Genomic DNA, 70,484 nt, shown 5'->3' with positions numbered 1-70,484 from the left:
GCAATCCACACCAGGACCTGGGTGGCCTGTCCCTATGGTGGGGAAGAGGTTGCTGAGTGCAGCTGGCCAGCTGTGAAGAGGCTGTTAAGTGATTGTAGGGGAGCAGTGGGACAGCTGGGAAGGGGCCCAAGAGCCAGTATTTGCTTATTTTACTCATTGCATAAATGTGTGTTCTCTCCTGAAAGGCTAACCTCCAGGAATGGAAATTTCACTGAGGTTGTCGAGGGCTCCCGACAGCCAAAATGCTTGTGTCTTGCGGTGCAGCAAGTGTGCTTCCTCCCCCAATGCCCCCAATTCCATCAACCCCCCCAACCCCCTCAACCCCAATCCATGAACTTTCAGACCACCCAGGGTTCCATGCTGAAAAGTTCTGTGAGTTGAAATCCATTAAGTTTGAAACAAGTTCTGAACTCATTGTTCATTCATCATTCATACGTACCTTGGCCACTGTTGTTTCTATGCCCAGGCAGTGAGTGGGGTCACAGAGATGAATGGGCCAGGGTCCACACCCTTGGGAGCCCAGGGAGGGGGGTTGGGAGGCCCCCCCCCACCAGAGGCCTTGTGAATGAGGGAGAGCTCCAGCAGGGGCGTGTGGTTCAGAGGAGGCTCCACACTGTAGGCGTGAGGGGCAGAAGGGCTGCAGAGGTGGGTTATCAGGAGAGAGTCACCCTCACAGCACCTGGGCTGATGGGCAAAGCCTGCTTCTGCCTCTGTTCCAGCTGGTAAGGTCAGCGCTGAGGAAGGAGCAGTGTTGTGAGGTCACCACTAGGGGTCAGGCGTGCTTGCTTTCCTCTGCAGTGTGTCTTAATGCTTGGTTAATTATTCTTTTATTCTATTCAAGAATCTTCCTTGGTCCCGCCCTCTCCCCAGCCACTTGTTCTTCCTCTCTCACTTCTCCAAGACGATCACTATCTCCGTCGGATCTTCTCATCTAGTGGTCAATGTAGGACCAGCAGCCTCCCAGCCAGACAACCTGACTTTCCTGTGACCCCGGAGAGGTCCATAGGCTCTCACTTCCCCAATTTCATGAGTGAGTGACTGTTGAGCAGAAAGCGCCTTCTGTTTTACCTCTTCTGCTGCCATTAAGCTCAAGGGCTCCGGTTTTGTGTCCAGGACACGGAACTATTCATGGATTCACTCCTCCTAGCAGGTTTCTTACACGTGCCAACAAAGCTCTTCACTAGACAACTATGGCCACTATAGCTAACATGGGTATTAAGCAAAAGATATACTGAACTACAAAAATAAAAACTCTTCCTCAAATCCAAGCCCCTCTTGGAAGTCCCAAGAAGCCCCACCCACCCACCGATTTTGATGAGAACATTGTCATCTCACTCCAAGACAGGACTCACATCCATGGAAGCTTGATCCCGCCGGACCTGATCTCCTTTTGTTAGCTGGCACTCTCAGCCCCTTTTCCTTCAGTCCCACCTTTCATACACCCTCTGCACTCCCGCATCCCCCACCACGGTGAGGCCCACAACTTGAAAGGTTCAGCTCCTTTACAGGACGTCTTACCCTCTTGACCCTGTCTTCACATGGCTTCCTTTCCCCCATCCCGCCTCGAGAGACGAAGAGATCTAAGAGAATGCCTGCCCAGGTGCCAGCTCTAATTCTCAGTTTATCTGTGAAATGGGGACAGCGATACACGGTTCTCAGACGCGCTGTAAACCCCGCTCGAGGTACCGGATGTGGAATGCTTAGCTCAGGTGCTTTGGGGGAGCTAGAGCCCAGTGCTTTCCTTCAGGAGCAGCTGCCACCCCTGCTGCCCAGCTCCAAGCTGCTCACAGGAACCGGTCCTTGCGCCCCTGCTCGGCTGGGCAGAGCCCTAGCCTCAGGCATAGTGGGGGGCAGGGAACTAGGAGACTCCAGCGTAGGCACCTGCTGTGCTGAAGAGGGGAGGCAGCCTAGGGCTCTGTGAGACCCGGTCCCAAACTCCACCTGCAGGCTGTGTCGTCGTCACTGCGCCGCGCGTGATGTGCAGATGTCCCTCCGGGAGACACTGACATCACCTGGAGTGACACTCTCCTTCTCCCTGGAGTTATTGGGGGTTCCTTCTGGTCTGAGGAGGGAGAGGCGCACCCACAGAGCCCGCTGAGGCTTGGAGAGGACCAGAAGGCTGGTGGGAGGTGAGGGGGGAGGCAGGGCGGAGGGAATACCGACCACACAATATTCCGAGTCCCTGCTCCTTCCCCATCCACCCCCACCCTCCACCAAACACGATCTCTGGGTTAATTTTTAGCATCGAAGCTCACACATTAGTCACTCCCTGTCACCCACCTACACGGCAGGAGGCTGCTGTGCTAGTGCCGTCATCCCATCAGCTGAGAGGTGGGATCCAGCCCCGCCCTGGGCACCCCCTCACCCTCCTCTGGGTGCACACGGCCAGCCAGGGGCCCTTGAGCCTGGGTGAGGGGTACTGACATTACTCCCAAGCCGAGCTGCGGGGGGCGGGGAGGGGAAGAACAGGCTGCAGGAGAAGAGCTGGGAATCTATTCCAGGAAAGCCAGGAGGTCCCTGCTGCCCCCCACCCCCAGTGAGGTGCTAGGCCATGCCCAGGCAGCTGCTTTCCTGGCAGCCTTGGGTCCAAAGGAACAAAGGTGCCAGAGGGCCCCTCCCCCCAACCTGAGCCCCCTGGGAGCTGCTGTTTGTCATCGCTGCAGAGCAGCTGTTCAAATAGGGAGCTTGGGGAAGCTCCATTTTCTTAATCAAATGTCCTTGCTCCCCAGTACCGGTTGGCCAGGGGGAACAGGACGGCCAGGTGCAGGAGCCACGAGGGATTCACAAGGGGCCCAGGTGCCACCTACAGATGGAGCAGGGGAGAGGTCTCCTCACCTCATGCTGAGAGGTGGGGGTGGAGGTTACCCCTCTGCAGGGTTGCCCCCCCCCAACGGTGTTTATTGAGCACTTGCTGTGTGCCGGGATATTCCGTGCTGGAGATGCAACTATAAACAAGGCTGAGCTTCCTGCAAAAGACCTCAGTGTAGCTGCCACTTGCAAGTAAGAAATAAAAGAGACAAATAGAGTCAAGATAAGAATAATGGAAACACAGACTACTTCTGATTAGATCAGGAAACTGCCCTTAGGAGGTGATTTTTAATAACTTGAGGCCTGAGGATGGCAGAATCAGCATGGCAAAGGAGAGAATTCCTTCTAGAGAACAGCACAAGCAGAGGCCAGAGGCAGAAAAGAGCGTGGCATGTTTGAGGAGTAGGACTAGAAAGAATAAATGTGACTTTAATATGATAAGTGATATCGAAAGAGAAACAATTTGAGCTTAGAGAGCGAGGCAGGCGCCAGATCCTGGAGGGACTCGCTAGGGTGTCCCGATGCAGTTGCAGGGGGTGTGCACTGCACAAAGGCTCCAGGGGGGCCACCTTGTTGGGTCTGTGTGTCTGCTGCCGACCCAGAGGGAGAGCTGACTTTCTGTGATTTGTCTGCCCAGAGGGACAGCATGCAAACAGACCATGGGAAAGAGTTGGGATTTTATTCTTTTGTTCTAGGGAAGACATAATGAGTTTATTTTTTAATTTTTTAAAACATTTTAGTAAAATTAATCAATATGCTACACTGTATAAGCTACAGGGACAAAGAGTAGAAGCCAGAGGGCCAGCTTTTCCCACTCGGGCCTTCAGGTCTTGCTCTGGGCTGGTTGGGACCTGGGACTTTAGGTCTGGAGTGGCGGGGTGGTTCTGGAATGGGTGATCTGGACTCTTGCCAACCATCCCTCCCTGTTGGTACACACAGACCCTGGTGCCCATGATGTCGTCTGTGGTCATGGTCAGGATCAGCTCTTCCCCACCCGTCAGTTCCCTGTTCCGGGGGGCCTTGGGACCCTCTCCCTTCAAAAGCCTCCGTTCACAGACCATTTCGTCCTCATGCTCCGGTTTCGCCAGGCTCTTACAGGGTCTCCCTTCCACAGTCTGCTCCTCAAACTCTTCCCCAATCCTGAAGTTGATCTCTACGGTGCACGCGGTGGTGGAGGTTTTAATGCACAAGGTGTCTCCCTCCTGTTCGAGCTGCGCCGCTGGCTGGGACACTGCGGCCGCAGCCACCTCCCGTGTCACATTCCCCCCCAGCTCTTTGACCAAATCCGTAAAGTTTTCCGATCGGATGATTTCCTAGTTGCCAGAGAAGCTGGGCGTGGTGACAGAGCGGTCAGTGGTCCCCTAAAACTGTTCAGTTGGAGCACTGGAGCCAGGACACATCCCAAGACAACCCCAAAGTCTCCACACTGAGTTTTCAGCAGAGGAGGGCTGAGCTCTGATTCCCTTTCTGGAGAGATTGCGCTGATTCATGAGTGGAGAGGACATGGTTGAGGGGTGAGTGAGGAAGCAGAGAACCCATTCAGGAGACAAGCACAGTGGTGCAGAGGGGAGGGCCGGAGGTAGCCCGACTGGGAAGGCTGCCACTTAGACCACCATGAAAGCTACCGTCTATGCTGGCCACTGCCAGGGAGGCGCACTGGAGCAGGGGTTTTGACCCCAGGCCCAGCTCTGCCTTTTATTTGCTGTGTGACCCTAGACATGTTGCTTGCCTGGGTCACCTCAAAGAAGGTAGTAACCATCTCTTGGAGATGCTTTGAGCACACACCGTATTTACTGAGGTTCATTCTGTGCTAGTATTGGGCAAAAAAATAAAGGAGAGAGAGAAAGTCCCTGGAGCAAGGCTCCACATGGGGCAAAATATATCCAAATGGGTCAAAAATAAAACCTGTAAGTCAAAAGAGTTTCTGATGGTGATGAGTAGTGTCGTAGAAATAAAACAGGCTCCATCAAAGAGCAGGGGGCAGATGTATTTTAGACTGGGTGGGAAGGCCTCTGGGAGGCAGAGCTGAAGAAGCCGGTTCAGGAAGAGCCCGTGGAGAGCCAGAGGGAGGAGTCTGCAGTCAGCAGGTGCAGCAAGGTGGCCAGAGCAGGGAGCCAGGGGAGAGACAAGGAAGTGAGATGGGCGGGTCAGATATCCCAGCATAGGGGCTCGGATCATTCTAGGGAATCCACGGAGAAGTTCTAGAAGAATGCAGCGATCAAGGATTGCGCCTGTCCTGTGTTGGGTGGACAATGACAAAGGCAGTGTAGACCTGGCTCTTGCCCCACCAGGGAGATCTCAAACCCCAGAAGAGAGGATGCCCAGCAGTTTTTCACACAGGAATAGTTAAGGAGTTTGGAGGAGGCTGGGCCACCACCTGTTGTGGGTATTTAGGGAGGGAGGCTCAAGATGTGCTTACACAAGAGGCTCAGTTCTGAAAAGGCTGTGGGGCCTCAGGGTCAGGCCCATACATGTAAGTGAAAATCCCCCAGACTGTTTCTCTGCCTGCAGGCTCCAAGCAAATAAGATGTAAACTCGTGTGTGTGTGTGTGTGTGTGTGTGCGCGCGCGCGTTGCACAGGGTGGTGGTGGAGTCAGAGCTTGCCCGAGCTCAATCCTCCCCCTCAGGCAGTCACCACGCTGACACAGATGCAAAAAACCGTCAATTTTATACAGTTTGTGGTTCAGAAAGCAAGGGTATGCAAACGGCGCAACAGTCTGGGCTGCCCCCGCCCTGCCTGGAAGCCACATCCCCGACCCCCAAGGGGCTCAGAACCCAGGACCGCTGCCCAGCAGACCCAGCTTAGTTACAGGCCCCGGGAGGGGCCGAGCCCTTAGGGGTCAAGGCCAGGAGGGAGAGGGACCAGCACCTTCGGCCCCCCCAGAGGCCTGCCGGTTCCCTGGAACTGCGCACGTGTGGGTGGGTGAGGGCGCAACCCAGCGCAGGCCGCTTCTCCCCAGGGCCCAGGGTGGCCAACGCGTAAAGCTAAGGAGAGGGCTTCGCGGCACGGAAAAATGACTCCCTCCGAGGGGGGCTTTTCCTGGACACCCCACAAGGCACTGCTGCCCCCGATGCCGGAGGGCATGTCCCACTTCTGGTCTCCGAGCCTCTCCCAGCCCTGAGCGCTTCTGGGGCGCCCTGCTCCGCGCCCCTGCGCTTTCGGGCAGGCGGAGCAAAGGGTCCTGGGGTCCGGGTTCCCGGCTAGGCCAAGAGCCACAGCGGCTGGCCCGCCTGGCGAGGACCCTCTCCCGCTGCTCTGGGCTCCTGGGGTCCCCCGGCCGGCCCCATCCCTCCTCCTGCCCTGGTGGGAAGAATAAATAAATAAATACCTGCCCCGCCCCGCCCCGCGCCCCTACAGCTGGCTCTCCTCCTCCTCCAGGGAGCGGTTGAGTCCGGGGATGAACTTGAGCAGCCGCCGGCGGAAGCTGCGGTACTTGGTCTTGCGCAGGCCGGGGGCGCACAGCGCCTGCTCGCGGGCCTCAGTCCAGAGCGCGCCGGGCGCGCCGCCGCCCCCCGGGCCCGCGCAGCGCACACTGGCGCTGCGGCTCAGCGCGGCCCGGGGGGCCCGGGCGCGGGGGCGTCGGCGGGGCGCGGGCCGGGCGCGCGCGCGGGGGGCGGCAGGGGCGGCAGCGCGGGCGGCTCTGCGCCCCGAAAGAAGCACGTGTGGTAGACGGCGTCGTCGGCGTCGCCCCCGCCCCGCCGCGCGCCCCCGCGGGGACCCCCGGGCGCGGCGAGCAGGGGCCCGAAGGGCAGCGAGCCGGGGAGCAGCCCCGCGCCGTACAGGCAGGAGCGCACGGACTCCAGCGTGTCGTAGATGCTGGGGTCCTTCACCACGAGGCCTGCGGGCAGAGGACACGGGCGTCAGGGCCGTGGGGGACCGTCTGGGTGGCCCCGACGGGTCACCACCCTGCGCCCCGCTCTCTCATCTGTGAAACAGGAATTGGAAGCGCAGATCCTCGTGAGGCCATTTAGGACGCGAGAGCCAAGGAAGAGGTTGGAAAGGAGCTCTGCGCCTCGGTGTGGCCATCCGCAGAATGGAGACACTGTCGCCTCCACGGCCACTGAAGCTTCGGGGGGCTGGTGGTGAGACTCAGCTCAAAGAGTGCCCTTCAGCCAGGACGGCGTTGCACCCAAACCTCTCAGTTGGAGGGGGGAGCAGGACAGGATGGGGTAACAGCAGGGGCGCCTGTGACTGCACACCCCAATCTACTCACCATGCACCAGCCGCTGCTCCTGCACCATTAGGGACCTATATTCTCCCCACTTCTCATACAGGGTTTGCTGCAAGAGACCCCCCCCCATACACATACACTCTCAGGAGCTGCAGGAAACCAGCAGGGGGTGGGTACGGGCTGAGTGAGGGACAAGGGAATTGAACCTGAAGGTTAACAAGAGGCTTGGACACATAAATGACTTCCTAATAGTGCGGCCTGCGGGGGCAGGGGCTGGGGCTCCGGCTCGGGGTACAGGAGGCCGGACGTTATCTGGGCAGCTTTACCTTAAGGTACTGTAGCCGCGCCTCCAGTTCTGCCTTCCGAATTGATGTCCCGTACAGAGTTTCCAGTCTGTGGAGGTTGGGGAATGAAAGGCTGAGTGAGCCTGGAGGGCGAGGACACACCCAGAGAGGCTGAGCTTAGGAATCCTCAGAGGCCTGCTCGGCACCTGCACATACCTGAGGACATTGCCGGATGCCTTAATAATGTCAACAATCTCTCGGTGCCGAATGCCTTCCACGTTCAGGCCGTTGACACTGGCAATGGTGTCCCCTGCCAAGCAGAGGGGGGGTCAGCACCTGCTCCAAGGGGCATAGTGGAAGGATTCCAGCCCCCTACCTGCCCTAGCCAGAGGGGCCAGGGTAACAATACCAGAGTACCCCTGACATCCCCTCCCCTACTCTGCATGGTGCTGGGGACACCTCCTCGGACAGCCTTCCCCACCCCACCCGAAGTACATACTCCCAAAACCACAGCCATCTCCCCTGCCCACGCCAGGCTAGCATCGCAGTCCCGGGGCTAGTGCCCGCATACACCCACACCCGCACTCCATCCTCAGGATGTCCCCAAAACTCTGTCCCCAAACACAGAGCTCTGTCCCCAAACACAGCCCTCCTAGCAACCTTGGGCTGCCCCTGGAGTTGGTTATTTCTGTCCAGCCCGCAGGCTGTCCTGAGTTCCAGCCAACACAGGAAGGGGGCAGGGTGAGAAGCAGAGCAGGGAACACAGTGGGCCCGAGAGACCTAAGCTTCTGACATCCTGTGCCACTGCAGACGCCTGCCCTCATGTAGAGCAACCACCCCCAGGGCCCAGTTCCCAGCTGGAAAAAGGGAATGTGGACGCAAGCTCTGGCTCCCGTGGGGATCAGGAGGGAGCGCGCATGTGAAACGGCTTTGCAAAGTTGCCCTATACCACTTGGCTACCAGGGCCTGCTGGTAAGTGGGCAAAGAGGTGAGGGCGTAAGGAAGGAATTGGTGGCAGAATGGGGGGGGGGCTGGTCAATTTATGCAACCTCAGGCTGCTCTTTTCTGGGGTCTAGAAACTCTACATGGGCAATCCGAGGGGCTCCTAATGGAGGAGCAAGTAACACAGGTACCCTAGATTTGGGCAGGTTGGGGAAGGACGGGCCCTGTCCCCAGAATCAAGCAGATCGGACGGCATGTGCGCCTTCTCCAGCTCCTGCCCAGGCTGGACGGCCGGATTGCCAGGAGAAGGTGGAACAGCAGCGGCAACACCTGCTATTTCCCAGTCCCTGGTTCTGTGCCCCGGAACCCCCAAACCGCACTGTGATGGAAGGAGGACATGTCATTGTCCCCATTTTGTGCAGGGGATGACTCAAGATCACAGAGTAAATGGCAAATTTGCTCAGATTTGATTCATTCTTCCTTCTGGTCTTCCCAAAATAGGAGAAGGAAGGATCATTGATTTCAGAGATTTCTCATCCCCCTTCCCAGAGCTGTGTCTGGGGTCAGGCCCCACCTGGCGTCAGCCCGGCCAGCTGGGCAGGGCTGGACTCATGAACTCGGCAGACGAAAGTCACCATCTCCACACGCTGCTCCTCCCGGTGGTGAAGGCCATAGGTCTGTAGCAGACAAGGGGACGCTGAGCCTGGGAGTGGGGCAGGGCCCCTCATCCCTCAGTCTGGCCTCCCACCCGCTCTGTCCCTTGGCACCCGGCTTCTCCCACCTGAATCTCAAAGCCAAAGGTCTGGTTTTCCTCCTTCTCCAAAGTCAACACTTTCCTGCAGGAGACACAAAGGCCATCTCATCAAGACCATCAGGGTGGAAAGGGGCTTTGGTGGTCCCACTCGGGGGCCCCACTGCTCTGCAGTCTGCTCTCAAACACCCAGGCGAAGGCGCTGTCTCCAGGGACAGGTCACCGGGTGCAGGTTGTGGGAACATCCACCCCCTTCCCCAGCTGAAATCCACTCCACCCGGCAGCACGGGATCCAGACAGCCTCAGCGGGGGCAGCAATAGGGAACGGCTGGCCCCCACAAGGGATGAACTAGCTGAAGTTTTTGGCCACCCCGAGCTTTCCAGTGAGCCCTAGAATACAACATATTGACTGAGGCCCCAAATTCGGCCCCAGCCTGCAGCTTCTGCCCCAGAGCCTGGGGGCTGGCCCCACCCCCAGAGGCTAGTCACGAGGCTCAGTGCAGACCACAGCTGCTCCTCCCAGCTGCGGTGGGGCCAGCCCACCAGATGTGAGGCCGGGGGAGGGGAGCCTGGAGGCCGCCCCTTCCCGCACTGAAGTCCTGCCCACTGGACACAATGGGCTGGAGCCATTCCAGATCCTGGCCTGCTGGGGAGCCCGGAGTTTCCTCTGCCTACCCCCACCCCCTTCCTTCCCGCCCAGCCTGAGACAGAGTTAAAGCAGCTTCCAAAGTCTCAAAGCCTCCAAAGGCCCAGGAGACCAAGGCCCAGCTCCCTCCCAACCTGACCCAGATACCCCCCAAATGTGGAGGAGCAACTCCCAGCCCCAGCCTAAGCTCCTCCCCATTTTGAGCTCTGGCTTTTCCCCTTTGGTGTGTCCCCCCACCCCCCCATGTTGGGTGGAGGCAGAGGGTGACTTCGGTGCTCCCTCTCTGGTTTTGGAAGGGAAAACAAACTTTTTCTGCAAAGGGCCAGATAGTATGTATTTTGGGCTTCCTTTGCAGATCCCACTCGGCCTCTGTCATCTATTGGTCTTTGTTTTTATTTTTATAACCCTTTAGAAATATAAAAACGACTCAGCTCCAGTGCCAAGCAGACTACGCTGGCCAGGAGGCGCAGTCTGCTGATCTGCTTTAGAAGTCTGGCCCAAACCAGGACAGGACGCTGGCAGAGCAGGGCCTGCGCTAGCGCCTACTTCTGCCCATACTTCCCGGCCTTCCCAAGAGGGCCGCCAGGGGCTGAGATCAGCACAGGACCGAGATCTGGAGGAAGGGGCAGCCAGATGCGAGCAGCTGGACACAGCTCAGCTGTGGCCTGCGTCCATGGGGTTTGCTAGGGCTGGGAGGAGGGCCTGGGGAGCCCCAAGACTTCTACTTCCCCCACCTCCCAGATCCAGATCTCCTCAAGGAGGGGTGACTGGCAGGGACTGGGGGTGGGTTGAGGAGCACCTGATGACTCAAAAGTCCCTACCTCCTTTTTCTGCCACCCCCTTCACACAGCCTACACCCCCACATGCCCCTCACTCAGCCAGGGAGACATGCTAAGAAGCGGCGCTGTGCTATCCCCCACTGCACCCCAGCACCTCAGCCTTCGGACAGGGGCAGGGGCTGGAGGGCTGGTGACTCACCGCTGCTGTTCTGGGCTCTGGCTGAGGTTCTTCCAGCGGAATCCTGAGCCCTGGGTGGGAAAGCAGTCAGGAAGTTGCACTGAGGGGGAATGTCCTCAAGTGGGTGCTGACAGCCCTATGCTGGGGGGCCCCTCACCTGGGGTCCAGCACCTCACTGCCTGTCCGTTGTGTTCCACACCTGCTTTGGTGCCCCGGTAACTGTTCACCGAGTGCACTGTCAGGATCAGTCCACAGCTTTCTCCCTGGGTTTTACCACCCACGCCAGGACTATGGGGACACAGGAGTCCTCCTGGGTGCCCGCTGCATGAACCTCAAAGCCCTGTGCTGGTTCTCGGGCTGGGGGAGAAAGTGTTCACTACTCTAGATACAGTCTCCTCCCCCGGGGGGCATGTCTCTAGGGCTCAGGCCTCCCGGACCCAGAAAGCTGAAGCAGGGGCTCTTCCCAGATGTCACCTGAAGAAGAGCAGGGGTCCCCCAAGCTTGCCTACCAAGCCACTTCAGAGACCCTCTGCCAGTCAGGTCTCTCCTCCCAATTTCTCAGCCACAGTGGCTTAGGGAGCTGGGCTCCGAGCTCCGGGGAGGGAGGGTGGGCATCGCGGCCTGGACAAGGGAAGGCGGGGACAGAGGGCGCGCGGGCCTTCTTGCCAAGTCCAGGCTGTAGCAGGGGCCGCCGGTGGCTCCCCGCCTAAGTGAGCCACTGTGCCCGGCCCCACCTGGGCCTCCTGACGTTTTGTTGTTGTCTGACACAAAAAATCTTAGACATCAACCTTGCTCTTGAGTCTTGTTGTACTTGAGAGAGACTGGGATTCTTTCGCTTTTTGTAGGGGGTGGGGAGGTGGTGGCCTTGGAGGTTTTTGCCTCTTTAAGGCCCTGAGAAACTAAAGCTGGACTTCCTCCCGAAATTACTGGTCCTGCAAGAAACCCCCGCTATGGACCCACCCAGCTCCAGACCTGCCCAGCGCCAGACCTGCCCAGCGCCAGACCTGCCCAGCTCCAGACCTGCCCAGCCTCTTGTGCCCCAAGACCCTTCCGGGTCTGCTAACGGCTGCCCCGGCTGCCCCAAGGCTCGAGGGAAGGGGCCTGTCTCCAGAGCCAAGGCCAGGCCTCAGGGTGGGGACGGCTCCCCAACAGGGCACGGAGGAAGGACCGGGCAGCAGAGAGAGACCCCTTTGTCTTCCCACCCGATTTTCATAAAATGCAAATCCGCAACAAGCTGCTCATTGTTGGGGGGCGGGCAGGGGACGGTGGGGGGGTGTGCCGGACCGCGAAAGGCCACCAGCCCCCTCTACTTAACCTGAGTCTTACGTCCCCCCTCTGAGCGGCCGGGTGCACCTCAGGCCAGAGGAAGAACCCCGCGGAGGGGCGACTCCGAGGGCGGGCGCGGCCGCGTCCTTCCTGCCTCGCGGGCGCCGGGCGACCCCTCCCACCCGTCCCGGCCCAAGGCCAGGGGGCCGCGACCTCGCACCCCGCATCTCGGGCGCTGGGCCAGGCGGCAGGCCCCGAGCCCAGGCACCCCGGCGTCCCCGGGAAGGGGTGAGCCCCCCGGAGTCCAGGCGCTGCGCGCGCCCCCTCGGCCAGGGGAGGCCGGCGCCGGCCCCCGCGCTCCGCGCGCCCCGCTCTCCGCGCACCCCACTCTCCGCGCACCCCGCTCCCCGCACCCCGCTCCCCGCTCCCAGACCCCCAACTTGGCGGTGCGAGCCGGGACTCGGCCCTGGGGCTCCCCGCCCCACTGGCGGCGCCGGGCACGGGGCCTCCAAACACCTGGACGGGGGAAGGTGGGGCTCTGGGGTGCTGGAGGCCAAATGGGGCGCCAGGAGAAGGGGTGCCGGGCAGGAGTTGAGGCGGGAGAGGAGCGAGACGGGGCGGCGGCGGCCGGGACGGAGTGGGGACCCCGCGATCCGGCGGGGGCGGGGGCGGTCGCGCCCCTCCAGGGCCCCGGGGGCGCGGCGGCTCCTCGTGGCGGGGGCCCGCGGGGCGCGGGGGGACGACGGGGGGCGGCGGGCGCGGCCGGGGGCGGCGCGGAGCGGGCAGGTCCCGGGGAAGAGGCGGCGGGGCGGGGCGGGGCGGGGGGCGCGGGGGGCGCACGCACCTTCCGGCGGGGCAGGGTGCCCCCCGAGACGGCGAGCGCGCGGTACAGCTCCGCGGGGTGGTAGTCCTCCAGCGCCGCGTACAGCTCGTCCGCGGGGGCGCCGGGGCCGGCGGCCGCGGCGGGGGGGCCCGGGGCCGCGGCCGGGGCGCGGGCGGCGGGGTCCGGCGCGGGCGCCTCCTCCTTCTGCTGCAGCTTCCTGAGGCGCCGGAGGGTCATGCTCGCGCCCCGCGCCCTCGCAGGCGGCGCCGGCAGCGGCTCGGGGTTGCCAGCCCCGCGGGGCGCCGCGCGGCTCCCTTTATAGCGGGGCGAGGGGGCGGGCGCGGCGGGGCGCGGTCTCGGGGTGGCCTCGCCCCCGCCCGGGCCCCGCCCCAGGCCCGCGCGAGCCCCGCCTCGAGGCCGCGCCGGGAGGGGAGCCGCCCGGGGAGCCGCGCGCGGAGCGGGGAGACCGAGCGGGGGAAGGGACGGGCCGGACAGGCATCCCGGGCGGGGCCGGGGAGGGGGTCCCCGAGATCAGGGTGGCTTTTGGGGGGCCCTGGAAGAGGCCTATGAAGGGGCTTCTGACAGCTGAGCATTCGGGGTGCGTGGCTTTGGAGTCCTGGGGAGCGTGGTGGTGCGGGGCGGTCAAGGATCCTTGGGGATCCAGGGAGAGGGTCCAGGAACCCCGGGGGCTGCAGGGGGTGCTTGGCCAAGGGAGAGCAACAGCGGCCCCGTGCAGGGAGCGGGGTGAGGTCCCTGAAGATCCCCCTGGGCTGACTGCAGAAGCGCTGGGCGCAGAGGGCCAGGATCTCCCCGGTACACCGGAGCCCCGGGGGTGAGGCAGGCTGCTGCGCGCCCGTGCCAGGGTGCCGGCTGAAGGCAGGAGGTCGCGGCCTGCGGGCTGGAGGCCTGGTTCTGACCTGCCGCCTCTGAAGGTCAGGAGCCGCCCCTCCCAGACCAACCTCTCCTCCGCTCCCGGTGCTGGAGGTCAGAGCCCCCTTTTCAGAGCCAGCAGCCTTGGGTGGACTTGACTCATGGGGGTGGGTGTACCTGGGCCACCCCCGCCTCACGCCCATGGGATGCGGCGGCTGCCAGGCTGTGGGAGAGGTGGGCCCTCCCGGCTGAAGTCTGTCGTCAGCGGTTCCCAAATCAGAAGTGAGAGGAGGAAGTGGAAGGCCAGGCTGGCGTCTGCGCGGCGGCCACCCCAGGGCGGCGGCATCACAAGCCGCGGTGCCGGGTCCCTACATCAGCCACCTCTACGCAGGCCGGGGGGGCGTCTCGTCTCTGCTCCCCCCTAGTCTTCCCCAAAGCTGCCTTGTGCCTTCATGGCTGACGTTTATTGATCAGTTCCCACATGCCATGCGCGTTATTCTGTGGGTGCTCTGCAGACATGTGTGCTTTCATTTGCTCCTCCTCACAACCCGATGACATAGGTGCCCTCCTCTGCCACACAGGGGAAGACACGCAGGCCCAGAGAGGTCAGGGAGCTCACTGGAGGCCACTCCGTGGCAGAGCCGAGATTGAACCCTGGCGGCCTGGTCCCAGAGCTGCCTTCTAGCCTGACTGGCTCAGTTCTTCTTCAAGCCTTGCTGTGTGCCAGGTCCTGGCTAGGAACTGGGGTGACCGAGGCTGTAGGCCTGGCAGGGAGTGGTGCCGGCACCTGCCTGGGGGAGAGGCGTGTCTTGAGGAGGTACAGGCAAGTGACCACATCTGCCTGGGGAGGCCAGGGGAGGCTTTCTGCCTCCTGGCCACCTCTGTCCGCTGGCCCGCCTGTCTCCTTGCCGCCTCGTCTCTTCCCCTCGCTTCTCTGTTTCCTCCCCACCCCCAGGCTCCCGGGGCCTCAGCCCCCACAGGAGGAGTGGGTGGAAGGGGTGCTTCTCCACCCCTCAGTGATTACACAAGTCCAGATGGCAGACTGCTTATTGGGTTGGGGGCTGGGGGTGGAGCGGGGAGTTTTGGGGAGCCGAGAGCTCGCTCCCTTGGTGCCCGCCTCTCCTCCTTCCCTCTCCCCCTTGGCACCACCAAGTGGCCATCAGCTGAGGGGCCCAGGGGGTGTCGGTGGGGAAACATGGGATTCTATTGTGAAGCATTAGCACAGATGGACCCCTGGACCGTCTGCTGTGAGCTCCGACAGACAGCATCTGTGTGGGGGCGGGGGTGGGGAGGCGAGAAAAGGCAGGAGGGGCAATGGCTTCTATTCTCCTCACGCCCGTGCCTGTGTCTGAGGGCCCACAGAGGAGGATTTGGTATAACTTCCGGGAAGGATGGCCGCCCCTCCCAGCCTCCTCGCCCGGCCCTCGCCTGGCCCTCACCTGGGCGCCCCTGGTGTTGGCGGCTGTGCCTGACAGCTCTGTGGAGACACGGCCCTGCAGACCGAGTGGCTCCCCCTCGGTGTTCGGGTCACTCTGGCTCCCGGCCCCCTGAAGGACAGAAAACCACCAGAGAATTGAAGTTCACACACGTGTTTTCCTGTTGCCAGCAGAGAGCCCTCGAGAAGCCGAGTCAGGGTGGGCCCAGGAGATGCCATATCTGTCGGGTTCTCTGCGTGATTTCCTCAAATCCTGGAATTTCACAGCCGGAAGGGCCTTGTGGTCCAGAGAGGATATCATGTGGTCCACATCCACTTAACTGCAGAGGCAAACAGGCCCGGGAGGGAGAGAGGGCGCAGAACAGGTACTAGAACCCGCTAGATGCCAGGCCTCTTGACCCAAAAGAGCATTTCATTCAGCCGCTGGCAGCTCCCCTGTTCCCCTCCAGAGCTCAGAGACCCATCCTGCGGCTTCCTTTTTCCAATCGCCCCAGTTTCTCCAGGGAGGCCTGATGTTCACCAGAGGGTGGTGGTGCCCTCTGGTGGCCACGAGTCTCCTGGTGGAAAGTTTCAGGGCCAGCCCTGAAGGGCGGTCAGGCTATGCCAGGCACCACCCGGAGTCCCAGTGGGTGTCTCCTGCCGGAGGGGGTCTGTGTTTACGGAGACACCACGCTCCACTGCGGTCGCGGGGTTCCAGGACCTCACACCTGCCCCAGTGAGGAAGTTGTTGTTGTTGTTTGAATCTAAAGCTGCTGCTTGTGAACTTCCTGAGGGAGAGACCAGGCAGCGGGCGGGCGCCTGGGTGACACACCACACAGTATCTGAGGCCCCTACGGCTCTGCTCCTCGCAGCCCCCCAGGACGTCTTCCGAAGCCGGAGTCTTTTGTCTCATCTTCTACAACTTCTAAAAGATGGGGGGGGGGCCTGCAGCCCCAATCTCGGGCGTCTCCCCCTCACCCTCCTCCCTCCATGAAGGCTCCTTTCGATACACCCCCCGCCCCCCGCCGCGCTGGCTGCTCAGCCGTCTGTACTGTTTCTACCTTGTTCCTGAGCACATCCCTCGGAACGAGCCCTCGAGCTTCCTTCCTTTAGTTCCTACCGCTGGGCTGACACTCAGGATGGGCTGTGATGGGGGTTCGGCCAATGGCCAAGGCTGAGGGGAGACCCGTTCTCTTAGGGACAAGCCCAGATACCAAACCATCCACAGCCCCCGGGGAGGTTGCTAGAGAGCGATCCCTGCCCGCAGGCCTGCTCTGGCCCCAGGGACCAGAACTCCAGCCCAGGCCCCTTCGCAGCCACTTCATCCCGGGCTGGCAGGGATGCGGAGATTGCTGGGGCGCCCCTGCGTATCGCCAAGCTTCTAAGCTGGGGAGTTAGAGGGGGGAGCCTGGGACTCAGATGGCGCTGTGGTCCGTCAGGAATGAGGGGTGGGCCCCAGTGGCGTGGCACTCTCTCGAGGACAGCAGAGACAGCCGGTGGGCAGCTGACTGGGCAGGGAGCGGCTGTTTTTCTTCATGCTCCTTTTGTCCAGCAGTTCCCAAGAGCTCAGTGTTTGTGTGTGAAACTCGGGCCTGCAGACCCAGTGGCAGGGAGCAGGGAGGGGCGAGACGGTCTATTTGGGCAGTTTCCTTGTACAGGATGTGGGGGCCTCTGGGTCGAGTCGTGCCTGGAGATCAGGGGGCATCTTGCTTGCCTGTAGGATGTCTCTGGCTTGAACAGGAGGGTTGGCTTGAACAGGTCTCTGGCTTGGCAGAAGGGAGGGTGAGCGCTCCAGCCCTCCTCAGCGCTGTCACATTGCACACATAGCCAGAGCAGAGAATGCCAGCACTCAGGGCCCCGATCTCCTCCCTCTTGGCAAATAGCTGCTCCGGCAAAGGTCCCCAGTCCCTCTCCCAGGGGACAGTGCTGTGCCCCAGGCTAAGATCCTCCTGTTTGCTCCAAACAAGCAGGCTGGAGCACCCACCCGCTTCTGCCAGTCTAACCTGTTCAAGCCAGAGACATCCTAGAGGCAAGATGGCCCCTGATCTCCATGCAGGACTCGACCCAGAGGCCCCCGGATCCTGCACAAGGAACCTGCCCTAATAGACTGCCTCGCCCCTCCCTGCTCCCAGCACCCCTCGTTAGGAAAGTCAGCCTTTCCATGATGATGTTGCCCCAACCTGCGATGCTGCCCGTCTGTCTCTGCCTTCCCCCTTCTGCGCTCCTGCACCGCGGCTGCCTCCCCCCCCACCCCCCCCACCCCCGTCTGCACTGTAGTTGTCCCGAGACACTGGGATCTCATCACTCCCCAGTTCTACACCCCTCAGTGGCCTATTCCCCAAATCATGGCTGACTTGGGGCGCGACCCCACACATGATGAGAAAAACTTGCAAAGAGAAACTGCTGCTAGGTTAGCAGTCCGAGGTGGCCGTCGCAGGGAAGTGGTGGCATCAGTGCCCCCAGGATGTCACGCCTCAGGCCATGATAGCTGCCACCTGGTTCCCTTGTTCTGGCCACACTGAACATCTGTGGTCCTTGATGACAACACTCTGTCAGGACCCGTCTGTCAGCCAGCAGGGCAATGCCTACTTCGAGGTAGGGGCCGCTGCTTTTGGCCGCCCACCCTGCTGTCCTGTGCTCCCGGGACGTGTGCGCCGGCAGCACTGACCTGACTCCCGTAGTTCTCGATTTGCCTCCACCAGCGAGGGGCCCCTGGAGAACAGGAATGCGTTTTCTTTCCTAAGTCGCGCGTCTGAGCTCCCATGGCACAGAGTATTGCTGTGATGGGACTTGCCAGCTCCACCTTGTTCTCTGTACAAATCCTGCCATGAAAGGCAGGATCTACATTGGTCACCTCTGTACTCTGCCCACTGCCTCCCATGCTCAGGGGGCGCAAAGGCTCATTAAATCGAGTCCCGTCTCTCCTACTGCTCCTTCGATCTTCCTACCCCAGCCTCCCCACCCAGATTCCAAAGAGCACTCCCCGGTGGACCCCAGGATGTTGTGTGTATTCCCTAAATCCCTTTCTATTCTGAGGGGGGCCTATAGGACCCCCAACAAGTTTTAGGGTCTGGTGCCAGTTTGGCCAAACACCAGATGTTGCTGTGAAGGTTGTTTTGGATATGAGCGTTTAACTCTGAGGGCTCAGAGCGGAGATTGCCCTCCGTGATGTGCATGGGCTTCTCCCCATCCACCGAAGGCCTTGAGAAATCGATGTCCTGAGGAAGGAAGACTTCTGCTTCCAGAGTACCTTCGGACCCAAGACTGCAATATCAATTCTTTCCTGGTTCTCCAGCCTGTGGCCTGCCCTGCCCAGTTTTCAGATTTGCAGCCTCCTTAAGAAGTTGTGTCAACTCCTTAAAATTATCTATTATCCACCCACCCATCCAGCCACCCACCACCCACCCATCCATCCATCCATCCATCCATCTATCCACCCACCCACCCACCCATCCATCCTATTGGGTCTGTTTCTTTAGAAAACCTCAACACACCATTCCTGGCTTACTCCACCGTCACGCTGCATCCCTCATCTCTCTCATCCTGAGTGTCTCCTGAAGTCTACAACTCTGCTCCTAATTTTGTTTCAGTTGTATTTAGCAGACTCGTTTCCCAGACTGTGAACTTCAGAAGACATGAACTGGGAGGACAGAAATTGAAGATGCGGGAAACAAAGGCCCAAGTGACACACCGCTCAGGAATGGCCTGGTGTGTGGGCCTTACAGGGGTGAGCCATTGTTGGTCACCTTCAAAGGCACATGAAGAGGTAGCAGCACAGTTGTCTTCCTGATTTTCAAAATGGTAAAGTTGAACCTGCCATTCAGAGCCCAGTGATCTTCAGAGCCTAGTGGATTTTAGATCCATGCCTGACAAGATGACCAGTCAGTCACAGGCTGGTTCTTAACTGGATGAGATTCACTACAAACCACTCATCTACACCTTTTCTCTCTACAGACAGGTAGACCAGAAAGGCAGCTGTCACTTCAGCAAGTCTACTGTTATCTATGTCCATGAAAGGATTATGGCCAGGGCTCAAGAACAAGGAGTGTACAGCTGATCTGGGTTATTAGAGGTAACTTAGAGGTAAGTTAGTTTTCTCCAGCTGAACAGTCGCAGATGGGAGAGCAATGCAGAACACTGACAGATGGCGCAACGGACCTGTTCCGTGACAAAATTGAACAGGGCAAACATGTAAAGGCTCCGCACTTCCATTCCAAATACTAGCTTCTCACACGAAGGGTGGAGGGAAGTGGCTGGACTGTGCTCAACCCAGGACATGAGATGCAGCCCCCAGGGGTAGCCTGCAGGCTTGAAGCACGTCCTGGGATTCCCTGGCACCCTGGTGGGAGCTTATGTGCCCTTGCGTGCCCCAGGCCCTCGCTCTGCTCACTGGAGAGCAGCCACCATGAACACAGGGCCATGGAGGCAGGCAGTGAGGGGCTCAGAGGCTGCATGTGGGTGGACATCCTGGACCCAAGGTCTTTGCAGCTACAAGGGCTGTCTGTCTTCTCTGACCCTCAGTTTCCTAATGGAGGGGATAATGCTGCCCACTTTATATGCTGGTTTCAGTGTTAAAGCAATTAACACACACAAAGCAAATTTTGGCGCCCTGCTTAGCACACAGCAAGTTTTCAGTAAGTATTTGCTAATGAGCAAACTCTGGGCTTTGCAGAATTCCTGCCGGCAGGACAAGCGCTCTGACCTGCATGTGGAGACTGCGCAGTTCCACGGTCAGAGCAGTTACGGAGTGAGAGGCTCACTGCGAGGAGTTGTGGTCCTGCTGTCCCATGAGACCTGCACCCACTTGACAGGGCGCTGTGGGGAGGCACAAGCCTGGTAGATGGTAAACCAGACGTCCCCCAGGGACCCATCTAATTTGGGATTTTGTGATTCTAGGACTTCCTGTCCTGGGTTCCCGCGGCCTAAGAAATGGTCTATTTCTTTCAAAAAAAACCCCAACAAAACCCACAAACAGTAAAAACAAAGCCCCCCAAATGTGTTCAGCCTGTCTCTTCCCTTCCCTCTCACATGCAGCCCCCCACCAAGAACAGAGGACAGTCTCCGAAGGGGCACCCCTCAGATGGCTCCTCTCCTGAATGTGACCCGCTGAATGTTAACACCAACCCCACAGCCAGCAACGGGGACGTGCTACCTGAGAACAGGCCCCTCCCCAGGCCCCCTGGCAAAGGCGGGGCAGCCCGGCTACAGACGCGAAGCAAATGGCACCGCAAAAGTTCTGTGAATAAAACTTTAATAATGTACAGCAGAAATTGGACAGGCTCATTCTTATATTAAAACAAAAGATTTCCTATATTACACATATTTACATTTGCATACTGAAGAGGTAAAGTGTCTAAGTGGCTATTTTACAGTCCTTTCTAATAAAATGTACAAAAACAAACAGAAGTACCGAGAACGCCGTTCGGGGGCCGTGATGGCGACAGCAGAACGGGCTTGGACTTGGTCGGAGAATCCAGAGGCGCAGGTAGCCCTATGGATCAGGGTTAGCCTCAGGGGCCAACAACCACGGCTTTAGTTTCTCCCCAACTCTCTAACTCCTAACTTGGGGTATTAAGAGTGGGGGGGGGGTGGGAGCTTCCCAAAAAGCTGCTCAGTCTCCCCCAGAGGTGGAGCTGGACTGCGCGTGTGGTAAGGGCAGAAGCGCCACCTGGCAAGTGGCTTGGGAGTTCCCGGGTCGAGGAGTGTCGGCAGGTCCCAGAGGCTCGTAGTGACGGGGGTGGAAGTCTCAGTTCCGTTATCCCCTATAACCCACCAGATTCTGCTACAGGGTGGCCAGGTGGGGGTCAGCAGGATGGGGCAGGAAGGGCCCCCTCATGACACAACTGGTAGTCAAGGGAAATTAGTGGCCAGTAAATTGACCCAAAGGTTTAGGGGAAGATCTCCTTTAACGCAAGGAAAGCAACACATTAGGAAAATAAATAGGAAAACCAGGAGCACTGGGGAGCCCAAGGTAAGCAGGAGAGGGCTCCCCTCTCCTCCACAAGCTTTGGCAGAGAATCGCTGGGCTGGAAGGCAGGGGCGCGCGGGCGTGCACAGTCTTTGCCTCCTCTGGGGGCAGGGAGGAGGCTCAGCACGAATGCAGTGACGGGGGGGTCTCGTGCCCACCACCAGTCCCTCTGGCAGGGGGCAGGCAGCCTTGTTCCTCGATGGTCTCACACGAGGACCATCATTCCCGGCTCACAAGGCTCTCAGAATCCACAACACAACTTCTGGTCTCCAAGCAGGCAACCACATACTTGACCCAACCCCTGAGTGCCCCAGGAGCAGGACCACGCCTGTCTCGTTCGCAGAGGTATTCCCAGCGATTGGCACGGCGCCTGGCACCCAACTGGCACTGGACAGAGCACAGAAGGCTGAGGTCCAGCGCAAAAGCCACTCACAGAGTCGGGAGGTGGGGCGAAGACTGCAAGAGACTAGCCCCCAGGGTGGAGAACTCACTGAGGGGGGAACAGGCTCAGGTACAAGGACAAACATTTCCAGTGTGATCGAGCTATGTGCGTTCGGGGAATTTTTTGTGGTTGTTTTTGTAGTGATTTCTTTAAAAACAAACAGATTGAGAGGTAATCGTCACGGAGAGATGGGTTTCTTTTTATAAAAACAATATTAAAAAAAGTTAAAATCCAGACCCTCCCAATAAAATTAAGAAAAAAACAAAAACAAAAAACCAAACCACTCCAGTTAAAAGTTATGGCTTCAAAGTTATTACACAGCTAAGGTTTGCTGACCAGACCCCCCGCCGCACGGCTACCTGTCATCCACGACGACGTCGGGCTCGAGAACGGGCGCCGCTCGGGCACCCTGTTGGCAGGGCTCCTCAAGTGGCCAGTCCCGCGCCCCCGACCAGGGTCAGGAAATCCAGTCACAGCCCCAGGCAGACGGCCCTCCCCCCGCCCCCCACCCTGAACCCACCACCACCAAAAATATACACTGCTGCTTCCAGAACCTGGGGCAGGGAGGACAGATGTGACATTCCAATCCCAGTCCCAAGGTCTGGCTTCAAATTCTTGGCCCCTCCTTGCCGCTGCTGAAGCCGCCCTTGGGAGGGTCACCCCCACGGCAGCTGCTGGCCAGGACCCCCGAGAATTCTGCCGAGATTCTTCCCCTGCCCGCCCCACTTCTCCGTGGCATCTGGACCCGACACCCTGCCCGCCACGGACAGCCGGGTCGGCGCTGGGTCCAGCGTGCCGTGGAGGGGGAGAGGGAGAACTGTGCGGCCACAGGGTGAGCAGAGCGGCCTACTGGGAAGGGCCCCGCCGTGGCCCGGGGCCGGGGGCGTCCCGCGGGGAGGGCACCAGGGCAACGAGCCGCTGCTCACTACTGAACAGAGGCACCGGCGCAGACGGCAGGATGCCCACACCCCCGACCCGCACATGCACAAGAAGCTCAAGCAGGTAAGTGTGCACCTACAGACACACACGCGCACACACACACATACGTGTAAGGGCGTGGCACGGACCAGGCACAACAAGGGACGCACCTCGGCACATGCACACACGGCTGGACGGACAGGCGGCAGGCTGTCCCGCTGGCAGTCCCTCCCGGTGTCTGCTGAGGGAGGAAGAGCGCAGCCGCCTGCAGAGGGACCGCCGTGGTTCCTCAGGGCCACCTCCGTGTGCTGGGGTTGGTCCCTGGAGGAAAACCCTTAGTGCTGCTAGCACTGGCGCCCCTTGGCTTTTCCTGGCTCCTCCCAGGCTGCCCTGTCACCACGCGCGGCGACATGCCAAGATGCACCGGGGTCTGTGGGACTCCCCACCACCACCAGCTCGAGTTGTGGCATTGAGTTCTCCACACCATTCGCTCTCAGAGTCTCCATGCCATTAGGAGGTAAAATAAAAGGTGTCTGTGTCTCAAACCCAACGTGGGAGTGAGCGAGTCTCCCGGGCTCTGTCCCTCTTGCGGGCCAGGGCTCCTGGCCAGAGGGCTGGGCAGAAACGAGAGGTAGGCCTCCATCGTACGCTCAACACGGCAGCTGTGTAGTTCTCGCTGCCCAGGGTTGCGTGTAGGGGGAGGGGAGCAGGTTAGATCTTCACGTCTTCCTGCACGCTGAGCTGTGAGAGGGTCTTCTTTATGCGCAGAGCTGTCAGGCGGGCTGCACCGTTGGCGTACCAGCACTCCCGCATCATCTTCCCCATCACCCGCAACGCCTGCAGAGAAACCGAGAGGGTCACTTTGGCCCTGGAAGCCTCTCTTCTCGTCCCTGGCTCTTCCTCTCTCCTCAGGACAGTCTGTCAGCATCTCCCCTCCTTCTCCTCCGGCACTGGGAAATGCTTTACCACCTTCCCTCACCCAAGGGCTCTTCCTTCCTTAAAGCACAGGGTGTAAAGGCCAAAGGAGAAACTGCGGCCTGGAGGGGGAGGCCTTCTCTGCAAGTGCACTCAGCCATTCCCCGTCCGACGCGGGGGTCTGGAAAGAAGACTGGCAAACAGCCTGTGACCTGAACGTCACTGCTGCAGGGGTTTGAGAATCCATTTTTATGATGACTAACGAGGTTCTCTAAAAGGAGAACCAGGCGCGAGAACGACACAGCTTGGCATGTGCATTCGGGTGCACAGAGGCTGCGCGGGATACGATCCCAGGGGCACAGAATCGGGGTGGGGAAGCGGCAGGAGGATAATAGCCCCCGAAGAGTAATTGTGTTAGGCAGGAAGCTACGGTGCCCCTGCCTGAACCACGCAGGCCACCGCGAGGCCAAGAGGTGGATTTGGAAGGCCACCCAGGACTGCTGCTGGTTACTGAGGGTTACAGGTTTCCGCAACGACTGCCCGAGGCCAGTGCTTTTCACAAGGGCTTTTAGCAGTGGAACCCATTTTCTTACGTCGAGTCCTCACACATGAGCAGCACGGACTGAAGAAGGAGCTAAATATCGCTTCTTTCAGTTTTACTCTCCTCCTCTGAAGTAAATCCTCAACTAAGGGTTCCAAGGAACGTTTTGAAAAAATGCAGTTCCATTATGCAATGAGAAGGCAGGACCTACAACGTGCGCTACGTAACTGTGTTCTCACAGGCAGCGTCGCCCTCTTGTGGTTGTCTCCTTAAACGCAGTCTTGAATGAAAAATGAGGCCTAAGTGCACCTGGCTAGGCAAATCACCGTCCCCTTGAAGGCCATGAGACCCCAGAATCCCATGAATCTGTCTTCAACTGTTCCCACCAAACACTGTCCTCCTGCCCACTTCATCTGCCCTCTTGACCAAATCTACACGAAGCATCCACTCCCAATCCTTTCACATGTCACCCTCTTCCCTTCTGATTTTCTAGAAAGGTTACTTCCCTCACGGACATGCCTTCTCTAAGCCCCGTACCGCATTCCACGCCCAGTCTTTTGCTTTTATAGATTTCTCTTCTTAACTCTTCCACAGAATTCAGCTCAGCCCTGCGGACTGTCACTTTCCTAGTGAGACAGGTCTGTGTTTGTGCTTCTCTCTTTTGACCTTGTCTCTCTTATTTGTGTCTAGGGACAAAGCCTTTTCTTCTACTAGGTTGTGAACTCCTAAGCGGTCCTCACAGACCCCAGGACCAGGGCCTGTGGCTCACCAGGCTGCTCACATTATATAAGTAGCACCCAATACTACATAATAACTGACCCCTGGGGGTCAGCGCCATTGTTAGTGTTCCCTTTTCCGAAGTAGAGAGATCAGACAGATGGAAAGTCACAGGAGGGGGCTTCCTACCTCATAGCTCTGCCACCAGTTGGGGATGTTAGGACGTAGTTTCTGGTCGCATACGACCTTTCGCATTTCCTCAATGGAAGGGTCTGAGGGCACTAAGTCATAATATGGCAGCTGATATTCTTCATGCACTCCTGGGGGAAAGAAAATACCACGTGAGTTATCAATAGAAGGATGAAATTACTCAAAAGCCCACACTGTGATCTGTAAATACCACTTCCCATTCCTCTGAGAGGTTGGTCGATTCTAGATATGGAATAAGAGATACACAAGGTTAGCCAAGAACATCTTTTTCATACCAAAAGCAAGGGAACCATTAAAGACTACTGAGGTCAGGTAAAGGCATCAACCTGAAAAGCTCCCAACTGGGCAAAAATGAGAACATTTAAACAATAGTTGAGACTAACAACTTCAATGGAAACACATATTTTAAATCTGCCAATTCATAATGATGCTAAACAAACCTCAGTCACCTTTGCAGGATGCTAGGGAACAAATTCATTCTTTTGAAAAATAGTAAACAGATGGAAAGACGAGTATCTTTTCTGACTTTCTGATTCATACTACACATCTTGGTAACCACATGATAAAAAAAACCTTCTCTTTAAAGAAGAAATCCTGATATAACATGGAAGATTGACAGGATCAGAATATCAGCATTTTCCAACTTGGGTTTTGACAATGATCACTGATGGCTATTAACCTCACAAAAAGACACAGGACTGGCAATATGTGCCTCGTGATGAAAGGATTTTTGGAAAACAAAATATGGTTTCCAGTCACTAGATGTTAACCATTTTAAATTTATTTATTTTTACTTTTGCGTAGAACTGGGGTGTAGGCCAAGGTGTGGGGGGGAGGGAGGGCGAGAGGATTCACCAGAGGCAGAGTGAGGAACAGAACAGGCAGATCTACTGAAATCCACTGCTGAGGGGAGCAGCGGCCGAGACAGGAGAGGTCTGCTGTGCCATGTGGGTAGCTCCCTGGCTGAGGATGGAGGTGGGCCTTCATGGTGGTAGCGCTGAGACTTAACCCCTAGGCACCAAGGAGGCCCTAGATGTTAAGTATTATAAGAAATTCATAGGAAGAGCAAGAACATATAAATGCCACCAGAGGTAATCAGCAAAATCTAGACAGCAAAACTTTACAGGACAAATGATGTAGATTCACCAGTAAAAAAATCACAGGAAAAAAAAAAAAAAAAATGGAGGAAAGCCTGTACGTCACTTTAAGAGACCTCAAAGGAACATCAATCAACTGTGATGGGTGGATATTATTTGAACTCTTGATTTCAACAAATTAAAAATTAGGTGACAACTGGTAAGATTTCAACTGATGTTAAATGATAACTAAGAATGTATGCTTATTTTTTAAGTGAGATAATGGTATTTTTCAAAAAGTCTTATCTTTTAGAGTTCCAAACTGAAATATTTCCCATAATGTAAAGTTAAAAAAATCCAATATAATTTTCTCATCTTTTTCAAGAAAAAATCCTGCTATCCCAAACTAATGGGACAGATTTTTAAATAAAGTTTGACATAATAATTACCTAAGGGGTGGTTAAGAGCTTATTAACTTGGCCTCAACCCACCAGAATGCGAATCCAATTTACTAGCTGTGTGACCCATTATCTATCCTCTGTGACTCATTTTTTTCATCTGCAAATGATGACAATCACAGAACCCAACTCATAAGTTTATAGTAAGGATTAAATGAATTTATGTATGACAAGTGATGAGTAAATGTTAATATTATTTTTATATACTTAGTCTCAATTTCTGGATGGCCTAAGAGAAAATCAACTTACTCACATGTAAGACCTGAGTGAACAGATTTTCCTTAATCTGTTTGGTCTGCACAAAATGATGAAATTTTAAAATGTACAATTCCATGAATCATACCCCGGGTGCCTCCTCCATAATTTGGATCTTTCCAAACATATACACAGGAAGAGGTAATACTACATAAAGGGTCTGCTGGAAGAGTCAATGGTTATTTTTAACTTGACCATTTCCACTGATCTGGAATCTTTCACATCAGAGATAAATGGCTGAGACAGAGTCTGAGAAGTTCTTAAAGTTGATTACACAGCAGAATATTTGGAAGTCACCGTAAAACACTGATGTACTAAGCTGATGGTAAAAAAAAAAAAAATGCTTTCTACTAAATCGGATACTAGCTTTTACTGGTTCTGACACTGAGCAGTTGCAAAAGTCAAGGATTTAAGAAAAAATTATAGGAGAAAAAACTCATTTTCAGAAAAATCTCTGCATTAGTAGCTTTTACCTGTAAACAGAGAAACTACCACCATTAGTTATCAATGAGGCATGTGGCTTGCGAACAGTGTCTGACTGCTGCCTCCTGGGTGAAGGAGACCCGCATTAGTCCCGTGTTACCCCAACCCAGGGCTTTCCCGACCCCCACAAAACAGGAGAGATGTGCTTAGAGTGTGACGGCGGCTCTGCACTAGGCCCCTGACCATGGTGAGGAGAAAGGGAAGGTGAAGTGAAACCCCAGCACCCGCAGGGGATCCAGCACTCTGGCTGAGAGGCAGGTGGAGCAGGAGACGGAGGGAAGGAAGGTACCTCCAGAGTTGCACCTTCGCGCAATCTCCCAGTACACAAGGCCCAGGGCGTAGATATCAGCACATTTAAAGGAGTCAAAGTGCTTCATGTTGATGGTTTCATCAAGCACTTCGGGGGCCATGTACCTGAAATGGCAAAGGAAACATCATCGTGCATGGAAACCCAAAGTCTTGCTCCAGGGGCCCCCTGGATGTGAGAGAGCATCACCCCAAGAATGTCTTTTGGGGAGCAAGAACAGTCAACTCTCTTTATTGCAAACTCCCAAATGTTTGGGATTCGCGTCTAAAAACTTCAGTGCAGATCTGCTGATGCTTGGCTACTCCTACTTGTACCTCTAGTTTTTAGTGTTCAAGATTAAATACTTTTTTCAAAGATTTATTTATTTATGCATACAAGAGCTGGGGTACAGGCCAGAGGTGTGGGGGGTGGGTGAGAGGATTCACCAGAGTCAGAGTGGGGAGCAGAACAGGCGGATCTACTGAAATACACTGCTGAGGGGAGCAGTGGGGAGACAGGAGAGGTCTGCTGCACCATGTGGGTCAGCTCCCTGGCCAGGGATCGAACTCATGCTGCAGAGGCTGCCGATAGCTCCAAAGGTTGCGTCTTAACCCTCTGCGCCACCAGGGAGGCCCCTCAAGATTAAATATTTTAAGCACATTTTGATTTCATGGCAGAGATATCGTAGTGTGGGTCATGGGGCAGTAGCAATACTTACTATCTGGTTGCTACTGGGGTCTTGGACTTTACTGACTGGAGCCAGAGATAAGCTGAGCTTAAATTTCTTCCTGAACTTTTGTTTTCTTACCTGATCGCAGATAGGTGAAAATTCTAGACTATCACCGAATTCACCCTCAGTTATCAGTACCACTCAAGTCTCTCTGACAACAGTAAGGCAAACCAGGGGATCATCCAGGCCTCACACTTTGGGGAGTAGGGAGCAACAATCATTCGGGTCAAAGGAAGGGACAAAGTTGCAGCACGATTTAGTGAAATTCATTTAGACTCCATAGATAAACAGACCTCTCTTCCATCCTTTTGAGAGAGTTCCATTTCCTTCTCATGAAGTCAATCTACAACCTACAATCACAACTCAGGACAATCTTTAAGAAGTGCTCCCCCATCCCCACCCTAGATGACCTCTGCCCAGCTTGGCAAACCTGCTCTCTAAACCCTAAGTAGAACACGGACCCTGCCTCTTCAGGGGTCTCTGCACAAGTCACTCCTCAGACTCTAGTATTTTTCCCTCTTCTTGCCAAACCTGCTACCTGACCCCCATCTGAATCTTGCTCCAGATTCTCTCTGGCTGCTGCCTCCCGTGCCTGGCACCATGGCACTTTTGGCACTCGTGTGTCTGCCTGACACAACCTGGGTAACTTTTGCTGTCTGGGAGTAAGGTCCACACCTTCCTCCTCTGTGCATACAGCAAGGGCACCCACGGGCTGCTCAGTACAAATGCTGGCAAGGGCAGAGTTCCAGGGCCTTCCTACCGTTTGGTTCCCACCCTCTGATTTGGGGCGATATCAATGGTATCGGTGACTGCATCATGACGGACGGCCAGGCCCAGGTCTGCAATAGCACACATGCCATTTTTCTTCACTAGAATATTCTTTGACTTTAAGTCTCGATGAGCAATTCCAGGCTTCCCTAGCAGAGAAGAAAACAGGGATCATTAAAGAAAGACAGCCGAAGTGTTAAAAGCATAGCCTCTGCAGCCGGTCTGTGTAAGTTCAAGTCCTCACTTTGCCTCCAGCTAACCCTGGAAAAATGACTTGACCACCTGGACCTCAGTCTCCCCACCCATGCAATAAGACCAACACCAGTACTTACTCTGTGGGCATGTTGTGAGGATTAAATGCAGCAATGTAATTAATTAGGAAGGCCAGTGTATTAGCAAAGATTACTGCTGATACGACCACCACTTGCCTCTCCTGTACTGACAGGCTCTGGCATTGATACACCGAGGAATTATTTAAAAGTTGCTGCATTGAAACAGGCAAAAATGGGGACTGCCCATCAGCTAGGAATGGGATCCGACTTAAAGCCAGCTCTGGATCAGGGCCAGCAGGAACGACGACCCTGGTCACCAGGCATCAGGGAACACACCTGCCACTGTGACAAGCTCCAGGACCTCCTGATGAGTGGACACTAGTTACAGCCTCTTTGCTCTGGGAAAATCGTCCTGGGTCAGTATAGCCAGTGTCTAATCCACCAGGCAGTCTTCAAATAAAGTTCAAGCCTCTTTCTTCTAGACTGCAGTTGCTAAAGCCTAGCTCTGACATTCTCAGTAAGAAAGAGTGTGGAAAGTAAATCAGGTGGTACAAGACAGGATTTAAAGTCTACCTCACCAAAAAAACCAAAACCAAAACCAAAACCAAAACCAAAGTCAACCCCACACCCCACTTCACTGCCCCAGTGCTGGCCATTTACCTTGCGTCCCCACGATCTCCATGTGTAAGTGCGCCAGGCCACTGGCAGCCGACAAGGCCAGTTTAATCATGCCCTCAATTGTCACCGTGTACCGGTTGAGGTAATCAAAGAGGGAGCCATGCTCATGATAGTCAGAGACGAGCCACAGCTGAGTCCAGGTGCCGTTATCTGCAGAGAACCACAGGAGAGGTCCAGAAAAGGCTCACCCACCAGCACAGATGCCCAGGCAGGTAAGGAAACGTGTGCAACACAAGCTCAGGCTGGACTCCTGAATTTTTACTTTTCACCCCCATATTGCAGCCCCTCAATGTCCGTTTCATCTACAGTTGTCCACAATTTTTAGGTTCCAGTAAGGACAGAACTTCCTGCTAAACTTAGTCCCCGGGCTGCTTGGAGGTGGCCGTAGGATTCTGAACCGCACCCCATTATTACACCAAGTTTGAGATGAAGCAGGTCTCTCAGGGGAAGTAAGAGCTATTTTTTTTTAAAAAAGATTTATTTATTTAAACAAGAACTGGGGTACAGGCCAGAGGTGTGGGAGGGTGAGAGGATTCACCAGAGACAGAATCGGGAACAGAACAGGCAGACAGACTGAAATACACTGCTGAGGGGAGCAGCGGGTGAGACAGGAGAGGTCTGTCGCACCATGTGGGAGTCTCCCCGGCCGGCCAGGAATCGAACCCGCGCTTTAGAGGCTGTGGACAGCTTCACAGCGCTATGCTCAATAGCCTGCGCCACTGGGGAGGCCCGCTATCATTTGTTTTGTTTGCAAAACTGTTTGGGTCCTTGGCCAGGCCTGCCCATCTACTGGTTAGCAAGCATAGCAGCTGCATCCATCACCACCCAGGAGGCAGACTTTTTGTCCAGCCTCTGTGCTCCAAGACCCTCTGAACAGAGCTCAACCCCAGAATCTGTCTTGCCTTGCAGCCCATTACTCTTACCAGGCAGTGAGCTCTTGTGAGAGTAGGAAAGAACTCCTTTATGCATTACTGCAAAAACTGTTTTCAGTGCGTCAAGAGTACACTTCCAAGTATTCCAAGTATTTATTCTATTTTTTTAAAGATTTATTTATCTATGCATACCAGAACTGGGGTACAGGCCAGAGGTGTGGGGGGGAGTGAGAGGATTCACCAGAGACAGAGTAGGGAGCAGAACAGGCAGAATGACTGAAATACACTGCTGAGGGGGACAGCAGGTGAGACAGGAGAGTTGCCTCGCCAACTGTGCCTCACCATGTAGGTTGCTCCCTGGCCGGCCGGGGATCAAACTCATGCTGCAGAGGCTGCGGATGCTTCACAGTGTGGTGCCTAACCCCTTGGCCACCAGGGAAGCCCAAGATCTAACTTTTATCCACAGGTGACATTATTTTTTAAAAAGGAACAGCTGGCTTACAGGGAGTAACAATCTCTCTTCCCCTTCTTCCCTTGTGTCCGAGACGCCTCAGCTCGCGGGTAGCTGAGGCCATTACAAACCCCACATGACACGAGGGTGAGCAGTCCACTGCCACCTCAGGAAGGACAGATAAACCCTCAGCATCTTCCCGAGTGGAGACACTCTGATCGTGCAGTGCAACAAACCGCCTCATGACTGCCAAAGACTTCTAAAAATGTACAACCTGGTCTCTCTGATTTCAGGCGCCCAGGAGACTGTTGTCCCCTCTCACAGAGGTTTGGACACATCAATCAGTGTTATGGCATTAATGAAAGACATTCCAATTATTACCCACACCCTTCAGAATGAAATACAATCTTCTCAAAAAGACCCTTCATAAGCCGGCTTCTGCCCACCTCCACCCACATCGCAGTGCTTCAAGCGCCCTCCCTCCTGGCTCTTCTTCCTGACCAACTCCTGCCACCTTTGCTGCAACTAAGCTCAGATGTGACCTCTCTTACCTGCCATTTCACCCCAATTTGTGCTCACCAGAACTGCTGCTGTCTGATGACTTCCCACCGTTACACCCCTGTCATTAGTGCACTTGTCTCTTTGCTAGTGGGCGAGGTCCTCAAATATATAATGACGCGCCTGGACCCACAGCCTCAAAAACTGAAGCAAAAGCAGAAGGGAGAGGAAGGAGGAAACAAGGAACCTCAGGTACAAGCAGGCCAAAACGAAGCTTAAAACCACAAAGCAGCATTTCGGTGGCAGTGCACAGGCAGGGCACTGCTCTGCCAGGTCTGCTCCACACACGAGCACGTTTGACACTGGCTACAGCACAGAACGTGGACTCCATTTTACCTTGGGGCTGACCCTTTCTTGGCAGATGTACAGGCCCCAACTCTGCATTCCAGTGGTTTTCAAGTCAGACTTGCTAGACTTGCTAGAGCCTCTGCGGGGATTATTCTGGGGCAGGATCAGAAGAGTGAGGGAAGGGAAGGTGGACAGGTGGGACGCGGGGTTTACCTTGTTTTTCTGCTTAATAACCTGGGTTTCTGTATGATCTTTTCATGGGAAAAAAAAAAAATGAAAACAATTGTCTTATTCAGATTCCCCTTCTATGGGCACTAATTATGAAGACAAACAGAACCGTGCTGTTCAACTGTCCCATCATTCCCTCTACCTGGGACCGCTACTGCTTCTGGAGACCTTGTGTCCAAGCCTAGGCCTTTACCTTTATTGTCAGCGGCAATAAATCCAAGGATGTTTTCATGGCGCAGCATAACTGTCTGGTAGATCTCTGCTTCCCGGAACCAAGACCGTTCTTCTCGAGAAGAGAAAATTTTCACAGCCACATCACCACCCCTCCAGCGGCCTCGCCACACTTCCCCAAACCGGCCCTTGCCAATAATCTCCTGTAAAACGATGGTTCGCGCCACTGTACGCTGGACGAAAAGGGGTAACCCTGTGGACCAAAGAAAGCTGACATTGTAAAGTTGCTAAACTCTGCGACCCCCACTCTCCCTGCCACACTGGAAAAGCCCTTCCCACAGCGTCTCCCTTCCATACTGGTCCACTGACCGTGGAGAGCTGTGGCTGCCCTGCCCCATGCCCAGGCAGTCCACCAGAAGGCCAGGCCAGGGAGCGAGTGGGAGTGAGCAGCAAGGATGAGCTGTTCCTTATTGAAGCAACTTCTCTCACTTAGTGTGGATGACAGATTTGAATATAAATGTCCAACCAGATTTACCAATTCTGCAGCCAGTTTCCTGTAGGCCACACCACCCACATCTGCTCTATGCCCAGGGAAGAGGAAAGAGGGCAGAGAAGAGGACAGTGGAAGGAACCGTCCGGTCACTGGCCACTAGAGGGCGGTGCTGTGCGGCCTATGAGAGCCAACCTTGGTCAGGGCATGTCAAGTTCCCACTCCAGAGATCAAAGCTCTGCTCCCAGGAGCTCCTGACACGGAATGAGGGACTGTGCATGCTTATTCTAAGTTTGCAGGACCCAGCTACTGCTTCATCTGACTCATCAATGTCTCTGTGTCTCTCCAATCCTCCTTATCATCATGACATGCTAACTTTCTCCCTCCCTCTCCTTGACCAAATAAATACGCTATTTATCCCTAAGTCTTGTGGATGTGCACTACCATTTACTATGCATTCAGTCTTTACAAAAGTTACCTCATTTCTTCACAACCACCTTTAAGAATTAGTCCTACCCCCCATTTTATATATGGGAAAACAAAAGAGGAATGTAAAATGACTCATTCAAATTTATACAAGCAGTAAGTGGCAAAGCAGAGATTAAAATCTAGGACTGTCTGACTTCAAAGTTTATGCTTTTAACTGCAACAGTATAGAACCACCAAAATGTTTCTCAAATTAGATCCCTCCTCTCCATTCCCTCTGTGCCTGTCCTAGTTCTGGCCCTTCTTTAAGAGACTCCCAACTGGTCTTTCTGCCTCCCATCTCACCCTGCTGCTGCCCTACACACCCACACACATCCAGCTTTACCGCCCCCCAAACAGGAGGCTGGTAAGTAAATGAATTCAACCTCTGCACCAGGAGAACTCTTTCCACAGGAAAATATGAACATTTATTTCCCCAAATGTAACCCTTTAGTAGATGCCTCTCCTCTTACCAGATCAAATATGGCACCCAAGGTCCTACACCTGGGCCAGCTTCCTGTTCCCCACGTGGGGGGGTGGTGGGGGGAGGGGGCGGTGGCGGCTCAGCATGTTAGTCTAGCGCGCCTTAAACACAGTGAACTTCATGCCTTTTGGCCCTCAAGGTGTCTTCCTTGGTCTGGAATGTTTCCTGCCCTGTCACCTCTCTCTTAAAACCTCCAACACATTCTTCAAGACCCCTTTAAGCAAACATCCTTCTCTGTGAGACCCTTCCCAACAACCCCCGTCCCTTCTATAAGCCATTTCTCTTTTCTCATCTTTTTTTATCCTATGTCACCCAGAGGGCATTCAACATATATTTGTTAATGTGAATTAAAAGTCACATAAGCAGTATGCACTTATTACTTAAAAAGACACAGTACTTAAAATTCAATACTTTGGAAGTTCAGCATATTCTGAATTCAGGATGGACCAACACACATCCAGAGAGAAAGTTAATAATCATATTACTCCAGAAAACCGCTCCTGAGATACAGGAGGAACACCTTCCCTAGCCTCAGCTAGTTCTAATCTTAAAAAAAGACTCTGGAAAACCTGAGCTAACCCTTCTTGAGCAGCAAATCAAGTCTCAAAGGCAGTCACAGGCAGCTCTAACCATTGCTCTACCTCTTTCAGCAAAGAATAAGCCATATATTTTCTCTCTTCCTAAAAATAGGCAGCTTTTAAATATATCCATCATTCTGGCACTCTCTACTGCAGAGTTTAATAAAGGCAAAACCACTGAAATTCAGGAGATGTCACAGCTCAAAGTACTGCTTGTGTGCAAGGAGGAACGTCTGGCTGTAGGAGAAATGACTGCTGGCATAATTTCCCTACAGAACAATAGTTTTTGCCACAGGCAAGAAAACGCACACAAAATTCTCACAAATACTCTGTATGTTTTAGCTAGACTACCAGCAGTGATCTCTGTGATTAAAAAAAAAAACAAAACACCAAAAACACACAGACCATCACCATAACTATCTTCATGAAAAGCCCCCGCCTCTTGCAGCCACACTCGCATCTAGCAGCTGAGTTATACCCCAAGCCTAAATGGGGGGCTCACCTCAGGTCCAACGGTCAGTTCTGTTTTCTCATCTGAGAAAGAGTCGGTGGGGAAAACTGCGCTGAGGCTGTGCGGAGCGCCCCAGCTGCTCTCTCCTAACCCCGCCAAACAATCCCTTGGGCCACACGTCAATGATTCACCAACCCCCTAGCTCTGTTTTACTCAATGTCCTTAAACTCCCCTTGTGGTTGCTCAGCGATCAATGATTAGCTGTCACCACCTCACAGGAACCCGGCACACTCCTGTTTCTCAAAAGGGGCCTGAAATGGAGCACGCAACCGCTCGGGTGGAACCAGTGAATTTTAAAAGACGCACGGTTCCAAGACGTAACGAGAGGCAAGGTTTCTGAAGGGAGCATTTTACCTTTGACTTTGGAATTCCAGGGAATGAAAGATTTTCTGTGAACCCATTATCTTATCTTATTACATGTCGACTCCAAAAGAAGGGGAATTATGAAACCAAATGCCTCAATGCTGGCATAAATAAGGGCAAGGCCCAGCCTTCTCCATGAACACTCCAGCTTGCTGGAAATGGTGATTAAGGTCAACGACAGACAGACAAAATGCCTGAAGAACTTAGTACCTGAGCCAGACCCTGATGTGGAGAGATCATAGACAAGATCCTGGAGCGTCTTATCTTTGGAGAGACACATTTCACATGAGGGATCTTCCATATCCAGTCTCTGGCGGTTGTGGTAGACGCGCTGATGATAGTTAATGACAAGGAAAACAATGATGATGATGAGAAACAGGAGGAACACTGGGCCGGCAATGATGCCTACCAGCTCCACGGGGCCCCACATGGAAGGGTGCTCGGGCTCCTTGACATGACCTGTGTCAGGCGAGAGAGGAGAGAAACGGAGCAGAGTGAAAACACAGGAAAGCCACGGCCTCAATTATCCCACCAGCTCCCTCCAAGTGAAAACGGCTCCCTCCATCTCCGTGAGCCCAAGGTGCCCCAATCTCTCTGCTCTTGCTCTGCCAATCTATCTGCAGGGATCTCTCAAATGCCAGTGCTCTCCAGTTCAGGCGCCCTTTTCAACACTCAAACCCACAACCCACCTTGTACTTGCACAGCACTTCACAGAGCTATTCCACCCTGGCCCCCCAGACAAACGCCAGGTCTTGCCTCTCTAAACTCTGCTCCGGTTGCTCTCCCTTTCGCCGCTAAGCTCCCCAGTAACACTTTCTCAATGGAGACTTGTAAAGGGTGGAGCTCATACTTCTCAGCCTTGATCGCTCTTTTTCTTTTCCAGTTCTAGTCCTCTTCCCCTCTGCCGTCCCCTCGTCCTGCAGAGAGCTCCCTTCCCAGACTCTGGGGCCGTCCATCAGTCCACACCCTCCTCTGGGAACCCTTCCCTTCTCTCCTCACCAGCTGCCCATAGTGGCTCAGTCTCCACCCAAAACAGAGCCTTCTGGGACTACCTTGACAAATCCATCTCTACCATCCACTAATTTACACACCTGTCTTGGGAGGACTCCCAGACCTTGTCACCTTGGGGAACATCAAAAAGGTACCTTTACCTATCATCAAACAAAGGGATGAGGGATGAGTAGAGAAGGATGAAATGACAGGGGTGCCCTACCTCCGAGACGAGCCAATAGTCCAAGAAGGGTGTCCACTCACCACTGGGCACCCTCAGATCAATCTTGTTGCAGAAGTCAGTGTAGCAGCAATGGGTGTTGCGCAGATCCTCGGAGCTCAGGCAGTAGAAGGGCTTCCCCGCAGGGACCAGCTCCACTTTGGGGATGCAGGTGCGCACATGGTGCTCCATGCCATCCAGGTTGAATATGGAGACCATGCAGGCCCCGTCTGTTTCACATGTGTAGTTGGCTTGTAGGCAGCTGGTGCATGCACACAGCAGAGCTGCAGGAAATTGGGGAGCAGACATTGACATCAACGGTGAGATCTTATCCTGCCTTTTTTCCAGACTTAGAACATAATCCCTTCGCATACTTGATGTTCCAAAATAAGGAGCTTTTATAGAGACAAGGCCAGAAAGATGATATCATCAATGGGGGCACAATCTTTTCACCTGTTTATTCAGCTCACAAACAAGGCTTTTGATGTCCCCACCTTTTTTTTTTTCCTTTAAGTGTTCCATTTTAGGCCTATAGAAACTACCTTTTTGAACTTTGCCTTAAGATTTATTATAAATTATTTTGTGGCTGGGAAAGACATCTTCCCTTAAGGTTAGATGCCTGAGGATGAAAGGAAGGCACCTTCCTTTGGAGACTATAGGGCCCTCCCTCCGCCCCCCCCAAACCATCCAGGGCCCCTTGGAGGCATCATCAGCCCCATCTCCCTCCCCTGGCGCTCTGCACGTTTCCTGAATGCAGTATGCATGCTCTCACACATGCTGGGGCTGCAATGCTTTTTTTCCTGGCTAATTTTCACAACTCCTTTAACACTTTGCTTCAACGTCACTTCCTTTAAAAAGCTTCCCCTAGCCAGTTCAACACCCTCCTCCTCCTTTTAGTCTATGCCAGGTGCCCCTCTCATGAGAAGCAAAAAGAACATCCTCCAAAGAGGATAATATTAGTGCCCACCTTGTCAAATTATTGCAAGGATTAAACGAGCTAATGCATAAAAAGTGCTCAGTAAATTTAACCCACACAGAAAGGCCCTGGATATCACATACATAAATAAATAAATATTTTCAAATAGATAGCATATGCAATCATCTCCAGGACTAATGAGTTTTGCTGGGTGTGTATTATACATATGTGTGCACTGTTGACAGGAAATTACTGTAAATGAATTTGGCGCCTTTGAAAGCCAGTTCGGCAGCCCTGGAATTTGAAATCCTTTATTTATCCATCTAACAAGAATAGCACAGACAGCAGCAGTTGGTTCTCCCCTACACTGTCTCCCATGAGCCTAACCTAGTCCTGACCCTCTGGGATGGGCAGGAGTGTGGCTCTGGCCCGGAGACTACTTAGGTTGGGCCTCAGGGTGCTGAATAAATCAGGGGAGGTGGTAGGGCCGACCACGCCCCAGGCTGGATACTAAGTGAACACTGTCTGGATAGCAAATGGAAATAAATCCAAATGAAGGTCCTGAAGGAAGAGACCTCCACGACCAGTCTTACGACACTTGCAGTGCTAGACTGTAAACAGTCTCTCTCCTGGCTTTTCATATTCGAAGACCGATACTATCTCAGGGTCCAACCTCTCCCTCCTCAGACGTTCTATAAATGACACAACTCCTTGCCATTCCCAAGCAAAGAACAAAGGCGCGTGCACTCGCAGGTAACGTGGAGGGTCACTGGATGGCCCGTCATTTTTTTTCAGAGTGTTTGAGCAGATCCTTTCTTCTAGGAGAAATTCCAAAACATGCAGCTACCTGCTGCCGGGCTGGGTAGCGTTGTATGTTAAAGGCAGAAAGTTTAAAGCAGGTGCCCTTTAGACTATAAGCCAAATCATAAAAAGAATTAAAAAAGTAAATTCCACCCACTTGCAATTCCAAGGCTTTTAGAAACAAGGAGGACCAAAGAACCTCATTTTTTCTCCCAAATATTTTTATTTGCTCCCTCTTTTATTCCTCTCGCTAACTTAGATCCACTCCTGCAACTCTCAGAACATGCGATCCGAAGCTCTTTTACTCACATTGGTCTCCTGACTACTCATCCTGAGAAAGCCAGTGCCCACTTCTCTGTGTGTCAGTGGGGACCTTCAGGCACAAACGGGGTCCCCAGGGAAGCACACACCTCCTAATACATGAGCTGTGACGTCTGGCGCAGAGAATAGCATTGGGTCTATTTTGGGAAGCAAGAAGGGAAAATGGACAACTCCAGGAGGGCTATTCTGAGCGCAGCAGGACACACAACCAGACCCTGGCCAAGCCGCCCTTTGAAAAAAGCTCACTTCAGAGTCGTCAATTAGCAGGCGGGACAGCCAGGAGTCTCTGATTCCAGATACTTGTTCCCCTTTCGTCGGTTCCTGGCCTCTGTCACAGTGATTCATTCTGGAGACCGAACACGCCCACACGTGGCTCATTATTTTTGGGAAGTACTTAAACAATCTTGGTGTAAGACAGGAAAGAACCAAAGTGGTGAAATCTATGCCGGACGGGCAAAGAAGGGACCCAACCGGGAGGTGGGCAGTGCAGGGCTGTGGTAAGGAACTGGGCAGGTCCCAGAACTGGCAAGGCCGCCCGGGGCCTCCGCCGCCCCATGGCCATACGGAGGCGGCCTGTGGCTGACCGCACAGCGGCCCAGGGCTGCGGCACCCTGAGAAAGGCTCCCTGCCCGCATCTGTGCCCATCTGCGTCTCTCAGAGCACGAACGAGAAGCCTGAAACAGATAGATTTTCAAGATAACCAGCGCTTCCGCCCGCGCCCCTGAAAAAGTCTTGATTGCGATCAGCAGGGCCAGGGCCCGGGCGAGGCAGCGGGACCTGAGGCTCAAATGCCAGCTCCAATATTAACCACAAGATCGTGAGCAAGTTAGTAACTTTCCTGCACCCTAGTTTCCTAATCCGCAAAGCAGGACTATTAATAATTACTTCCTAGGATGACGTGAGAGTCACATGAAATAACACTCGGCAAATAGGTGCTCGGTGACTTTCAATCCCTCCTCTCAAAGCAAGACTCAGACACGCACACACAAGCAAGACGTCGCTCTAACCGCTAATTAGGAAGTGGCAAGTCACAGCAAGACCACAGCAAGGAGCTGCCACTGGCGTCCGGCCGTGCCAGCGGCTCGTCGTGGGCTCAGGGCAGGTCCTTTCACCTCTCTCAACCTCATTTTCCTCATGATTAACCAGAAAGAAGGGGCCGAACCAGATGACCTCTAAACTCCTCCGGCTGAATGTGAATCTAGCTTTGTTTTCAAACTCATGTTATTTGGATCCCTGACCCAGCACTGGGAAGTTCTGCTCTAAGTCTTACATCCTCTTCCCCGAGCTTCAGAGACAGACATTACAGCCAGTCTCCCGCTAACGTGCGCTTCTCCCTGAAACAAGGTGAGTAGTAATAAAATCAAAAAATATCAGAAGTTACAATAAATTTACTTGTACACTAAATCACAAACCTAAATTCGATTTCTCTGAAAAGCTAAATCTAAACTGATGGTAACAGGCCTTTATGAATCTGTACCACAGTGACTCACCAGGTGAAATTGGTCTGCACACGTGGATGTAAACAATACTAAAACTCTCCTATTCCACGACTGAAGAACTATGTAGTAGAAATAACACGATTTGGAAAACCAGTCCTAGAGGAGTAACAGAATCACTCTACACACAGCCAGTTAAAAAGTGGTCGGAGGGGGAAAGTCTCACTCGCACAGCATTTTTGTAATGAGCAGGTCATCGAACTTGAATTAAATAAAGACAAACCCATTCTGGCAGGATTTGAACAGGGTTCCAAGACAGGATTAGAAGGGAGGTGGTCTGCAGCAGGACGTCAATGCAAATTTGATTCACGAGACAGGCGTTGTTTTGATGCGGGCTGACAAGCCCCAGCTTGGGCAGGCTCTGTCTGGCTGCAGGGTATGGAGGCGCTGGCGCAGCTGGGTTCCAGCAAAGACAGCCCCACTGCAGGCAAGGCAGTGGGGTTGGGGTCCCGCTCTCCTACCCAGTAGCATGAGCTGAGAGGACGCTCAGGGAGACCAGCACACAGGGCCAGGCGCACAGCCACTCCAGCAGATTTCTACCTCAGCCCACGTTCCCAGGAAGCAGTGTGTGGGTGAACGCAGCGTGCGGCCCCAACCTCAGAAGGTAAGAGGCACACAGCAAAACATCCACCTCCACCCTCGAGAGTAGAGGCCCATGGATGCTCTAAAACTTTTTTAAAGCTCCAGCACTGTGACTTTCAGCGTCTATTAACTGCTCCTTGAGGATACTGTCCCCTCTCTGAGGTGGAGTCTCAGCACACTGTCTCGCTGAGGCGCACTGAACTCAGCTCTTCCAAACGGCACCGGGCAACCTTCTAGTTTTGAGGATCCAAGACTTGGACCCAAATCACTGTGTGCGCCCTTTACTCTTCATGACTTTATAACTTGATCACAAACTGCCTCTCAGCCCTCACTTTTCCAGATAAGAGCATCCATCAGGCGAAACTGATAAGAACCACTTATTGCAACCCATGATTATTTTAATTATTCTTCCCTGGACTTCAGTCAACCCCCTACAACTTCCTTAGGATAGAACAAAGACCACAATTCTAGCCAACTCTGTTTTCTAGGGTGTGCTGTTTTCGGTTTTGTTTCTGGGAAGAAAACCGTGTATAGCTACATGGTGTCATTTCAGCAAGTCCCCACATCAGTCTGTCACGTGGGCACCACAGGCACGCGGAGCGCTAAGGCAGGAGTGGCTGCCAGCCACAGGGTAGCCTTAAAGCCCCAGGATGCTCAGGGGCGCGCAGACCGTCATCAGTAAATGGTGGTGCCACTTCTCCAACTCAAGGCTGAGACACTGGGCGCAGGATGTCCCCCCACACCACCACAGAGCTCTATGACAGGTCTCTGACCGTGTCCTTACCTGCAGCGCCACACCGCACTGACCCATCACCCTGCAAACATTACTTTTACCACCTCGGTGAGCTCTCACTCTGCGCACAGGACACTTGCTCTTGGCTGTCTGCCTACAGAGTCTCACCAGCTGCTCTGCTGTTCTTCTTCAGCCTGACACTGCTGCTGAAACCTCAAGATTTTACCATGAACTCCTTATGTCACACTGGGGGCTCTTCCAAGATAACAGAAGTGGCCCTTTACCCCGTTTTAAAAAGACAGTTCTTTGTACACAATGCAAGTCTCTTTGATCTTTTTGTTGACTTTAAAGTCGCCATCTTTACACAATTTATTAAGGTCTTTTGAAAGTCTAGATATGTCTCTTGGTTCCCCTTATACTTATATGTATTTTTTTTTCTCCTAAAAAAAAAGGGAGGGGAGCTCCAAATTATTAGACTCTCTGGGTCTTAGAGAAACCACACGCCACCTCCCAAACAAAGGGTGAGATTTTCTTGGGTTCATTAGCACTAACCTTTATTACAGATCCCACCCTCATAGCAACCACGATCTCCCTGCAAATCTCTTGTTACGGGATAGGAATAACCAGTCAATCTAACCGCTGAACAGCCATTTGAAGAAACAGACTGCTCCATTCACCTTTGCATCCCCAGGGTTGGGCCAGTAGGTCCACACTAAACAAAAAATGGTCATTTACTATGATAATCTTAAAATCTTTCAGGCTGGAGGAAAAACAGTATTGTTCCAGTTATGGCCACATAACAAATTACCCCAAAGCGAAGTGGCATAAAATCACCACTTACATGCGCGTAGGTTCTGTGGGTCAGGAATTTGGGCAGAGACAGTTTGTCTCTATTTCATAGTGTCTGGGGGTTTCAGATGGAATATTCGAGGGCTGGGGGCTTAATCACTCACACTTGGCAGCTGATGCTGGCTTGTGGCTGGGACCTTGGTTCCTCTTCACAAGACCTTTCCCAAGTAGTCCCTCTGTGTGGGTTAGCCTAAGCTCCTCACAGCATGAGAGCTGGCTTCTCTGAAGCAAGGCCTCCAGAGGAGTGAATTATGCAGAAACTGTATCCTTTTTATAGCCTCAGAAGTCACATAGCATCTCATCCCCTACGCTCTATAGGTGGAAGCAATAAAGCTTCATCCACATTCAAGGGGGGGAAGCACAGACACCACCTGTTAGAGAGGATGTCAAAGTCCAATTATAAGATGAACACGTGGAATGGGAGATAGAGTTGCAGTCATTAGGAAAATACATTCTGCAACAAAGATCTAGCTCTTTAATCAAGCCCAAAATACTCTGTATATTTATCCATTTATTGTAAACTCCCATTTATTGGAACTAAGTATGAACACAGGGTTGGTCTTAATCCCTTAAGCACCTCGAGAGGTTGCTACCTAAGATATCCAGTTCAAGAGAATTTGGGGGGGTGTATTTTTAAAGGATGCTTCTCAATAAAAATAGAGGAAATTATTTTTTTTCCTTATTTCTCTGCTGGCTCCTCTATCACGGAGAGCACCTTTAGGGAGACATAATTACACAGTGATTAATAGCCAGGCTCTGAGGTCAGACAGCCCAAGTTGGAATCCTGGCTCCATTACTTCCAAGCTGAGCAACATTGGGCAAGTTCCTGAAGCTCGCCAGCCTCAGCTGCCCAAATACGAAATGGGGCTAACAGAACCTCCTTCACAGCTCTGAGGAGTACAAGGCTAAGAGCAGAGCTCTTAGCAAAGTGCCCACACAGTGACACTGACTCTGCACAAGACAGCCCCACCACTCTCCGTGACTCCACAGGTCTCCCGAACCTTCAAGGCTTTCAAATTCCTGCAATTTCTTTTATTAGTGATAGTAGAATCTTCTGCAGTAATTTATATTTTAAGTTGTCCAGCCTACCACAATATATCATACCTAAACATAATGGACACAGTCTTAACAATCAGTATTTCCAATGTTTAAATAAAATGTTCTCTATTGTCCCCAAACACTTTAAATGAGGTCCTTTTGCTACACTGGGTGGCAGGTCTCTTAAGTCTCTCTCAGTCTCTAGGCTTCCCCTTAGTTGTGGTATTTTTTTCCTCACAAATTATTTGTTGAAGAGGCCAAGCCATTTGTCGTGCTGTGTACCATAGTCTGTGTTTTGTTGACTAACTCTGTGGTAGCATTCACACGTCCCTCTCTCCCCGTATTTTCTATAAACTAGTTGTTAGTTCTGACTCAGGTTCAAATTTTTATCTGTAATATTCACAAATGGTGAGGACAGCTGACTCTTGAACAATGTGCACTAACCGGCACACAGTTGAAAATTTATGTGTAATTTTCAACTCCACCAAAACTATAGTCATCCCTTGGTATCCACGGAGGGTCACAAAAGAAATCTGTATGTCCTCTCATTAAAAATTTTTTCAGACACCAGACATATAGAATGCAGAGGCTGAAAGCTCCCTTATCTGCTGCCTCAGAGATAATTACTATTACACGTTTCATGTATTTCCTCCAGGGTTTCTTATGTGGACTATTTAAGGAATTTTGTTTTGCAACACTGGTAATGATACCAAAAGAGCTGAGAACCCGAATTGTCCAACACAGATTAAAATTACATATGATCTATGAGATTCACTGCAATCTCTATAAAAACCCCAAATGGTCTTTTTTACAGAAATGAAAAACTGATCCTAAAATTCAGATGGAATGGCAAGCGATCCAGAATAAGCAATATGAACTGGGGGGACCGGAGGAAAGAACAAAGTTGGAGACTTACACTTTCTGATTTCAAAACTTTCTACAAAGTTACAGTTATCAGAAGTGTGGCACTGGCGTAAGTACACACATATAAATAAATGGAACAGAATTGAAATTCCAGGAATAAACCTATACATCTACGACCAACAGATTTTTGAAAACTGTCGAGGACATTCAGAGGGAAACACTAGTCTTCACCAAATGGCACCGGACAACTGGCCCGAGAATGAAGTCAGACCCTGACCAAACTAAAATTAACTCAAAATGGATCAAAGACCTAAACATAAAAGTTAAAACTTAGGTTCTAAAACTTCTAAACTTTAAAGAAGAAAACGGGGAAATATCCATGTCTTTGAACTTGGCAAAGGTCTTAGATATCACACACACACACACAAAAACAGAAGCATCTAAAGAAAAATAAATTGGAGGGCCTCCCCAGTGGCGCAAGCGGTTGAGCGCTGGGTTACGAAGCTGCCCGCAGCCTCTGCAGCACCAGTTCGATCCCAGGCTGCTCGCCAGCCATGGGAGGAGGGTCCCACATGGCCGCAGACCTCTCCTGCCACCCACTGCTCCCCTCAGCAGTGTACTTCGGTCCTTCTGCCTGCTCTGCTCCCCGCTCTGGCTCTGGTGAATTCTCTCACCCTCCCGCGCTTCTGACTGTACCCAGTGCTTGTACAAATAAATAAATAAATAAATAAATAAATCTAAAAATAATAATAATAAATAAATTGGAGTTCATCAAAATTAAAAACTTGTGCATCAAAGGATAATATCAAGAGTGAAAATACAACCTAGAAAATGGGAGAAAATATTTGCAAAACATACATCTAACAATGATTTAATATCCAGAATATATAAAGAACTCTTACAACTCAGCAAAAAACCATTTTTAAAAAATGAGCAAGGACCTGAACAGACATTTCTCTAGAGATGATATACAAATGAGAACAGGCCCATGAAAAACTGTTCAACATCACCTCAAGTACAAATGAATTTCAAATTCAAATGCAAATCAAAACAACCACGAGATGCCACCTCACACCATCAGGAAGGCCAGGGAGCGGCCAGGGCTGGGGAAGACCCAAGAGACACTGGGACGGCACACGGTAACTGTCGTAGGGTCGTTCATGATGCAGCCGCTGTGGAAGAGTCTGATGGTTCCTTAGTAGATTAAATACAGAATTACCACATAATCCAGCAATTCCATTCCACGGTACCCCAAAAGATTCAAAATAATAAACAGACAAAAATGAATGTTCATAACAGCTCTACTCACAAAGGTCAAAAGGTGGAAACTGCCCGAGTGCCTATTAAACAACGGCTGGATGGAACAACGCGTGGCGTCTGCACACAGTAACTACTCAAGTGCACAATATGATGAACATTGAAGAAAACACGTAATGTGTGATTCCCTTCCTATGAAATATCCAGAAAGCATATTAATGGCTGGGTGAGGGGGTGGGGAGTCACTGCTTAAAGGACTATAAAGTTTCCTTTGGGATAAAAAAAAAAGTTCTTGATGGGACAGTGGGTACAATTAATAACAATATGAAAACCCTTAGCATCGCTGAATTGGACACGTTAAAGCGTTTAAAAAATACCACAAATCCATATTTGTAAAACAATATTTATAATGTAATCTCAATTATAAAAACCAAAACAACCAAAAACCTAACATAAGCACAGAAAAAACAAACAAACTGGAGGTACAGCTTCCCTTCTGACTCTCTAGGCCCGCCAAGACGCCCATCCCGAGGGGGGAATCAGTGTCCCCTCTTCACCAGCTTCTTGCTGGGAGCCAGCGCAGCGCCCAGAAGGTAAGTAACACTGTAGTTAAGACAGGGAAGGGGGCTCTGTCAGAGTGGCTCAGCTTTTATCCATTTTATATCCATTTCTACATTTTCATTTTAAAAGGGATCCGCTGCCTTAGAGACAGAAAGGAAAAAGAACAACATTGCTCAGTAACTACTGATCTACACAACTGCCGAAGTATTTATGAAAATCCTGAATTAGGTGAGAAAATGGAAGTGTTGGTGCGAAGCCATCCTATCATAGAGGCGATGCCTGGTTCTCCTGGAGTGGGCGGTGGGTGAAGGTGAAGGAAAAATAAATGGGAACTGACACTGTAGCAGCAGCCAAAGTGCTAACTACCCTAAGAAGAAATACTTCCCAGCATTAAAGGAAAGCAATCCGATCGTACTGGTAAAAAGACCAGTTCCATTTTCACCCATCATACTCATCAAAATTAGAGTTTAAAAATACATTAAACAGAAAACCCAAAAAGTACCCAAGAGCATTAAGTCAAATTTTACACGTGAGTTGGTGGTACCCAAAAGAACCTAAAATATGTACTGGTAAAAAAAAAAACTTATGAAAAAAATACATAAATGATTTAATAAAGGAAGCTATTTGTATGAGGAGGGAAAAAACCCCCACTGATTTAACAATAAGACACTTGATAAACTTGGCATTTAATTGCAATCTGGAAAAAGGTCTCAGAATGGGGTTTGCAGAAGAAAAAGGTGTTTAAAAAGCCAGCTCCACACTATATCTATTCTACAAACTGCCTTTCTGACATTCTACTTGGAGACAAACCCAACCCTAGAGAGCTGTTTAAACAAGTTCACCCTCAAGCCTCAGGTCTAGAGAATGAAAGCTTTGTTCTCACTCAAAAGAGACGTTTGATGTTTATGCTAAGGAGACCTGTCACTGCAACTTAATTTATGGCTGACTGTAAAGACCTGAACATCTAGCGAGGACCCACCTGTTGCCCAGGAGAACGTCACAGTAAAACTGCAATGAGTGACATCGCTATGACAAAGCAAGTTCAAGGTTCCCAGGGCCCAGGTGCACAGACCCAGCCAGCACAGACTATCCACCCAACCTGGTATTTCACCTTCACTCACTTTATAACCAACACACATAACTACTCTACGTTTTCTCTTTGTTGCACTTAAACAGACACATTCATGGCTCAGTAGGGCAGGGGAGGCTATTAATCAGAGGTGTGTTGCGTTTGCTTCCTGACCTATTTAGCATACTATGAGTGAGAGGAGTTGGTATACATCGCAGCTTCCGGTGAGAAGAGGGGTAGGAATGATTGTTTCAGGCAACTGGGCCAATGGAGGAGGAAAAAAAAAATCAGCAGGGCTGAGATTAAAACTAATGAGACTGAGTTCAAGTTCATTTGGCCGGAATTAAATGGGGTAGGTGGTAGAATAAACAGAGATGAAAGAAGGGAGATTATGATGTTCCAAACAACTCACAAATGTTTGCAGCATTTTTGAGAGGCTTGGATAAAAAGAGTATATAGAGAAGAAAATAAAGTTACAGCAGGACAGAACTGGAATTATTTACCTAGGAGTTTGCTGAGAGGATGGAAAAGAAATGAATTAATTCAATTAAACAGATGTATTAAGTACTTAAAATATGCAAGGCTCTGTGACAGGACAAGGCCATATAAAGAATAAACCAGTTTCTAGTATCAATTTTTAGGGGACAGGGGGTGGCAGAACAGGAAGAGCAGACAACTACAAATGAATGTGAACCTCTATACTACCAATAAGAGCCACAGAGAAAAGCAGAGAGAATGAAATCCTTGACAGGGGGAAGGCAGGACAAAAGTCTCACACGGGAGGATGTTGCATCTGGCTAGGAAGAGAAGGTCAAGGTCATGAAACATACAAGGCATATTAGGTCCAAAGTAAATGGACAGATGCAACAATGCCAAGGTCCCAGCCAGGGACAAGGGCACAGGGAGATTAGATCAGATGAAACTCAATGGGTACAGTATTTAGTATTTAGAGTATTTAGGGGGGGGGGTGTGTGCTTAACCATTCTATACACTTTTATAAACGGGGTAGGAGCACCTCAGAGAATAGCTGTGTAAATGATGTAACACAAATGCCTAGCATATTACTTGAGAATATAGTAAACATTCAGCAAATCAGATACTGTTATCACTGTCGTTCTAATGATGAGAAAGGTCTGAATTCTTCATAGTTTTGCGGTTGTTCCAACAAGTCAATTTGTGTGTAAACCTCTAAAGGCAAGGACTCAGTATCCCTCTCCACATTCGGCTTAATCCTAGGTATTAGAAAGGAATGCTGGCAGAATCCGATTCTATTTTATGTACTACAAGTGTGGGATGCGGTACACAACGATGCACACCAAGACTACACACGAGGACACTGGGAAAGGCATGGTCACAAGGACTTGCTAAAAAAATATGCCTTAATGCCAAGACCCTTCAACTCTTCAAACATCACAACCACTTAAAAAACTTCTCCCCAAAGCACTCACAATCTCTTCTCTCCCCCGAACACTCTTAAGTATCTAGGACAAGGTAACTGGCAGTGGATGACAGCCACAGGCGGTTAAAAGATGTCGCCTGTGAGGTCCAATGATGGGACCGCTGGGCCCCAGGCCTCGAGGCCCCTCAAGCCTGTCTTGGGACAGGTCTCTTGCCACCCCCCCCCCCTTTTCCTTCTTCTCCCGTCACCTCTGACTCATCACACACTCACAACCCCCCCCCCCCGCCACACACACGTTTTAAAACACCTGTTCACTCTCTCGCAGCTCTTGTGGGTCAGGAGTCCCGGCGCAGCAGGACTGATGTCAGCCAGGGCTGCTTTCCCATCTAGGGCTTTCACCTCTTCAAGCTCCCAGGTTGTTGGCAGAACCCACTGCCTTGTGGATGAAAAGCTGAGGTCCCCATATTCCTTCCACTGACAGCAGAGCACACTCTCAGCCCCTAGAGCTGGCACACAGTTCCTGGCCGCACGGCCTCTGCGGGCAGATGACACATGGATGTTTGCTTTTCCCCAAGCCAGCTGGAGCATCTCTGACCTGCTCCTCTGCATCAGCTGAGAAAGCCTCAACCTCCAGAGGGCTATCTTAATTAGGTCAGGACCACCAAGATAGCCTTCCGAGCTGCATCAACTATTTAATGGCTTAACCACATCTACAGAATCCCTTCACAGTAGTACCTAGAATCACGCTGACGGAACAGCTGGAAGGAGGTGCGTGCATACCAAGGCTAGGAATCTGGGAGGGGAGGGGAGCCAAAGGTGGGCTGTGGGAGGCAGAATCACTTTATATTTTACTTCTTTACTATCTCTCCTGCCACAAGCTAAGTTTCATGAAGGAAGGCATTTTTACCTCCGTTTGTTTACTGTTCTATCTTTAGCACCTACAACAGTGCCTGGCCCCTCAAAGGTTCTCCGTAAATCTGTGTCAAAGGACTCTTCAGATCACCACAGTAGTGCTCAAGCTATGTAAACAGACACACACCCATAAGAATGTATGCATGTATGTTTCATTTACTTACAGGTTGGAAAAGGGACTTCTAATTGTAAATCCTGAAATCAGGACTCTCTGGAATTTCACGTGAATATAATTTCATCTCTGCCACAATTATTTTGGCTTTAACAAAATACAGTTGATCTTCATTATCCGTGGGCTCCATCCATATCTGTGAATTTGCTTACTTGCAGTCCCCAAAACAATACTCTGTGTTTTGTGCTCATCTGTGGATGTGGGCAGAGTGGTGGGCCAAGACAGTGCTCTGCCTCCTTGTTTCGGCTCTCCTACTGTAAACGTGCATCCTTCCCATGACATGCTGAGTGCCAAGGCTTTGCCTTCTTGTGCCTGTTGTTGGTGATCTCACTGTTTACAGCGGTTCCCAGGAGCAATGCTGAAGTGCTACGTAGTGTCCCAGGCTCAACAAGACAGTGATGAGCCACACAGAAAGAAAACCCTTTCAGGCGGGCATTACAGTGCTGCTGGCCTTGGCAGCAGTGTTAATCAACTGTGTGTGTGTATATCAAGTCAAGTGTCTTTAAACGAAAACATACATAAAACAAAATTACGTATTGACTGACAGATGAAAACTGTGATCAGAGGCTCACAGGCACCCACCCTGTGGCACCCCTTGGAGCACTGGTCCAGCAGTCACCAATTCAGTGTGTATGTCGGCTTTACAGAACATAACTACCACAGGAACGGGGACTTGACTGTATTAGGCCTATTTTACAGATGACAGTGAAGTTGACAGAGATGGGAAATGGCAACTTCCACACTTTAGCATACTGGCCTATTTCATCTTCTTCGCTGCATTCATGACTGATGACCATGTTTATGTATTTTCAGGCTAAGCCGCTGCTAATGTCAATTCCGTAGCAGGTGGGGATTTCTGTCAAGTTGTCCTGTGTTATTCCCTATGTCAAGAATCAGTCCAGGTACATCCCCAACCAAATAAAGAAAGAAGTCATCTACATGTTATTGTATAAATATTAGAGGCAATCTGAAACTTTAAAAGGGAAAGACAGTCACTTTCATTATGATAAATACAAAATTTTTAGCAAAAACAAACAAAAAATTGCAGGCTTGGGCCTCACTCAGGGCGCAGGGGTTTAAGCACCGCACTATGAAGCAATCCGCAGCCTCTGAGGCATGAATGTGATCCCCAGCCGGCCAGGGAGCAACCCACATGGCGCTGCAGACCTCTCCTGTCTCGCCCGCTGCTCTCCTCAGCAGTGTGTTTCAGTAGATCTGCCTGCTCTGTTTCCCAGTCTGTCTCTGGTGGATCCTCTCACCCCCCCGTATCTCTGGCCTGTACCCCAGCTCTTGTATGCATAAATAAATAAATCTTTAAATTTTTATGCATACAAGAGCTGGGGTGCAGGCCAGAGATGCAAGGGGTGAGAGGATCCACCAGAGACAGAATGGGGAAAAGAACAGGCAGACTGACTGAAATACACTGCTGAGGAGAGCAGCGGGCGAGACAGGAGAGGTCTGCCTCGCCATGTGGGTTAAATCGGTTAAATCGTGCCACAACAGAGGCTGGGGATTGCTTCATAGTACGGTGCTTTAACCCCTGCACCACCAGGGAGGCCCAAAAATAAATAAATCTTTAAAAAAAAAAAATTGCAGGCTTAAGACTAAGTGGAAGAGAAGAAATTCTAAAAGAACAGCGGAGCTGCCTGAAGCAGCACTGCCTGTGAAACCCAGAGGGCAGGTCACACTGCTTGGAAACGTCACAGCCACACAGCCCCGGCAACGGCAGGGTACGGGACCACAGAGGTACGCTCTCAAACAGCATTTCTGCCCGATGCTGACACTCACCCATGGGGGGAGAAGCAAGTAGCAGAGGGACCAGACAAGAGCCAGCGCTGATGATACAGCCTGTGTGAGACGGGGAAACTGAGAAGAGCAAAATCCAAGAGCAGGTAGTCAAACCTTGCTATGAGGTAGCGCCTCAGAGTGTGAGAAATGCAAGTTAGACTGCAGGGGACTCCGGGCCTGAGATGATTCCTTAAAAGGTTCCGGCATCCCTAGTCGGAGCGGAACTGGTGGGCTGCAATGCCTGCAGCACTTCCAGCTTCAGAGGAATTGATGAGAAAGAGACCTGAGGAGTCTCTTCTTATAACCAGAGAGGAAAATGCGCTAAGACCCTCTTGTATCAACTCCTACTACAACAGACAAGCCACCCCAGAACTCAAGACAAAGAGGCGGGATTCCAGAATTAATGTTCACTGCTGCTCTGAGCAAAACTGAACAGCAAACAATAAAGATTTCAAAATTAAAACAAAAGAGGCACTTCAGTATTCTAATGTAACCTTCAAAACTAAAGAAGATCTAAATCTCCATGAGCTGAGAATTCCGTTCCACCTCAACACCCTGCACTCCTGAGTTATTAGGAGGCTAGGCGGCAATGCACAAAGCTCATGCTCCAAAATGCAACAAGCAGCTTCCACAGGACATGCTGAAAGAAGCAGAGAGCCTCATCACTCGGTACTGATTCATATTTTGGTAGCAAGGTTACAATTAGCTCACCGGTGGAGAATAAACCTATTTATAACACAGCAGTCCACCTGAAAGACACAATCATCTAAAAAGGGTTTCAGAGGAGCATGAAGTGCAGCTCCTTCCTGGAACTGCAGATCTCCAAGGTCCTTTCAGATGAAGTCCTCAGCCTAACCTTCCCGCGTTCACAGTCACCATTCTGGCCACCTCTCAGCCTCTGTGTTCTTATGTAACATTTACATAGTGCCATAAACATAACCAGAGTTGCATAAGAATTAAAACATCGCCAAACTAATAAAGTCTAAAGCAGGTCACTCCCTCCAGACTGTCTTTGATTAGCACAGGTATGCTGTCCAGTCGACAAAGCAAGTGCCTGTCAAGAGACAGAAATGACCTGGAGGAAATCTGAACCTGGCCTACAAAAATGAACAAACAAGGAGAAATGAACCACACTGAGACGTGTGGTGTTTCTATCAATGGCCAGAGTATGCTATTCTGCCCCATAAGATAAAAAGTAACCCAACATTGCTTGTTCACTGAAGTCAGAAACTGCATCTAAAAATACCTCCCAGCCAACTGGCTATCAGTAAGTCGGTCTTACAAATGTCCCAATAACAGCAACAGAGACGATTTCCTTACTTTACAGAGGGAACACCAGAGTCACAGAAAGGTTAAGTGATTTGTTCAAGGACAACCTGTCAGGGAGCGAAGTTCTGGGGCTGAAAACCAGCCTCCTCCCTCTGTTTGGCCCTAACCTTTAACCAGCATAGCCGTTTTACTATGTTTTAATCACATTTGTTCCAGGAGCCCTTTTAACAAAACTAATCAGAGCTTCTCTTTCTCTCTACAAGAGTTCACTTTCACTGTACTTCACATCCACGTCCACTCAATGAAATTATAAGACTTGGTCTAAAATTAGATTTTTGGTCTGTTCACCAAAATTCAAAATGTTCCTATCTGAACCTCAAATGTCTTCCCTGTTGCTTTTTTCTCAAGAAATAAATGAATGGCATGTTCTGATACTAACTTTACATTTTTAAACACTAGTGTGAAAACTCCAGAGCTGGGCCTTAAAACACGGCACACCTACCACACGGAGGTTGTTGATACCTGGAACTCATTCTCCTCATCACTAGCGCTCTACGAAGGCGCGGTTAATTGGCTAATAGAAACACCTATCCCTCGCTGCTCTCCTGTCAGGTCCGAGAACAGGCCTCAGGACTGTCTGGCTCTGCCTCCCCTCCTGCCCACCTAGCTGGACAAGGGGGGAGGAGAAGCAGGGGAGGAAAGCAATCAGCTTCTTGTCATCCCACAGCCTCTGTTTTCCCAGAACTGACGTTTGACTTCAAGTCTTTTGCAACAGTGGTCTCTGCAGCATGCGCTATTGGCAACTAGATGTGTCCCGGGAAAAACCGTGCTGTCTGGCCAAAAAGTTTAAAGACCTTCGAGAATGTTTGCTGGACACACAACCTAATTTCCAATTTACCAAAAAAAGAAACTAACTCCCTCTTATGCCCATCCTTACCCCAGCAAACATCCATTTTAGGAAGGTTACCAAAAGTGAACTCTAGCCCATTCAAAACCAGTTAGATATCAATGAAACCATCTTAACTTGACTCACAAGAAAATCCCCACAGATACGGCACCAAATCAACAGGAAAACGGCTGTTAAGAATCTTGTACAAAGTAGGGACAGGATACAAATTCCTATGGAATTTAAAGATTTAATCATTTTCCTTATTTAAACCCCACTGGAGATACAACAGTGCTATAGATTCCTAACACACGGCCCCAAATAACGTCCAACTCACGCCCTTCTCGAAAACCATATTCTCACCACAAATGTCAGGCCATGTGCATTCACCTTCCCCACGTCAGTCAGATCCCACCTCTGCCACAGAACAGCCAGACCCAGGAACACACACACACACACGCGCGCACACACACGCACACACGGAGGTGCAACAGAAGCAATAGCCAGTGAACAAAGACCCCACCGCACAGGCTACACTGCTGGGAGCAAATACCAAAGCTGCAGAAAATGAACTTGTTTTTGAGACTCCAAAGCGGGGTGATGTCTCTGCTTGCTGGTCTGGTTTTCTCAAGCAGCCTGAGCCCACCTGAGCAGCAGTATCCTCAGCGAGGAGGAGAGCCCAGAGCACACGCTGGCTCTCCCACTGCTGGAGGTGAGGGGCTGCTGAGAAGTCAGAGCAGCAGGCTTTGTGCATCAGGAGCGAACACAATCCCGATCCTCTCCCAGATCCATCTGTGGGTCAATAATCACTCCAATGTAACTGCCAAATATAACCTTCGTCTGCTCCCCCAATGCCAAGACGCATCTGAGGGCTCGCTTCAATTAGGAATTTGAGGGCTTCACCTACTCTTCTCAGCCCCCAACGCCTCATAAACAACACACCCAGCTGAGTGTCCCCCAGAAAGGGACCCGCCGCGGTGGAAAGGGTGGCATGGGCAGAGCACAGGCTGCGAGGGTCGGAGATAAGGGGGTGTGGGGGGTGCGTGGGGGGAAGGGCCGGGAAGCGGCTGGTGTGGGGAGGTAAATAAGAGCTGACCCCGGGCCAGGAGACAGTCCAAGGGTGGGATCTTTAAATAATCTTGGGGGTTGGAGGCAGGTTCTAGAATTTCACCTGAAAGGCATCCACAGAGTGATTAAGTGAATGGGCCCCCTGGGGTGGCGGGGGGGGGGGGGGGAGCAAACACACCTAGATGCGGCTTAACCGTTCGGGCTCCGGGCTTCGCGGGGTGAGGGGGAGCCACAGCCGAGCGCCCCGAAGGTTCAGGGGCCTGTGGGCGCCACTTCCTCCAGCAGCGTCCACGGGGCGCGCGGATCGGGGGCGGGGGGCGCCGCCCGCCCAACTCCCGGGGCTGTGCGAAGGGGCGATGCGGCGCCCTTCCCCGGAACATGGGGCTCACCAGGAGGAGAGGGAGGGGAAGCGCACCCCAAGTGCGGGACCTGAAGGGCGGGCTGGAGACCCTGCCCGCGGCGCCTCAGGTGCGCGCGGCGCTCGCCAGCCGGGGAGCCCGGGGAGCCCGGGGAGCCCGGGGAGCAGGCGCCCCCCGGCCCCGCGGGGTCGGCGGGAGGGAAGCGCCCCCAGGCGCATCTGGAGGAGGGGACGAGCCCCGCGCCCCTGGCCCCGCCGAGGAGCCGCGGCCGCGGCCCCCCAGACCCCGGGCGGGGCGCCCACACTCCCCACGGAAGATGGGGGCGCCGGGCGCGCGACCCCCGAGCGCGCCCCGAGCCCCGCTCCGCCCGCCAGGGGCTCGGGTCCCGGGGGCCCGGCGCGAGCGCGGCCCCGCAGACGGCCGCGCCCCGGGGCCCGGGAGCCGCCGAGGGGCGCCCCGCGGCCCCGCGCCCCCCGCCCGGCCATGTTGGGCGCGTGGGGAGGGGGCGCGCGGCGCCGGGACGCGGCCGGGCCTCCCCCCCGGCCGCCATCCCGCCCCCGCCGCGGGACTCACCCTGGGCCCCCCGGGGCCCGGCCCCGCCGCCGCCGGCGAGCAGGAGCACAACAAGGGGGAAGAAGGAGGAGGCTCCGGCCGACTCCGCCATAGTAACCGCCGCCGCCGCAGCCCAGCAGCGCCCCGCGCGCGCGCGCGCCCGGCGTCTCCCTCCCGCGGCCGCGCCGCCGCCCTCGCCCCCGCCCGGCGCCGGCACGTGCGCTCCCGGCGGAGCCGGCGCCGCGGCCGCCGCGCGCGCCCCCGAAGGGCGGGGCCGGGCGCGCGCGGGCGACCGCCTTAAAGGGGAGTGTCCCCGTTAAAGGGGCGGGCGGGGTTCGCGCCGCGGCCAACCTCGCCGGTGGGTGCTGGGCGAGGCGCGGGGCGGGCCCGCGCGGGACGGGCCGCCCGCGCCCTCCCCTGACCCGCGCGGCGCTGAGCGGCCTCTCTGGGCCCCGAGCCGCCCCCCCGCGTCGAGTGTGCCCGGACCCCCGCACGCGGGCCGGGGCTCGGCGTTCCTGCCCGCCTGGCCTCGAGCCCCGCGCTCTCGCCCCGGCGTCGCCGCCGCCGGCCGCGCCTCCCCGCCCGCCCGGGGCCTCAGCCGCGGGCTGGAGGCCCCACGACCTGCGTGCTCGCCCCGGGAGATGCCGCCTTCCAGAATATTCCAGGGCTCGCAGGGACAGTGCTCGATCTGAGAGAGGGTGGGGTGAGGCGCTCCCACTCGGCTGGGGAGAGCCCTTAGGGAAACGGTTTGGCTTTAGGTATCAGGGGCCTTGAAATGCACGCAGAGACCCGGTGCTGTCCCTTGTCTTCGAGAACAACGGAGTTGGGGCCTCCCTGGGGGCGCAAGGGGTTGAGCACCGCGCTATGAAGCAGTCCGCAGCCTCCGCAGCACGAGTTCGATCCCCGGCTGTCCAGGGAGCTACCCACATGGCGCGGCAGACCTCTCCTGACTCACCCGCTGCTCCCCTCAGTGGTGTATTTCAGTCAGTCTGCCTGTTCTGTTCCCCACTGTCTCTGGTGAATCCTCTCTCTCTCTCTCTCTCTCTCTCTCTCACACACACACACACACACACACACCCACGTCTCTGGCCTGTACCCCAGCTCTTGTAGGCATAAATAAAGAAATCTTAAAAAAAAAAATACTTAGGAGGGCCTCCCCGGTGGCGCAGCGGTTGAGCGCTGGGTTGCGAAGCTGCCTGCAACCTCTGCAGCCGGTTCAATCCCCGGCTGCTCCCCGGCCACCAGAGGAGGGTCCCTTACAGAGCACAGACCTCTCCTGCAGCCCGCTGCTCCCCTCAGGAGTGTACCTTGGTCCTTCTGCCTGCTCTGCTCCCCGCTCTGGCTCTGGTGAATTCTCTCACCCTCCCGCGCTTCTGACTGTACCCAGTGCTTGTATAAATAAATAAATAAATCTTTAAAAAAAAAAAAAAAGAAAAGAAAAGAAAAAATACTGAGGGGCCGCCCTGGTGGTGCAAGGGGTTAAAGCACTGCATTATGAAGCAATCTCAGACTCTGCAGCACAATTTCCATCCCCAGCCAGGCAGGGAGCTACCCACATGGTGCAGCAGACCTCTCCTGTCTCGCCCACTGCTCCCTTCAGCAGTGTATTTCAGTCGGTCTGCCTTTTCTGCTCCCTGCTCTGACTCTGGTGAATTCTCTTACCCCCCTCCCTGCAACTCTGGCCTGTACCCCAGCTCTTGTATGCATAAATAAATAAATCTTAAAAAAAATGACAGAGATGAAGACAACTATTTATGAAAAATGTTAACTGCTGCATATTTATCATTGTAAAAAACTGGAAACTTCAGTAGGTAAAAATAGAAGATTTAAATCATGCCCATACATATGATGGAACATTAGTAATTAAAATTTGTTTATAACAACTAATGATGTGACATAATGTTCATGAGATGTTAAATGAAAAAGCAAAATACAAACTAGTCACAGTGTTATTCATGTATCTATGGGGGAAAGATTGGAAGGAAATTACCCAATATTTCAGTAGTTATCACCAGAGAACTTTTTTATGTTTTAAAAAGTATTTTAGCATTTTCAAATGTTTTACAAATAAACAGGTGTTTCTCAAGTTTAAAAGAAATGCTTCTGAAACAAATTGAATCACCTGTATCTTTTTGGAAAGCTTGAAAAAGATCTTGAGATCATGCAAAGGGCAGGATCTTTGGTGCCAGTGTTGTGCATTTGAATTCTGTTCTTACTAACTGATATGAAAACTTGGGTAAGTTTTAACCTTTCTAAGCAGTTTCGTCATCTGAGATCTAGGGACTGAGGATGACCGAAGGTGTGTGTGTGTTGGGGGTGGTTGTGGTGGTGGTGGTGGTGAGGAACAAGATATTTTACCTCCCTAAAGCTGAGTTTACTCATTTGTCAAATGGAGTTGATCATTGTTCTATCTCATAGATATGTTGTGAGGATATTGTATGTAAATCACTTAGCATAGTCTCTGACACACAGGAAGTGATATAAAAAGAACAGCAATATTATGATGATGATTTGACCTTTACTACAATCCTATGAAGTGGTTGAGGCATGTCAGGGTGTGTGCAATTTATGGGTGAGGCAACTAAAACCTGGGAAGGTAAGCAACTTGCCTGATGTTTTCCTGAGCAGGTTCAGTGTAAGATGAAGTGAATGGGAGGTGAAGGCTTAGAGAGACTCATCTATTCTTTAAAAGAACTTGCCTGTGATGAGAAGGGGATATTTGGATTTCTTCAGAATGGTGCTCCAGGTTCCCTAAGCAAACCTTCAGCTGCAGAACCTTAAAATCTAGGTAAACTAGCAAGAAAGTGAAGAGTAATACTCAAATCAAAACTAAGGAAAGAGGAAAGCAAAGCACCAGAGCTGGCTGTCACTTTGAGAGTATTTGCACACCAGGTGAACTTGAACTTTGTTTTTGTTTTGTTTTTTTTTCTTAAAGATTTATTTATTTAGACAACAACTGGGCTACAGGCTAGAGGTGCGGGAGGTGGGACAGGAGAGGTCTGCCGCGCTATGTGGGTATCTCCCTGGCTGGCCAGGAATCAAACCTGTGCTGCAGAGGCCACAGACAGCCTCACAGCGCTGCGCTCAACCCATTGCACCACTGGGGAGGCCCTGAACTTTGGTTTATGAAGGTGAACAGTATTCATGGGACAGGAGACAAAGTTCAGGTCTGTCCAAGGTGAGGAGTCTAATAAGCAACATTCTGCACAAAACTGTGACCCACAAAGGGTAATGATATACTCAGTCTAAGTGTGAGCTAGAAATATTTTGTAGACTGTAAAGAAAATTGCCTGACTGAATCTTGGTGAATGAGAAAAATCTCCCCTGAGAAGTCACCTCAAAGTGACCTTCATGGTTTAATTTCATTCCAAATTCACCCTACCTGGGTGGTCTGGAAAACTACACACTGTTTAGATTCAAGTCATCTAGGCTTAGAAGTCATCTGGTAGTATCTGAAAGAAAGGAGAGCAAATCCTCTCTCCAGGGACTCACTCAACTCAGCTACAAGGAATTTCCATGCACAAAATTCCAAGAAATAGGATCTGTATCGTCAAAAACAAAAATGAAGATGTCTGAGAAAAATTAACAGTCAACTTAGAATTGTATATTCATAATAATATATTTCAAGAGTGAGTACTAAATAAAAAATGTGTAAGTTAAATGTGAATGCAGGTGCCTCCCTGGTGGTACAGGCGGTTGCGCGCAGTGCCGTGAAGCTGCCCACAGCCTCTGCAGCATGAGTTTGATCCCAGCTGGCCGGCGAGATACCCACATGGCATGGCAGACCTCTCCTGACTCACCCACTGCTCCCCTGAGCAGTGTATTTCAGTCAGTCTGCCTGTTCTGTTCCCCAACCCGTCTCTGATGAATCCTCTCATCCTCCCGCACATCTGGCCTGTACCCCAGTTTTTTTTTTTTTTTTTTTTTCCTTTTTATAGAGGCATGCTTTATTTATTTGTTTGCTGGTTTGTCTGCTTTGTCCATACATGCACTGGGTACAGTCAGAAGCGCGGGAGGGTGAGAGAATTCACCAGAGCCAGAGCGGGGAGCAGAGCAGGCAGAAGGACCGAGGTACACTGCTGAGGGGAGCAGCGGGCGGCAGGAGAGGTCTGCGCGCCATGTGGGACCCTCCTCCGGTGGCCGGGGAGCAGCCGGGGATCGAACCGGCGCCGCAGAGGCCGCGGGCAGCTTCGCAACCCAGCGCTCAACCGCTGCGCCACCGGGGAGGCCCTGTACCCCAGTTCTTGTATAAAAATAAACCTTAAAAAAAAAAGTGAATGCAGGCTTACTTTACTGATGGTCGGATATTCACTGATTGAAGACATATAGTGTATAACTTCTAGACTGAGAAGGAAGGAAATAGAATGAGAAAAAAGCTAATCCAAAGCAAGTAAGGGAAGAAAAAGAATAATATTAATGTGGGATTATAAAAAAACAAAATAAGCCAGTAAAAAGAAATTAAAATATATCCATGATTATAATAAATGTAAATGAGCTAAATAATCCAATAAAAAAACATATTTCCAGACTAGACAGGAGAAAGAGGAAAAGGAGTTGCCAGAAGGATACAAAGGATCCCCGGTGGCACAGTAGTTGAGCGCTGGGTTGCGAAGCTGCCCACAAGACTCTGGAGCACCGGTTCGATCCCCGGCTGCCGGGTGAGAGTCCCACATGGCGCGCAGACCTCTCCTGCCGCCCGCTGCTCCCCTCAGCAGTGGACTTCGGTCCTTCTGCCTGCTCTGCTCCCCGCTCTGGCTCTGGTGAATTCTCTCACCCTCCCGTGCTTCTGACTATACCCAGTGCATGTCTAAATAAATAAATAAATCTTTAAAAAAAAAAAAAAAAGAAGTGTACACAAGGAATGGGTGTGTTTATTGCTTTAATAAGAAGGAGAGACTACAACTTAGACAGCAATAAAGGAGCCAAAAGGAGTTCAAAGACACAGGAGAAAAAGGGGAACTGAAGGAGCCGGAGCCCAGGGTGAATGGGGAGCACAGAAACAAGATCCAGAGGCGCAGAGTGTAGCCTTGGCCTGGAGAAAATAGTGTCTTCCCAGAGGCTGGAGGTACAACACAGAGAAAGTTTATAGGCTTGAGAGGGTCACCCCATGTTTTCAGCCATGGTACAATATGATCAAGAGAGAAGACGGCATCTGATGACAGATGTGCTGGGGGAGAGAGGTGAGTATTTGTAAAAGTTACCGTGAAGAATGGGTGGTGGGTCCAGGGACATGGGTCAGCAGGAAGGGATTGCCAGGGTGGTTCTGGGTGCCAGCCGAGGTTGAAGAATATAGTCGTAGTCATACGAGCCTCTTTGATAGTGCCATTTCCTCTGGAAATGCTCAGTGGCCCAAGATGGGAACAGAAGAGGGGGCATTGGGGGTTGAAGGGCTGGGCGGTGGAGTGTAGGGGCTGTGAGAAGATGGACCGGCGGGGAGGTGAAGAAAGCAGAAGGAGGAGCCTGGGCAATGGACAGAACTTGACATGTGCTGGTGGCTGAGGATGGGAGGCTGGTGAGAGGGTGAGCGGGACAGCTACAGGCCTGAGAAGCCAGAAGGCACAGTCACCGTCATCACCCTGATACAATGGTGCCACAGGTGGAGCTGAGCTGTGCTGTTCTGGAAGATAACCTTCCCCAGATTTTTCTCACTTTAATAAGGAGTGAGAAGAGAGCCAGAGGTCATTGCATAGTGTTCTTTCTTTTCTTTAACCCTCACACTGACCTTGTTCCAAGCCAGTGCCTCCTTGGTAAACAGGTCTGTGCCCTCAGCCTTGATGATTCATACTTCGGTTTCTCTCTGAGCATGCCCAGTGTCTGAGCAGGACGGCTCTCCTGTTCACTCGCCATTCGTTGTAAGCCTCTGAGTCTTTGCCTCTCTAACTGCCCCCACCCCCTTCTGCATGCCCGTGGCGAGGCCCCAGGGAGGGCAAGCCTCATCCCACATGCCTCAGGCACACCAGTCCTGCCACCCTCCTGCCTCCTGCTGTCCCCCCCCTCCCCACACACACACACACACACACACGGCTGCGTGCCTGTCCTCGGAGAGCGCCTTTTACCGGGTCCTCTGCCTCTCAAGAACACACAGGCTCCCTATTGCCTGTAACACCAAGCCGAACATGCTGGCATTCTAAGAATGGGGGAGATCTTAGAAATTATTTTACAAATGGAGAAACTGAGGTCCAGAGAAGGTAAGTGACTTGTCCCAGATAGAACCAAAGCTGGCAATCGAGACTTCTACATGGGGCCTCCCTGGTGGCACAGGGGTTAAAGACACAGTGCTATCAAACCATCACCAGCAACATGAGTTCAATCCCCAGCCAGGGAGCCAACCCACATGGCTCAGCAGACCTGTCCTGTCTCGTCCGCTGCTCCCCTCAGCAGTGTATTTCAGTAGATCTGCCTGTTCTGCTCCCCACTCTGTCTCTGGTGAATCTTCTCACCCTCCGCATCTCTGGCCTACACCCCAGTTCTTGCATGCATAAATCAATACCTCTTTAAGAAAAAAAGACTTCTACATGGCAAGAAGTTAACTTCTCCTGCACATAAAAATAGTGTGCAGAGACTGAGTATTACTCTCCCATGAGCTTGACGTGGATTATTTATTTGCTCTTCATGAGAAAACCACCACTCACCCCACTGTAGAAATGAGGAACTGAGGCATACAGGGATTAAGTGATTTGTCCAAAGTTACACTGCTAATCCACTCCCAGTCCTGACAGTCCCCCTAGCGTCTTAGCTGCCCCTCTTACTCTCTCCCCCTCTTTCACACCCCATGTCCCAAACAGTCCCTGCTCCCTCTTTTCCATCTGGATCATGAAAATCCGTTCTCTCGCCTGCTGGGGTGAGTTTGTACAGTCTGCCCTCTGGGCACAGGGGAGGGCCCAGGTTGGGCCTCTGAACCCAGGGAAAGCAATAAACAGATTGGTCCAGCTCTCAGCTTTGCTCTCATGAGCTTTTGAGCTAAGAGGGCATAGAAACTGAGTTAACTTTGATAGTGACAGATGCTACAGAGTAGTGCCTGGCAGCTCCTCTGGGCCATGTGGCAGGAGCGGAGCAGGGAGCAGAGGCAGGGAGAACAGACAGAGATGGAGACAGAGATGGAGCTAGAGAGACACAGGGATGCCCTGGCGCGCCTGTGTGTGCATGTTCGCACTCTCCTGCCTCACCCACTCTTAACAAACTGTCCTCGTCCGTATCCAACCCACTGTCTCCTCAGATCCCAGGAGGCGGGGCTGGATTTTCCTCTACCCCTTTCTCTGAGATTTCCATGTGTCTTTCCAGGAAATCCTCTTTCCACTTCTGAGTGTGATTGTCCTTATAGGGACGGGGCGCTGGCTGGAAACAGCTCAAGGAGCTGTTCATCCTTCAGAACCAGCTCAGGGGCCCATGACTCCTGAAAGCTTTTCCTCACTGTCTATTCCTCTCTCCTTCCCCAGACAGATCATAAATCCTCCCACCTCTATTTCCCTCCTGATGTTCAGTAAATACATAATTTACTTCAGTAAGTACTTAATGATTGATCGAATCTTCTAACTTTGGGGTGCCCACTTCTAATTTTGCCATCTAAGTTGGACTACCTTTATTACTATCATTTTATGTTCTAGCAAATTCACACGCCCATCCATCATGTATTTACGCTTGGGGTGTGCATTGTCTATGTGACAGCGACTGGGCTACGCCCTGGGAAAGATTAAGATGAAGTTCTTACTTCTTGCTCATCAACAGATCACAGAGAAATCCAGATTTCCCTCACCAAGCTGGTCATACTGACATAGACTTTGATTTCATAATCCCAGACACACACATACACACACACACACACACACTCACACACACCCTGATTAGCCCTGTCTGTCGCACACACTCAGCCCAGGGGTCTATCTTGTTTCTCCTCCCTGATTCTCCATCTCCTTCCTCACACCAAGTGCCCCGCCTAGCCTCATGCTCCCACAGCTCTGCTCAGGACAATGCCCTGGAGCTTCATTCTACCCTCTGCTCTTCCTCCTTTTGATCATTCTGTGGCACAGGAATTGACACTATAGTCTGGGGGGGGGGGGGTGTGCCTTTATGCTATTTTAAGACCCCAGCACTTTGCAAAACCTGGTGGAGAAAACTGCCAAAGCCCAAGGGTGGGGGAGGAGAGCCGAGCAACCTGAGCCAGGGCCCACGGGAGCCAGGTTAGACTCAGCTGCAGGACGGGCTAGGACGGGCTGGAACTACGCTGTGAGCTGCGGCTCTCCCAGCCTGGTCTGGTCCAGCCGGACCCAGGCCTCGCCTCCCCTTTACTGTGCCCAACCCTCATTCTTGCTCATGAGTTGCTTAGGAGTTTGCACGCTAGGCAGCATGTAAAATTGTTGTGTTTCTGGAAACACACACACACACGCAGAGAAGCCTTGAAATTCTTCTTGGAACAGTTCCAGGGATTTATTTATGAAATTCCCAGGGGGTGGGAGAGACAAAAGTCTGGACTTTGCAGACTGAGTGCTGTGCCGTCATCTCATCAACATAACCGCCAGCTCCAGGGTGCACTTACTAAATGCCCGCCGCCGCATGCCTGGGCCAGGCTAGAGGGGGCTGCGGGGGGCACAGGTGCTCAATACTCAAAATAGCAGGGACCTCCCTCCACCCCACCCCCACCCGCCGGCAAGAGGAAAAAGACTGAGCGTGGATTTTGGCCTTGCCTCCCACCCCCACTTCACTCTCCCACCAGCCCCCACTTCCTCGCTTTCTCGCTCTCTTCCTGAGTCTGCAACCTCTCTCCCCTTGTCCACTCCGCTTCGGAGTGTTGTCCTGCGGATGAACCTGTGGGTTCTCTAAAGAAAGGCTTCAAGGTCAGTTTCTACACAGCAAGAAAGTGGGGCGCTGGCTGTCACGTGCGAAACCTACGATGACCCTTTGCAGTTTGACGTGGAACAGAAATGGGGTTTATGCTAGGTATGGCAGAGTCTGCTGGCTGCAGGAGAAAGCTGGGGTGCCTCTTAGGATGGTCTCCAAATCCTCCCTGAGACTGTACTGCAGGTGCTTCAGAGGGGAGCTAATGGAGCTGGGGGAGAGAACCTTAACTCTGCTTTAGGGGAGAACTGTGTAGAAGCTTCCTGCAGCCAGGCAGGCCCTCAGGCCTCTGGCCCTTGTCAAAGCCACCATCTGAGCAATAACTTGGCAGGACACAAGGCTTTGGTTGCCTCCCTTGACTGTAGAAGTGGGAAAGGGTGGTGTCTACCTGTGTGTCTGGCTCCTCAGGGGTACCCTTGCCTTTGACAGGGAAGAGAGAGTATTGACAACAGTGCAGCCATGGACCTTCTTATACAAATGTGATTTTTCTCCTAACCCTTAGAGGCAAGCTCTGGGTTGGAAACAAGGAACAGTCTATCAGATATAAGACAGAGAGTTAAATTGAAGACAACTGCATTGACAGCTGGGATTACAGGACTTTTAAAAATCAAAGACAACCATCCAGAAAATAATGAAATCAGGGGACAGGTAATTAAATAAACTAAGCAAAAAAATGGAAACTGGATGAACAATAGGGACAGGGTCCTTTAGGGACAACAGAAACTTCCCTACTCTAAGCAGCCTGAGTTCCATCCTCTGATGTTTGGGCTTCCCCCTCTGATTAGGGGAAAAGCCCCAAAAAGTTCCAGTCTGCCTCCCAGACCGCCAGAAATTTCTCCCTCCCTTGAGAAGCCCTCACCACAGAACGAGTTGGGGTGGGGAGATGTGCCTTTTTGCAGCCTCTCCCAGGTGAGGCGAGCAGGTGTGGGCAGGCTCACCCGCCGGGAAGCCTGTTGTGAGGAGGCGGGCCGTTCCTGCCTGGGAGGAAGACCGCGTCAGCCCGCCAGGGCCTGTGTGCATACGTGTGTGTGCTGGGAAAGGGTTCCCATAATATGCTGAAGGCGTGGAAACCTCCCCCCGACACACACACACCACCCCCCCAAAGCCAAACCTGGCGATTGTGACCCAGGTGAAGACATGAAGCCCCAGTTCTACTTCCAGGCAGAAACAGAAAGACCATGAGCTTTGGGCTCAGACAGATCTAAGTTCGAATCCCAGCTCTGTTACTTACCTACTGTGTGATTGGGGGCCCATTGCTTAACCCTCTGACCTGGAATGTCTCACCTGTAATATGAGAATATAAACTTTTATCTTGCAGAAATTCTGTGAGAATAGAGCGAAACTGTCCTCTGCCTATTGCCAGCGGCAGTAGAGAGAAGAGTCTTAACTCCCTAGAGGTATGTGCACAGGCACAGGAGTCAGACTCGGTTTTGAACCTCACCATACCTGTCTCAGGACCACCCAGGCTTGTCGTGAGGAGGGAGGGAGGGCGTCACGCATACACAGCACGGGTGGTGGTGTCTGGCCATGGGAAGTGCTCAAAACCTATCAGGTTTTGAAGTGCCTAGTATAGAGCTGGCGCTCACACCTCCGTGGTCTTTGTCTCGGGGCCCAGTGCTGCCGCGGAGTCCCTATCCCAGCTTGCCCTGCCTGTGGCTTCTGGCCAGTTTTTCTTATAGTCAAGTCTGGTTTTTTCCCCAAGCTGGTCTTTCCCAGGCTTGCTGTTGTCATGGGAACTTAAAGAGGCTGCCTGAGTTTGGGGGAAGAAGAGGTAAAGCCAAAGAGCCCCACCACTGCTGTTGCAGCCACTGCAATACTAACCACCACGCTGGGCTCCTAGAGTAGATCTAGACTATGGGGGCCAGAGGGAGGAGCTTATGGGTGCTCGCTCTTCTCCACCCCACCCCACCTGCCAGGTGGGTGAAATCCCAGGACTCAGCATGCCACCACCACGTCTCCCTCATGGCACTGGAAACGGAGCCCTTGTGGAACTGAACAAACGCACAGTTTAGAACAGCAATCTATGATTGACTTATTACTCCCCTTTTCCTTCAAGGCAAACTACACATCTCCAGAGTAGGTATCTATGTCACCAACATATTTGCAGACAGCTACGTGTTACTTCTGTGATGGGGAAACTCAGACCTCAGAGCAATTTAGGGATTTGCCTGAGTCATTTCACTAGCAATATGGAACCAACACTTGGAACCCATGCTTGCTGGTCATTATCCCGAAATGCCCAGGAGTGTAGGGGAGCTTGCTCCAGCAGGTGCAGGGGAGGGGGGGTTGTTAAGAACTGGTTCCTTCTACCCACTTCACCATCTCCTCTGGGAGGTAATTCTGAAGGGACAAAAACCCACTCTTCTCTTTTCCCTCACTAAAATTCTACTCTCAGGGCCTCCCTGGTGGCGCAGTGGGTTAAGACACAACCTATGAAGCTGAGCACAGCCACTGCAGCACGAGTTCGATCCCAAGCCAGGGAGCTACCCACATGGCGCAGCAGACCTCTCCTGACTTGTCTGCTGCTCCCCTCAGCAGTGTATTTCAGTCAGTCTGCCTGTTAAGTTCCCCACTCTGTCTCTGGTGAATCCTGTCGCTCCCCCACACCTCTGGCCTGTACCCCAGTACTTGTATGCATAAATAAATAAATCTTGAAAAAAAAATTCTACTCTTGAAAATTAAAGCAGCCCTTTTTAAAGGAGCAAAATATTTAAAGAGCTTTAAAGAATTTCTAAATGTGGACCTCATAATTCTCTTCCTAGAAATTATCCCAAGAATAACCATATACTTTTTGACCTTATAATTCCAACTGCAAGACTTCATATTAAGGAAATACTGTGATCAGACACAAGCATAAAGATTTGACTTGGGAATATAATCACAGATTCAGCTGAACTAGTAAGATATTGGAAATGAATGTTCAAAAATGGAGAAATGTTTATATAAAGTACATCTAAATATAAAGGGGCATAGAAAAGTATCTAATGACATGAAAAGATGTTTATGATATACAATTCAGTGGTGAAAAACAAGTTATAAAATATGTATCATGTAATCTAATATTTATTTTAAAATCATGCATAAAGAAGAGCTGAAAGGATATTAAGCAAAATGTTTATAAGAGTTACATCTCGGTTGTGAAGGTACAGTTATTTTCCTCTTGATTATCTATATCATCAACATATTCAAAGATGGCTACATGTTACTTCTGTAATGAAAATAATCAAGGTAAGCTCATTTAAAATAGGCTTATCTACAAAGATAGACATTGTGGCGTAACATAGAATAAACAGGATATAGATTCATCTATTGATTTGATAATGTATATAACACACTTACTAAATGTTTATAGAATCATTATGAGTCTGTGTGGAAATACCAAAATGTTTATGATATGTTAAGTGAAAAATACCCAACATACAATGGAAAGTGCAACACTGTAACAAATCTAAGTATGTAAAGTATTAAAGAAAATATTTCCCTTGATGCATTAGGGCAAGATTATGTGTAATTATTTTCCATTCTTTCAAAGTTACCAAAATATGATATTTTACCTTTTCAATGAAAAGAAATTGTTCATGGAATGATACAGCGCTAAGGGGTGGGTCTTGTATCTGAAACTATGCTAGAGAAACAGCACCCTTCCTGGGCCCTCACCACACTCACCCAGTGAATGGATTAATAATAGCATCGCTATTATTTATTGAATAATATATATATTGTGTGTACATATGCATACACATATATGCACACCGCCTCTCTGATGTTCCCCGTGATGCTGTAAGATAGGTAAGTGACTTGGAATTTGTTGGTTCTGAGTAATGGAGATCCAGTCTAGTTATTGTAGAAAAGGACTTTTTTATTGTAATTTAAGTGCAGCAAATCTCAGTCAGTCACTGGATATAGGATGTCAAATGTATTAGCCTCTCTCTGCTTCTACCCTCTTCCTCTCAGACTTTTGCTTCATCTATGAAACTGTTCCATCTCCTTTATCAGACCAACTGTCTCTGCTTCCCATCTACATAGTGGTGGCTCCCAACAGCTCTTGGGGCTGGGGTTGGTCGAGCCACACAAGCAAGGCTCCGTATGGCAAGAGACGTGGCCAGCGTGGTGGGCCAGGTCAGCTCAAGGGATATGGGACTGTTTATAGGGAATTCAGACTTTAACCTGAAGGCAGTGACATTCAGTGGGGAGACAAAGAAATAACAATTTATACTTTGAAGGGGACCCTCCAGCTACAGAGTGAAAGGTGAGCTGCAGGGGTTAGGATGGAGGCAGGAAACCAGGAAGAGGTCTCACTAACCTTGGTGAGAGATGCTGGTAGCTGGGACCAGGGTAGAGGTGGACAGAAGTGGATGGAGGGGCCTCTCTGGTGGTGCAGGTGTTAAGACACAGCACTATGAAGCTATCAGCAGCCACTGCAGCATGAGTTTGATCCCCGGCCAGGGAGCTGACCCACATGGCGCGGCAGACCTCTCCTGTCTTGCCCCCTGCTCCCCTCATCAGTGTATTTCAGTCAGTCTGCCTGTTCTGTTCCCCATTCTGTCTCTGGTGAATCCTCGCAACTTCCCCCCCACCCCCAACACCTCTGGCCTGTACCCAGTTCTTGTATGCATAAATAAATAAATCTTTAGAAAAAAAAGAAGTGGATGGAGTTGAAGAGATAATTAGGAGGTAGATTGGACAAGACACTCGGAGTCTGACTAACAGGGGTGGTGGTGGGGAGAAGGAGATCATGATGAACCTCATGTGCTTGTTGGCTAGTCATGCCAGAGTAGGTTTGGGGGACAGAGAGTGAGCTCCATTTTGGACTTGATGAGTTTGAGATGCCTGGAGTCATCCAAAGCACCATCAGGAGCATCTGGTCCGGCTGCCTAGCACTCAGGAGGGAGATGTAGCCCAGGGACAGGGTCTGAAAGTCATCAGCCAGCAGTAAAGCTAAGGTGTGGGGGCTCAACCTGGTGGTGTGCTGACATGGAGGGGAGGGAGGGCCATGACAGGACCTGAGGACCACCAGCATTTAAGGGACAGGCCAGGGAGACAAGTCGGCAAAGAAGTCTGAGAAGGGGCCCCAGTGATGCAGGGGTGAGACCCCAGTGAGTGGCAGGGAAGCCCAGAGGCAGAGGGTTAGCCCTCAAATGTTGCCGAAAGGCAGAGCTAAACAGGGAAGGGCTGATAAGGGTCCGTGGGATTTAGCAATGGGGAGGCCCGTGGTCACCTCCAGGAGATCAGTGTCCAAGGCAAAGCCAGAAGGTGGTGGACTGAGGAGTGAGTGGGAGGTGAGGAAGCAGAGACTCCAGCAAAGGTGAAGGTGAGGGGTGGGGAGAGCTTGGGGTGGTTGGAAGTAGGGGGAGGGGTTGAGTTTTTTGTCTGCAGCAAGTTTATACGGGTGGGGGGCGTGGGGGGCAGGTGGGGGGGGGGCGGAGGGCCTGCCAGACAAGGGTCAGGTTGTTCAGAGTAAGGAATCTGAGAGACGGAGAGGTGTGGTCACAGGTGAGTTTATAACATGCAGGCAGCAAATAAGTTTTTGCTCAGTAACAGAGTAAATCAGAGGTGACCTGGGAGTCAAGAGTCTCCCATTTAGACAACTCTGACAAGTCTGTTGTTTTTTTTTTTTAACCCCCACGTGATAGGATCAAATTCTCGTCTGAAATTTTAAAAAAGTGCAAATCTGAAAGCATTGTGGGCAGGCCAGTTTGAATGAGTGGATACTGATCTAAAAAAAGAAAGGAGTTTTATTCATTCCAGGTACATACAGTAACACGAAATATTACCTAGTGGTTGGGAAAGCATCATTTGTAATTAGCATAGAAATTGTTTGGAATATAAATGAGCTTTTCTGAAGTACTTGACTATTGCCTAAAAACAGTACTTCAGTATTTTAAGAATTCCCCTTGTAGGGTGAAACCACTTTATATCTATTTTAAGACCTTGTTAAGTCTGCTTAAATGTGGTTAATTTTTTTTTTTTCTGGAAAAGATACCAGCTACATCAGAAAACCGTTTCTGGCAAAGGTACGATTGTGCAACACTGCACTGCACAGAGCTTCCAAAGGCCATTTCTACAGAGTGGATCTGATTGCCGGAGATTGTTTCTAAGGGAACAGTGGGGTGTGACTATAAATTTCATTTCACAAAAGACCTAACTAAAGTATCGATCCAAGGGAGAAACCAGTGAATACAAGATAAGGAACCCCTTTCTAATTGAAATAGACACACACATAGACAAAGACAGACAGACAGACACCTGCATATACACAAGGCTTTCTCCTTGCCCTGCAATGCTCTCCCCTTTAGCTGCTGCCCACATGAGGAGGTCAAGGAAACAAGTGAGCTGGGGGCTGGGGAGAGAGAGGGGCTGGGTCTCCTCTCACTGAGCAAGGGAGCAGTATGGACACCCCACGGGCCACTGGCTCTGCAGACCTGCGGTGGTGAGCACGAG

At 52.0% G+C, this 70,484-nt stretch overlaps 2 protein-coding genes across 3 annotated transcripts; both read right to left on the bottom strand.

Moving 5' to 3' along the window:
- Positions 1-6,107: 6,107 nt before the first annotated feature.
- On the bottom strand, positions 6,108-12,886 carry TAMALIN (trafficking regulator and scaffold protein tamalin). Its single transcript, XM_037514776.2, is given in 9 exon segments — positions 6,108-6,372; positions 6,375-6,647; positions 7,023-7,089; positions 7,307-7,373; positions 7,481-7,574; positions 8,781-8,883; positions 8,988-9,042; positions 10,582-10,631; positions 12,671-12,886. Coding segments are annotated over 9 exon segments (1,137 nt in total). The 3' UTR covers positions 6,108-6,160.
- Positions 12,887-21,864: 8,978 nt separating this feature from the next.
- On the bottom strand, positions 21,865-55,323 carry ACVR1B (activin A receptor type 1B). 2 transcript variants are annotated; one of them, XM_037514774.1, is made up of 9 exons: positions 55,233-55,323; positions 36,364-36,603; positions 35,320-35,568; positions 32,241-32,471; positions 29,633-29,800; positions 28,693-28,849; positions 27,206-27,330; positions 24,624-24,754; positions 21,865-23,098 (listed from the first exon to the last, which is right to left on the bottom strand). In XM_037514774.1, exons 1-9 carry the CDS (start codon positions 55,321-55,323, stop codon positions 22,973-22,975), a joined length of 1,518 nt encoding a protein of 505 aa, XP_037370671.1. In that variant the 3' UTR covers positions 21,865-22,972. The 2 variants fall into 2 exon arrangements, with proteins under 2 accessions (XP_037370671.1, XP_037370672.2); XM_037514775.2 differs by lacking the exon at positions 55,233-55,323 and adding an exon at positions 36,201-36,260 and having other exon boundaries at positions 36,364-36,862.
- Positions 55,324-70,484: the final 15,161 nt, after the last annotated feature.

This window comes from Talpa occidentalis, unplaced genomic scaffold (genome assembly GCF_014898055.3).
Source record: "Talpa occidentalis isolate TD23 unplaced genomic scaffold, MPIMG_talOcc4v2.1 talOcc4.16, whole genome shotgun sequence".
Lineage (NCBI taxonomy): Eukaryota > Metazoa > Chordata > Mammalia > Eulipotyphla > Talpidae > Talpa > Talpa occidentalis.
The sequence above is the reverse complement of the archived record's forward strand: the minus strand, read 5'-3'. Positions and strand labels throughout refer to the sequence as shown.

What these genes read in the sequence shown, in the direction of transcription:
- ACVR1B (XM_037514775.2), bottom strand. Translation starts at nt 36,691, where the DNA reads ATGCGAAGGGATTATGTTCTAAGTCTGGAAAAAAGGCAGGATAAGATC. An exon ending in CACATCAGGGTCTGGCTCAG is followed by an intron (nt 32,472 to 35,319) that starts GTACTAAGTTCT and finishes TTTGGTCCACAG; the next exon opens with GGTTACCCCTTTTCGTCCAG. An exon ending in GGAGATCGTGGGGACGCAAG is followed by an intron (nt 28,850 to 29,632) that starts GTAAATGGCCAG and finishes CTTCTCTGCTAG; the next exon opens with GGAAGCCTGGAATTGCTCAT.